This window comes from Caloenas nicobarica, chromosome 1 (assembly GCF_036013445.1).
Source record: "Caloenas nicobarica isolate bCalNic1 chromosome 1, bCalNic1.hap1, whole genome shotgun sequence".
In the NCBI taxonomy this organism is placed as follows: Eukaryota; Metazoa; Chordata; class Aves; order Columbiformes; family Columbidae; genus Caloenas; species Caloenas nicobarica.
In genome coordinates, this window is record NC_088245.1 from 43520125 (window position 1) to 43586896 (window position 66772).

The 66772-nt window shown below is 52.0% G+C and overlaps 8 protein-coding genes, 1 long non-coding RNA gene and 1 pseudogene across 9 annotated transcripts; 5 read left to right on the forward strand and 5 right to left on the reverse strand.

Moving 5' to 3' along the window:
• Window positions 1-3716: 3716 nt before the first annotated feature.
• On the forward strand, window positions 3717-4734 carry LOC135984593 (cell cycle regulator of non-homologous end joining-like). Its single transcript, XM_065627068.1, has 3 exons — window positions 3717-3841; window positions 3938-4007; window positions 4238-4734. The coding sequence occupies exons 1-3, from the start codon at window positions 3720-3722 to the stop codon at window positions 4475-4477; spliced, it is 432 nt and encodes a 143-aa protein (XP_065483140.1). The 5' UTR covers window positions 3717-3719; the 3' UTR covers window positions 4478-4734.
• Window positions 4735-5589: 855 nt separating this feature from the next.
• Window positions 5590-6756, reverse strand: LOC135984591 (transmembrane protein 140-like). Its single transcript, XM_065627066.1, is given in 2 exon segments — window positions 5590-6293; window positions 6296-6756. Coding segments are annotated over 2 exon segments (501 nt in total). The 5' UTR covers window positions 6714-6756; the 3' UTR covers window positions 5590-6210.
• Window positions 6757-9346: 2590 nt separating this feature from the next.
• On the forward strand, window positions 9347-13876 carry LOC135985479 (uncharacterized). The gene is made up of 12 exons (XM_065628886.1): window positions 9347-9387; window positions 9434-9582; window positions 9738-9814; window positions 10329-10431; window positions 10546-10607; window positions 11024-11126; window positions 11245-11324; window positions 11454-11516; window positions 12346-12498; window positions 12653-12822; window positions 13024-13117; window positions 13817-13876. Exons 1-12 carry the CDS (start codon window positions 9347-9349, stop codon window positions 13874-13876), a joined length of 1155 nt encoding a protein of 384 aa, XP_065484958.1.
• Window positions 13877-16200: 2324 nt separating this feature from the next.
• LOC135984594 (uncharacterized) lies at window positions 16201-34755 on the reverse strand. Its single transcript, XR_010605658.1, has 5 exons — window positions 34611-34755; window positions 32566-32668; window positions 31949-32058; window positions 18058-18255; window positions 16201-17119 (listed from the first exon to the last, which is right to left on the reverse strand). It is a non-coding gene; the product is annotated as an uncharacterized LOC135984594 (long non-coding RNA).
• Window positions 20759-21304, forward strand: LOC135998080 (transmembrane protein 140-like). Its single transcript, XM_065651181.1, is given in 2 exon segments — window positions 20759-21219; window positions 21222-21304. Coding segments are annotated over 2 exon segments (501 nt in total). The 5' UTR covers window positions 20759-20801.
• On the reverse strand, window positions 22781-23798 carry LOC135984592 (cell cycle regulator of non-homologous end joining-like). Its single transcript, XM_065627067.1, has 3 exons — window positions 23674-23798; window positions 23508-23577; window positions 22781-23277 (listed from the first exon to the last, which is right to left on the reverse strand). The coding sequence occupies exons 1-3, from the start codon at window positions 23793-23795 to the stop codon at window positions 23038-23040; spliced, it is 432 nt and encodes a 143-aa protein (XP_065483139.1). The 5' UTR covers window positions 23796-23798; the 3' UTR covers window positions 22781-23037.
• A 4775-nt stretch (window positions 34756-39530) lies between the features above and the next one.
• On the forward strand, window positions 39531-46666 carry LOC135996196 (WD repeat-containing protein 91-like). Its single transcript, XM_065647988.1, has 8 exons — window positions 39531-39718; window positions 40171-40321; window positions 41711-41805; window positions 42131-42299; window positions 43084-43192; window positions 44035-44147; window positions 44903-45100; window positions 46039-46666. The coding sequence occupies exons 1-8, from the start codon at window positions 39612-39614 to the stop codon at window positions 46201-46203; spliced, it is 1107 nt and encodes a 368-aa protein (XP_065504060.1). The 5' UTR covers window positions 39531-39611; the 3' UTR covers window positions 46204-46666.
• Window positions 46667-49281: 2615 nt separating this feature from the next.
• LOC135985544 (uncharacterized) lies at window positions 49282-54500 on the reverse strand. The gene is made up of 12 exons (XM_065629022.1): window positions 54466-54500; window positions 54269-54417; window positions 54037-54113; window positions 53421-53523; window positions 53241-53302; window positions 52722-52824; window positions 51829-51908; window positions 51637-51699; window positions 50655-50807; window positions 50336-50505; window positions 50041-50134; window positions 49282-49341 (listed from the first exon to the last, which is right to left on the reverse strand). Exons 1-12 carry the CDS (start codon window positions 54498-54500, stop codon window positions 49282-49284), a joined length of 1149 nt encoding a protein of 382 aa, XP_065485094.1.
• Window positions 54501-57093: 2593 nt separating this feature from the next.
• Window positions 57094-57791, forward strand: LOC135984448 (transmembrane protein 140-like; annotated as a pseudogene).
• Window positions 57792-59115: 1324 nt separating this feature from the next.
• Window positions 59116-60133, reverse strand: LOC135984449 (cell cycle regulator of non-homologous end joining-like). The gene is made up of 3 exons (XM_065626767.1): window positions 60009-60133; window positions 59843-59912; window positions 59116-59612 (listed from the first exon to the last, which is right to left on the reverse strand). The coding sequence occupies exons 1-3, from the start codon at window positions 60128-60130 to the stop codon at window positions 59373-59375; spliced, it is 432 nt and encodes a 143-aa protein (XP_065482839.1). The 5' UTR covers window positions 60131-60133; the 3' UTR covers window positions 59116-59372.
• Window positions 60134-66772: the final 6639 nt, after the last annotated feature.

Sequence of the window (66772 nt, forward strand, 5' to 3'; positions counted from 1 at the left end):
ACGGCCCGCTCCGGGTTGAGCAGTCGCAGGAGGCACCCGGCGGACTCTGCCGAGCCCCGGGAGAGCGAGGGAAGAGGGCGCGGAGAGGGCGAGAGGAGCCCAGAACCGAGCCCCTGGCAAACAAGGCAAGAGGGCACGGAGGGGGCGAGAGCAGCCTAGAACCGAGCCCCTGGCAAACAAGGCTAGAGGGCACGGAGAGGGCGAGAGCAGCCCAGAACCTGTGCCATTTGCACAGCTGCGGTTCTGGAGCCCAGTTCGCTGCCGCGTTCAGACTGTTGAAGGATGCGTCCGTCTGCGTCGGGCGCGGTTCTGGGGGAGAATACGGCGGGGGTGGCCACAGATGGGGCTGCCGAGGAAGCGCTGAGCGCGCAGCAAAGCTTCGCCCTGTGCCACTGTTGCTAGACAGCCCAAAAGACCTCAGCATGAGGCTTACTCAAAAGTTCATATTCGACTAATAATAAATGAGAAGTCCAGCAGTAATTAAGTTCCAACTGGAGAGCCAAACCTATCGCGAAATTGAGAAGTCAACCGTGGACAAAGGCGTGCTGAGCTGCACGGAAGTGTCACTACAGGGAGCAGGCTGGCAGAGCAGGGCAGAGCGGAGCATCCACCCGCTCCACCATAAGGGTGGCCCGCGGTGGGGTGGGTGGCTGGAGGCTGCGGCAGTGGCTGTAGCACCCTCCCCTCAGCAGCTCCTTGTTATCCCTCAGCGTGTGGCCGCAGAGTCCGGCGATGCGGGTCCCCAAAAGTGGAGCTGGAGGCGGCCAGCGCTTCTCTCGGGTGGGCAGGGACCTCGGGAGTTCTCTCGCCCAGCTCTCACTGTCACTCACAGTGACACCCCCTCGGGGCTCCTGTGAATGTACATCGTGCTGGTTTGAGGCGTGTGTTTGCGTGGCCAGATTTCCTCCAGTGAGCTCTTCTGCAATGCTGCTCAGCTCCTGTGATCCAGAAGAGAATGTGCCTCAGCTGCTCTGTGCACGGTGCTGGGCACGTGAAGCACGTGACCCCTGCCCAGAAACCAAGCAGGGAGAAGAGGGCCAGCAGGACAGCAAGGAAAGAGCTGGGGAGCTGCAGGCCTGCTCCATGGGCTGAAGTGCTGGCAGAGCAGCCTGGGGACCACAGCTGGGCCTGCTGGTTGGCTCCTTTTTGCCGGTGCGTTAGGGTAGCTGTGCCTCGGCAGGCTGCAAGCAGCCAAGTGACTTCTGTGGGCATCTCGAGGTCCGTTGCCACCTGGCTTCCCCCTCCTTCCCTGCCTTGCGTCACCAGATTGCGTCGTGCTGAAACAGCTGGCTCTGACGGTGTTCAGTGCTGCCTGAAGCCAAAACCCCAAGCAAGCCTGACCTTAGAAACTGAAGGCCAGGTAGATTTGCAGTCTGCTCCATTTTGCATGCAAGAGTGGGTGGGTTATTGAAAGGGAGGCCAAGATCTGTCTTTGAAAATGTGCTGTTTACAGCATATGTGCTGTTCAGGAGCCCTATTTGCCTACTCCTTAGGAGCAAAATGTTGAAGGATGTGTCCCCCTGTGCAGTAAAATGCAGTAGGAGTGGACACAGAGGGGCTTGTTGACAGCCGCTGTAGAGACAGAAACGCACAGTCATTTGCTTTGTGTCAGCCACGGGTGAAAGCACCTGTTAAGTCTCTCTCCTTATTCTTCATGGCATTCTTCAGGGACTCGGCTTAGCCCTTGGTGCGGATATGCCATTCTTTCAATTCCTGCAGCCATCGAACCACAGCAAGAATCCCCAGTAGTCAGCTTAGGTTTGATAAAACGGAGTGGACTGCTTTGACTCTCATGTCAACTCTCACAAGCCATGTTACTGCTTCATCTTTTATACTGGCCCCTCTCCTATATCTGCAGTGATTTCCTACAGCCTTTCTTCAATGCTGCCACAACACTCGTCCTCACCTTCCAGGACTCCGAACGCTCATTTGGTGAAGGATCCAGAAAGGACAGCAGTTGTCCCAGAGCAAGAGCTGTCAAGTACTGCTGGGCCTTGTGTGCCTCCCCCAGGATATTCTCCTGTCCTTTCACAGCCCGCATATTGCTGCAGCTGCTTAGGAAGGCTACATATAGAAGGGAAGGAAATGCCTTTGGTAAAGATACTGATAACAGGAACAAAAATCTTTTAGAAACCCCTAGGCATAATGTAACAAGACTAGGCCTGATGTACCAAGGCTAGGCATCATGTAACAGAAACCTTGCAAGCTGGGAAAGCGGAATATTCCACTAAATGAAGAGCGGGGTACAGGACTTTTGCTGAGTAGCAGCACAAAATGACAATATGCTTGCTGAAGAAATTAGGTCAAGAAGCTGACAGCGGGGGGAGCACCAGCTGCGAAGACCACCGGGGAGCACTAGAGACCCCCGACAAAGACTCTCGAATACCGCAGATGGACTTCCGGGAAAGGGTGGGGTTATGTAAATAATTTATGTTTAATGTATTAACTAAGCAGTAGAGACAAATGAATATGCAAGAGGTATATGGAATAAATACCAAAAAGTGCAAGTCACGCTCATGCTCGATTAGAGGAGCGATCCTCCGAGCGTCCGGCGTACTGTAATAGAAGTGCCTGCTTTTTAACACTTTCAAAACAGTGTGAAAGAGTCTTTTTTGCCGACTTTTTGGTATCAATACCTCCACACTTGCGTGTCCTGTGTACTGGAAGAGCAACGGCCATTCATGAGCCATCCTACACATCTTCACAGCCAGCTGATAAAGAGCAAGGCACAGACGCGCACACACACACATGCAGGGCTTACTGCACTACTGCTGGAGACTGAAGTGCTCACTGCAGGCATGTTCACGGTACAGGTGCTACTTTCCAAGCACTGCAGGGTTCATCTGGGTTGTGTAGCTGCCTCGCCTCGTGCTAATGGCAGCTCGGGCCTCTCTCCTCTGTGAAGGAGCGATCCGCTTTTGTCCCAAGTGCTGAGGTGGAGGCAGCAGTCCCACGTCTGTGGGAGAGAGCTGGCAGCAGCTGTGGGGTGGACAGGATAGCAAGCAAAGAAAATATTCCCTTGCACTTGATTGCTGTGCTCTCGTCATTGTCTTTGCTGCGAAACATGGAGGGTGGCTGGGACAGTGATGTGCCAGAGTCTCCAGCGTGGAGAAAAGACCCTCCCTTGTGCTCTCTCCCTGCACACCTCCAACATCAGGGCAAGTGCTGTGCTCAGGTGTTGCAGAGGGGTTGAGCGGACTGCTAAGCAGCCAGATTTTATCTGCTTACACATCACCACGGAACTTACTACTGCTTATGTCCTTGGCCTTTATGGGACGTTTGCAGGACTGTTCCTGGGCAGAGATCTCATTCTCAGTTATGTGAAGAATAGGTCTGATTTACTGTTTGAAGAGACATTTGGTATCTTCTCAAGGCTGTTTTGGTTTTAGAGCCCGGAGATCCATTAACATTCCCCAGTGCTAAAAGTGGTTGCGTGCAGGGCAGTTGATTTATTACCTAGTGATTATCGCCAAATTTTGTGGACGTGCATAACCAAAAGAAAATTTTACTCATGATAATATTATTTTAATAGAAAGCCATACCTTTTTCTCGGAGGCTTCCCACCTACAGAAGATCCCCTACTCACTGAGCAGACGTAGTAAGAGTCATGCTATATAAGTTGTATGCAAATATTGTAATTAATCAGGCTTACAGGACTCCCCTGAGGGCGTGTATATACTGATAGGATGTTGTATAAATGATTGAGACTTTCGGCAGAGATGGCGGCGGGCGGGCGGCGGCGGCTGCTCCCGGCCTGGATGGGGGCGGCGGGGGACGAGCGGGCGGCGGCGCCCCCCGCCAAGGCGGTGCGGAGGCGGCGGCAGGCGGTGGCACGGCCCAGGTAGAGCCGCTGGGGCGGGGGGAGCGGCGGCGGCGGCGGCGGCGGGCGAAGCTCGGCGCTCCCCCCGCTGAGCGTCTCTCCCCGTGCGGTGCGCAGGGCGGCGGAGGTGGTGTATTGTATGAACGAGGCGGAGCTGGTGGACGTGGCCTTGGCGGTCCTGGCCGAGGTGAGCCCGGACCCCCGGGGGTGGGGACGCGGCCCTGGCCCTTCACGGGGGCTGCCAGGGCCGGTACAGCTGCCTTCATCCCCCGGCCGGGCACTGCGGGACAAGACCTGCCTCCGCTGGGAACCTGGGGACTGGCGATGGGCTGCCCCTCCGCACTGCCCCCCTCCCTCCTTAGAGTGCTCCCAGGTTGAAGTCGCACAGCTGTGTCTGGTTGTTTTCTCTTTGGGCAGAATCTGCAGTGCGAGGAAGGTGAGGAGGAAACCCAGTCCTGGAGCCAAGGCGAGCAGGAGCTTCAGCAAGCACCAAACAAGGCACCTGGAAGCACAGCCAGCATTGGGGCAGGCAGTGACCGCGGTCCGGCTCTCCCATGCCCTCCTGACACTGGTGCTGATGCTGATGCAGAGAGGACAGACTGGGAGGACTCTGAAGATGATGTTCTGAAATATGTCAGGGAGATCTTTTTCAGCTAATGCTGCCTCCTCTGTGGTTTCCCAGGAGCAAAGGGGAGGTGGCCCCTCTGACAGCATTGCAGGAGGACAGCCTGGAGTGGGCTGGGTATCTGCTGTGTTGATGGCCTGTGAAGCTGGTAGGAGGCCTATGAAGGCCATGGGGAAGAAGGAAGGGGGCACTCACTTCTATCAGTGTGCGCTGTGCTCCAGATTAGATTATGTTCCTTTCTGTTTGGTATCTTGGAGCATGGACAGATTAAAGAGGACATTTGAGTTTCTGTGAGTATCTCTTTGGTGAGTCAGTATTGGGACTGGAGGGGAGCACGGAGTTGCTGGGCCTGGAATGTCTTTGCTGGCCAGCCTTTGGGCTCCCTTGTCCTTGTGGTCCCCCTGTGACAGCTGCAGTGAGGCCTGGCAGGCTGTCCACATTGGACCTGACACTGAATGTGCCTCCAGGCTTGGGCAGGCCTCCCATAGCTCAGGAAGACATGGGTGGGAGCAGACTGGCAGGGACCATCTTGAGGGGGCTAACCCCATGGCATTGTGCATGGGGGTCTATGAAGGGATGAGGATGGCTTAGCATCCTCTTCCCAGTCTGAAGAGGGGGTGAACAAACAAAGATGAGACTGAAGCAGGCGCGAGAGCCTTTATTGAAATGAAGAATCAGCCAACCAGCATCACCAGCCACATCCCCCCAAAGACTGCAGCAGGAGAGAAAACGGACCCTCATGTGCCTGAAGGGGATGGGGGGGAAAGCCGGCGAGGTTTGTGCGAGGTTACAGATGTGGCATGGAGCAGTGCTGTGCATTGCCGTGGCAGAGCCTCCATCCAGTGTTCTGGCTGTGATGGCCCAGCTGGGGCACTGCAACCCAGCCTGCAGCGGCCCTGGCCCTGCTCCCTGAGCACACCCTTGCATGGGGTATGTTTTGGGCTGAGCTGAGCTGGCTCTGTGGTAAGCTGCCCTCAGATAGATCCAGTCTCTCCTAGAGTCTCAAAGGCTGCTGGAGTGCTGGGCTTGGCTTCGTAGTATCAGTAGGGACAAACCTGGGGCTCTGCACCCAAATCCTCTGCTGGCTTGTGGAAACCCTCCTCTTCAGGGCTATGTTCAGCAAGTTGTTTGGCTGTCGCTCCAGGTGCTCTGCTGCTGCTGGGGTTGGATGTGGGCCCCTTCACCCTAATGAACTAAAGCAGAGTCACCTCAGATATTATTCCTGCAGGTGAAGTACAGGTGGTCCTGCTGAAGAAAGTATCTCCAGTACACATCTGAGGCTGCCACTGCTGTGACAGCAGTGTGAAGCCACAGCTCCTCAAGTCACAATTGCCTTGAAGGCATCCCTGGTTAGTCCAGGACGTGGAGAAGGAGCAGAGTCTCTTCAGGCAACTCAGAGAAAGGAAGCCTGTTTGCTTCTCTGGCTGCTTATACTTAGGCTAGATATTGCCAGAGGGCTGTGTCCACTGTGTGCTGGTTCTGATCTGTCCACTGTCCTCCGGGTCAAGGCCAGGAATGCTGTTGCTCTGATGTTGTGCCCCAAGCCACGGTGTGTGTTACACGCTGCTGTTACTGTGAAGTTTCCACGCTGCGCTGTGAGTGTTAGTGTCTGCTGCCTGCTCGCCGCAAGAGAGCTGCACACAGCCGTGTGCCAGAGCATGGCTCAACATGGGTCTTTGGACTAAGGATCAAATTCCTGCCGGTGACTAAAACTGTCGTGGGATTACTGTTTTAAATCAGGTTATCAATAGCTGTTGCGTCGTCTTCATTGTCGAATCTCAGTGGGCATGACCTCCTCAGTAAAAAGGCTTTGACATGGATGCGTGTGCTTGGTCCAGATGAGGTAGCAGTGAGAATCTGGAGCAGTAGCAGAGCCTGAGTCCCAAGCAGTGCCAGGAAGCCTCCAGTGAAATCAGAGGGGTGAATCCACTGTGAGGTTTGGAAAAGAAACATAATCAGGCCTCCAAACAGGATTGTTGTCTTGATGATGAGTATGATGAGGATCACCTTCCAGCCCTCTCTCTCCTCTGTGCACTTCACATGTGCAACAAAAATAGGGTAGAAAATGCTGAAGACCAGACAGGTGTACACACAAATCCTGGCTAGAACTATTCCTAGTAGGCTGATGCCCATCACCTGCAGATGCTTGTACTCCAGGCACTGCAGCTTCCCAGCTGTCTCGTTCCACAGGCAGAAGTTGTAAAAGCCGATGTGTTTGTCAGGGAGGTCAACCAGGTTCCCAGCTTCCCACAGCAGTGAATAAAACATCAAGGCCAAGGCCACACCAGGGCAGAGTAGAGGGGAAGGAGAACCTCTCTCGACCTACTAACCACCCCCCTTCTAATACACCCCAGGATGCCATTGGCCTTCTTGGCCACAAGGGCACAGTGCTGGCTCATGGTCATCCTGCTGTCCACCAGGACGCCTAGGTCCCTTTCCCCTACACTGCTCTCTAATAGGTCATTCCCCAACCTGTACTGGAACCTGGGGTTGTTCCTGCCCAGATGCAAGACTCTACATTTTCCCTTGTTATATTTCATTAAATTTTTCCCCGCCCAACTCTCTAGCCTGTCCAGATCTCGCTGGATGGCAGCACAGCCTTCTGGCGTGTCAGCCGCTCCTCCCAGCTTGGTGTCATCAGCAAACTTGCTGATAGTACACGCAATTCCCTCATCCAAGTCATTGATGAATATATTGAATAGTGTTGGTCCCAGAACTGACCCTTGAGGCACTCCACTAGATACAGGCCTCCAACCAGACTCTGCCCCATTGACCACGACTCTCTGGCTTCTCTCCTTCAGCCAGTTTGCAGTCCACCTCACTACCCGATCATCCAGTCCACGCTTCCTCAGTTTTGCCGTGAGGATGCTGTGGGAGACGGTGTCAAATGCTTTGCTGAAGTCAAGGTAGACCACATCCACTGCTTTGCCATCGTCAATCCACCTTGTTACGTCTTCATACAAGGCTATGAGGTTGGTCAAACACGACTTCCCCTTGGTGAAGCCATGTTGACTGTCCCTGATGACCCTCTTATCCTTGATATGTCTTAAGATGGCACCAAGGATAAGGTGTTCCATCACTTTCCCAGGGATGGAGGTGAGGCTGACCGGTCTATAGTTGCCCGGGTCCTCCTTCTTGCCCTTTTTGAAGACCGGAGTGACATTTGCTTTCCTCCAGTCCTCAGGCACCTCTCCCGTTTCCCAAGACTTGGCAAAGATGATGGAGAGCGGTCCAGCGATGACTTCAGCCAGCTCCCTCAGCACCCGCGGGTGCATCCCATCTGGACCCATGGATTTATGGGTGTCCAGATTGCTTAACTGGTCCCTAACCCAGTCCTCATCAACTAAGACAAACTCCTCTGTTGCCCTGCCTTCCTCTGGGGCCTCAGGGGTACGGGGCTCCTCAGGACAGCCTCCGGCAGAGTAGACAGAGACAAAGAAGGCATTCCGTAATTCTGCCTTCTCTCTATCTTCTGGCACCAGGGCACCCACCCCATTCATCAGTGGGCCTGCGTTGCCTCTGGTGTTAGTTTTACCTGCCATGTATTTGAAGAAGCTCTTCCTGTTGTCCTTGACCCCTCTCGCCAGGTTTAACTCTAAGGAGGCCTTAGCTTTCCTAGTTGCCTCCCTACATCCTCTGACAACAGCCTTATATTCTTCCCAAGTGGCCAGCCCCTCTTTCCATGATTTGTAAAGCCTCCTCTTCCACTTGAGTTTGCCCAGCAGTTCCCTGTTTAACCACGCAGGTCTCCTGGCTCCCCTCCTTGACTTCCTGCGCGTCGGGATGCACTGATCTTGAGCTTGGTAGAAGCAGTCCCTGAAAGTTAACCAACTATCTTGGGCCCCTTGACCTTCAAGCAGCCTTGCCCACGGGATTTCCTCCAGCAATTGTTTGAAAAGGCCAAAGTCGGCCCTGCTGAAGTCCAGGGTTGCAATTCTGCTCGGTATTCTGCTCCCACCACAGGAGATCCTGAACTCCACCATCTCATGGTCACTGCAACCAAGGCAGCCCCCCCACCTTTACTGCTTCAACCAGACCCTCCTTGTTAGCGAGGACGAGATCCAGCAGCGCACCTCTCCTAGTCGGCTCCTCCACTATTTGCATCAGAAAGCTGTCATCAATGCACTGGAGGAACCTCCTAGACTGAGGCTGGCTGGCTGAGTAGTCCTTCCAGCAAACATCAGGGTAGTTAAAATCCCCCATAACAACCAGAGCCTGTGACTGTGAGGCCACGCTCAGCTGCCCGTAGAAGGCCTCATCAACATCCTCACTCTGATCTGGAGGCCTGTAATAGACACCCACAGCAGTGTCACCCCTGCCAGCCTGCCCCTTAATTCTCACCCACAGACTCTCAACTTGCTCCTCAACCGCACCTGGACAGTACTCTATACATTGTAGTTGCTCTCTCACATAAAGAGCAACTCCACCACCACGCTTGGCTGGCCTGTCTTTCCTGAAAAGGACACAGCCATCCATGACCACATTCCAGTCATGTGAGCTGTCCCACCATGTCTCTGTTAATGCCACCAGATCATAATCTCCTGACCGAACGCAGGTTTCTAACTCCTCCTGCTTATTCCCCATGCTGCGCGCATTGGTGAACAGGCACTTCAGGGAGCGAGCCGAGTACGCCGATTTCACCCTAGGGGCCTGAGGGGCCTCCCGGTCTTTATGGATTCCAGCATGCTGCCCCACTGATGCAAGCCCAGCTACAACCCCATCCCCCTGCAAATCTAGTTTAAAGCCCTGCAAATGAGCCCTGCTAATTCCTGTCCCAGCATCCTTTTACCCCTGTGGGATAAACCTTTCCCACATATCACTGACCGGACTGGTATCTTATAAAACCAGCCGTTATCAAAGAACCCAAAGCCCTGCCTGCAGCACCAGTCCCGAAGCCAATCATGAATGGCTGTTGCACTTCCCGTAAAGAGCGTATGCAAGTGTGGGGGTACGTTCACCAATTTCGTTTCCTTCCTTTTCGTATACAGTTTTACTAAGACACTGGAGAAATATGCCAGAAGTAAAAGGACAGGAGAATGCTCTGTAGGAGGCACAGGAGGTCCAGCAGTACCTGAGATCTCTTCCTCTGGGACGACTGCTGCCCCTCCCGTGGGAGCACCTGCGCGGATTGCAGCAGGTAGGATCCCCCACCGTGGAGGAGGTGATGAGGACAAATCGCTGTGGCCTGAAGGAGAATGAGAACCCTTTGTTCAATGCAGGGCCCGCGGGATGGCAGAAGGCACAGTAAAATAAGCACTCACAACTGCATTGTGCCTCTTATTTCCTTTGAAGGTGTCTTGCCAGACGCTGGAGCAGAGCAAGAGGAAGATTTTGATTCCCTGTCTGATTTTGAGGTACCTTCTCTGAAGGTGGGGCCCGACTGGGCATGCTTACCTTTTGGCTCTCTACTTTCTGCTGCTGCTTCTGACTCAGGCTTGGAATCCCAGCATCACTCAGGTTGAAAGAGACCCTTAAGTTCATCGAGTCCAACTGCACACCTGGCACTGCCAAATCCACAATTCAACCATGTCTTTAAGCACCAGATGTACATGTCCCCTAATACCACCAGGAATGGTGACACAACCACATCCCTGGGCAGACTGTTCCAGTGCTTGATAACCCTTGCAGTGAAGAAAGTTTTCTAATATCCCATCTAAACCTTTTCTGGAACAACATAAGGCTCTTTCTTCTTGTACTATTACTGCATATTTGGCAAAAGAGACCAACACAGATGTCTAACACGCTGGCTGTGTTTGGCCTTTTCGGTCTTTCCATCACCTGATACCACATTATGCATGTTGACTGAAGCAGGAGCTTTCTGGATAGAGACGGGTCCAGAAGGAGTCTGTGCCACTTCTAACGCGTGTCTTTATATTTACACAGACGGATTCTGAAGGTCCAACAGAACTGTTGGATGCCGTCCTGCTTCCACCTGCAAGCCAACAAGGAGCGTGTGCGCAGCCTGTCGCAGAGGAGCGCCACAATGGTAATTTCCTGAGGGACTAAATGGTTCCCTTTGTAAGCTTCTCTGGAGTGAAGCGGATGGGGAAAAGCGGAGTGAAATAAGCACAGCAGCGTGGCGCCTCTTACCTCTTTGTAGGGGTGTTGCCAGCAGCAGGAGCAGCACAAGACGACGACGATGACTCCTCTTTCGATTCTGAGGTAGAATCCTAGCATCACTTAGGTTGGAATAGAGCCTTAAGATCATCGAGTTCAAGTGTATTGTTGAAGGCTGACTCAACCACTTCCCTGGGCAGCCTGTTCTAGTGCTTAATAACTCTTTCAGTGAAGAAGCTTTTCCTAATATCCCATCTAAACTTTTCCTGGAACAACAAAAGCCTTTCTTCTTGCCCCATTTCTGTATACTTGACAAAAGAGACTGACACCAACCTTGCCACAACCTCCATTCCGGCAGTTGTAGGGAGCGATAAGGTGTCCCCTCGGCCTCCTTCTCTTCTGACTGACAGCCATGCTTCCCTCAGCCGCTCCTCAGAGGACTTGTTCTCTAGACCCTCCACCAGCTTCGTTGCCCTTCTTTGGAAGTGCCAGTTCTAACTCGTGTCTTTATATTTACACAGACGGATTCTGAAGGTCTAACAGAACTGTTAGATGCCGTGATGCTCCCACCTGCAAGCCAAGAAGGAGCATGTGCGCAGCCTGTCAAAGGGGAGCGCCGCAATGGTAATTTCCTGACGGACTAAATGGTTCCTTTTGTAAGCTTCTCTGGAGTGAAGCGGGTGGGGAAAAGCGGAGTGAAACAAGCACTCACAGCAGCGTGCCGCTTCTTACCTCTTTGTAGGGGTGTTGCAAGCAGGAGGAGCAGCACAAGAAGAAGAAGATTTTGACTTCTCTTTGGATGAGCTGCTTTGTCTTCCTGAGGTAACGGAATTGTTACGCTTCTTAAGCCCAGCTGCTGAAATGCAGTGTCATGCTGCTGTGTTGCTGCAGATTCCTTTCCTCACTGTCTGTCGGTCTGTGTTCTTGCTCGCTCAGGTTTCTGCACCGGAGAGAGAAGAGCTTCCGCTCAAGAAGGAGGCTTCAACACAAACCGATTGTCAAGGCGACAGTCAGGTGACTCTTAGGGCCTGATGCAGATATCTGTAAATCAAGCCTGTCAGTTATAAGGAGACCTGTTCTTGCTACTGAGTTCCTTTTGGAGTGCTGCAGAGAGGCTGCTTTCGAATCAGGACCTGAAGTCTATTTCAGATCTCATTTTGTTCCTGTTGTGAAGCAGAAGTGCTGCATAAAGAGGGAAAACAGTCGGTTAGAAAAAAGCTAGTGGCACAGACTCTCAGCCTCTGTTCCGAGGAGGAGGAAAATACGGAAGCCTTTTCTGTGTATTAGGGAAGAGAAGGCATCATGATGAGCTGCCGACAGCTGAGAAAGGTGCCAGCAGATGCCTGCTGGTGGTGGCCAAAATCTCTCATCTTTGAATTCACTGAGTCAGAGAAGCATAGAATGGTTTGGGTTGGACAGGTCCTCTAAAGATCATTTAGTCCAACCCCCTGCTGTGGGCAGGGACATCTTCCACAAGATCAGGTGGCTCAACACCCTGTCCAGCCTGACTTTGAACAATTCCAGAGATGGGGCATCCACAACTTCTCTGGGCAGCCTGCTCCAGTGTCCCACCACCCTTGTTCCAACCCTCTGCTCATTTCTGTGGGCCTCCTCTGGACCCACTCTAACAGGCCCATGTCTTCCTTGTGCTGGGGACCCAAGAGCTGGAGGCAGTAGTCCAGGTGGGGCTCACAAGAGCAGAGCAGAAGGGGAGAATCAGCTCCCTCCACCTGCTGGCCATGCTGAAGATCCATCTGATGATATGATCCCATGACTAAAAGCATGTGTCCTGTTGTCATCTTCTTCCTGACTTCTCCATGCGCATGGAACACCATTTCTTTAGGAATGGGTCAGGTGGCTGCAGCAGGAGTTTGCCAGCGCTCTCAGAAAGTACTCCGCAGCAGAAGCTTCACTTGAAGCCGAGAAGCGCTACAGCAGGGACCTGCAGGAACAGAAACTGCAGCTGCAGAAGGAACTGGACAGTTCTAAAGCTCAGGCAGGGAGAGGAGAAAGCCTGTCTCTTGTCTCTTGGCAGGGGCCCAGGCCTTTCCTGTTGCAAACCAGAGTGAGGAACAGACCCTTAGTTGGGGGTCCACTCCTTTTTATCAAACCTAAGCTGACTACTGGGGATTCTTGCTTTGGTTTGACAGCTGCAGGAATTGCAAGAACGGCTTATCCGGACCGAGTGTTATGCTGAGTCCCTGGAGAATGCCATAAAGGATAAGGAGAGGGAGCTAACAGCTTCCAAGAACCTGCAGAGCCTTCTGGTCACATCTTCTGGAACTGCAGCTATCCCAGAGCTGGAAGAACACATGCAACAGTAAGGAAGTCACACAGTGGGGCAAGGCTTTGCTTTCTGCAATTGTGGGAAAACAACCGGACTGTTCTTCCTGCATGCCAGCAAGATAATACTACATGGTTTTCAAAGATGCTTTTGTTTTAGATGAGGTTCTATCACACTCTTCCTTTGGGATTTGTGCTCTTGTGGACTTCTGTGATAAGACCTGTACTTCTTTTTCAGGCTCCAAGTTGGAATGACCAGGCTGGAAGCCACAGCCTGGCAACAAGTCAAGGCCATTGAAGCCCTTCAGAAAGACCTGCATGCCTCCGCCTCAGTAAGCTAGTCACAACCTTCCCTTTTCACGAGCTACCAGAGCCTAGTTCCATCTTCAGGTGGGGAAATTTGAAGAAGAGGTTTTCCCAGAGAGCCTGGGAGAGACCGTTTCCTCTGTTCTACTGACTACAGGCTGCCCTTAAAGTCCTGCCGCCCCATCCCTCAGCTTTCTGGCTTTCAATTGAACTCTCTTGATGCTCCTGCTGCTGTTGTAGCATTAGATGATGGTGACATTGAGGAACATAGATGTAGTTATCCTGATAGCTAAAACCCATGAGCCAGGAGTCCCAGCAGGGCTGCTGAGCTCAATGGCCTCTCCAAGCAGGATGCAGTCCCAGGGGCCCCGAGCGAGATTTTATATCTGATATTTTATAGATGATATTTTATATCATACCCCGAGATTATAATACGTTTTAATACTCTGTCAGCAGGTGACAAATGCAGTCTCGATGGCCTCCCACCTTGCGGATTTCCACAGAAGTGAGTGACTTTAGAGATCTCTCTTTGACTTTCTTTTGGTTTGCCACCTACAAGTTGGTGACATTTTCCCAACAGCTGGAGATGCAGTTGAAACAACACATGCAGCAGGCAAGATAAACCCAGGACCTGTGAGAAGTTTCTCCACTTTGCCTGGGAGTCAGGGAGAACCAGTCCAGAACCCGGGCTTAGCCTCAGAAGTCATTCGGGCCTCCCTCGGTAGGTCACAGCCAAGCAGAGCAGTCTAAAAGAGAGAGGGGAGAAAGAGCTGGACAAGAAATAAGGCAAAAAACACAAAAAGTTGATCCCTATCTCCATGGAACGCAATTTTCCACTTGTGGCTGTAGCCCACAGGCTGTAGCTTTGCTGTTGACACATTGGAGTGTTTGGTTTTCAGTATCTGGATCTGCACAATAGCGCTGTACTTCCAGAAGCCGCTTCCCAGTACCGCCTTTGGCCCAGCCTGCTGTCAAACTAACACAAAGCCTTTTCTTCTCCTGCCCTTCCCCAGTCACTCCTGAACCTCTGCCATTAGCAGTAAGAAGATGCTGGAGCAGAGGAAGTGTCGCTGCCAGAAAACAGAGAGCACACAAGGGGCAGGAATGAAGCCTGCAAATCTTTACATTCCGCCTTGTGCAGCCGTTGCCCTGCATCTAGTTCCAGGTGCTCCATTGCACCTTGCTATTTAATAAACTGTGTCGTCTACTCCGTGTCTTCGTTTTGCTGCCCAACTGGAGTGCTTGGGACCTCGCAGATTTGGATGAGGACCGTCCTATCTTTGAAGGCTCACTCAGGCTTTCAACCCATGCAGGCACTTAGCACGTCTCTCTCTGCCCTTGCTCTGAAGGAATATCAGTCGTGCAGACGTCTCCAAGAGGGAGCACAAATCTGTGCCCTTTTCCTCTGGGGAGCCCTGAGCCATGATTGCGCTCAGATCGGGGACTAGCGCTGAGCTACTGCTAATAATCAGTTACCAGGCTCTTCCTTCCTTTCTAGAGCAATCCTCCTAGTGGTCTGGGCAGAAGGTGGTGGGCGAGCTTCTGGTATCCATGGAAGCTTTGCAGCTCCCACAGGGATCTGATGGATTTGTAGCCCACCGAGGGGAAAGGTGCGAAGAAGTGGGCACAAGCTGGAATGGGGGAATGCCACCTCAGCCTAAGGAATAATCATTTTCTCTTGTGGGGGCAGTGAGAGAGCGGTGTCAGGGAGCAGCACAGGCACGCTGCTCCCTCGGGGACGGGGAGCCAAAGGGGGTCCCGTCGCCAGCCAGGCAGGGCCCAGCCTTGGCCTATGTGCGCAGGGGGAGCAGGGCATCCCGGGGCAGGCAGACGCGGCAGCCAAGAGCCCAGAGGGACAAACAAGTGCCCGGTGAGGTGGCGGCCTGGCAGAGCTGAGACAGGGAAACCCTGACAGAGCCGAGACAGGGACGGCCTGACGGAGCTGAGACAGGGCCTGGCGGCCTCTGCCTGCGCCTCAGTGGGGCTCCTGGGCCCATGGGCTGGAGGCCCCAGACACCTGGCCTGGGGCTTGAGGCCCCAGGTCAGCCTGCTGGTGGCCTCTTTGTGCCACAGAGATTGTGGAGTCTCCACACTTGGCGATGCTCCAAACTGGACGTGGCTCTGTATCACCTGCCCTGGCTGACCCTGCTTTGAGCAGGGCAGGGACTGACGAGTTGGACGAGACGAGGCTCCTTCCACCCTCGATGATGCTGGGCTTTCAAGGCACAAATGTCTCCTGTGGTCTGGAAACTTCATGCTGCAGGCCCGCTTTCCTTCAGCTACGCCTCCTGCCTGACTAAACCAGCCTTTTGCCCGATTCTGACGTCAGCTTTGCTCTAACTGTAGTCTTCCTCGGGCTATGTGCAACAGACAAAACAACCGCAGACTGTAGCCAGCATCTCCAGGCACAAAGGTGGCAACAGCCTCCTCAGACACCAAGTCACGTTGCGAGGTCTGATGCCACCAGTGAAGAACGGCCATAGAGTTAGCCAAGGGAATCTTGATTTCTAACCCCTGCTTTGAGACCTGCAAGTGCAGAAGAACCATCGTGCTCCAGGTCTGGCTGGGCAGCAGTGGAAGCAGCCAGCTCTGGAGGTTCACCTGGCCCAGTCCTCATCACTTCAAGTGCAAGGAGATAGCCAGCTAGCAATTACAACTTGGAGAAGCCACCCTTCACAAAGTCGCCGAAGCACACTTGGCAAAAGCAGACTTGCCCCTCCAGGCAACCGCCCTTCACATTGGTGAATGTTAAGGGATCTCTGGGCTCTAAAACCAAAACAGCTTTGAGAAGACACCAAACCTACCTTCAAACTGTAAATTGGACCCATTCTGCACATACCTCAGAAAGACACCTCCACCCAGGAACAGTCCTGTAAACTCCCCATAAAGGCCAAGGACATAAGCAGCAGTAAGTTCCGTGGTGCTGTGTAAGATGAAATCTGGCTGCTTAGCAGTCCACTCAACCCCCTCTGCAACACCTGAGCACAGCACTTGCCCTGATGTTGGGGGTGTGCAGGGAGAGAGACAGCTCCAGTGACAGAGAGCATGAGAGAGGACCAGAACGGTTCTGGCCCTCCCTCCTCCTGTCCACCACCTGCTCACTGCTAGGCGGTATGTAGCTTCTGAACTCCAACACCGGCATTGCAACAAGCCTGACTCAGCATCTCTTCTCTAGTTGGCAGCAGGTAGCATCAGGGAATGCAACACATCTGGCCGAATGCAATTCTTTTTGTTCCTGCATGTCTTGCACTGGTTCCCCGCAGCGTGTGAGTGTCAGTGCTGGAAGCACCCAGTGAAAGGGTGCACATGGGTCTTTTCTCCACACAGGAGACTCTCTGGGTACAGCACTGCCCCAGCCACCCTCCATGTTTTGCAGCAACAGCTAAGAAGAACACAGGAATCAAGTGCAAGGGAGTATTTTCTTTTTGTGGAAATAAAACAAAAAGCAGCACAACAACAAGTGTTATACTGAAAAAATACTCTAGTTTCACAACAGCCTTTCCGGTTTGAGCCATCTCATCACCATGCACTGTGCATGCCTCCTCCAGCCTCACTTTCTGCTGTAGAATCCCTAATACATCATCTCAGTAGCATTCTAGCCACGTGATCATCAAGACTCCCTAATGGAGGGAGTCCAGCTGCCACAATGGGTCAGTGGAGATTTATTTTTCAGTGCTCCCACTGATCTGGTCCCATAACGGCATTCTATTGCACAGTTTGGCAAATATATTTAACTTTTGTCAAGAGGCAAATATACATTGTGAAGAAGGACTACGGTTTGCCTTCTCTCCCATGCAGTTTGTTCCTGTGGAGTTAACACCGTTCATCAAGTCTCTTGCTCTTTCCCTTCACCACTGTCCAGGTTAAGACTTTTGAGCCAGTAAGGTTGTTAATTTAATCTTCCCGTCCATTGAGGCAGTGAGGCAGGTCCCACAGTCCATAGCTGTGCTCCAATCCACTGTGACAACAGGAGCTCGGTGTCCTCCTAGGGAAAGGCAGCTCTCCAGAACCTTGTCCTCACCATTTAACTAAAAGGAAAGCATAAGATTTTAAGGAGATACGTTTCTGTGGTGGGGACAGTGCATCCACAGGCGAAGCCAAAGCCTGCTACAGACTTCATTTCCCTATCAGCATACACAATTAAGCAGAAAAATCAGAGAGATGTTGAGATGCATGTAGCTCACGAGAAGAAACAAAGTTCTAGTCTCACAATAGAAGCGCATGCTCTCAAGCAAGCTCAGCTTCTGACACCAGCCGAGCTGCAGTAATTAAATGAGACAGGCTGAGAGCACACACTGATGAGGAGCATTTAAGCCTAAACTATAGCTCATGTTAGTGCGGGTGCTCTGAACGTCCCAGATGCACAGTAAAAATTCCATCTCCTCTGCCTTGCAATGACTTATACTGATGGGCATCGACTCAAGAGGAGGCAGGCAAAAGGCATGTGGTCAGTAACCACTTGCTACTGTGGCACAGAACTTTGGGTACTTGGAACCATTCAGCCTTATCCTTCATTTCCTTTCAGTACACAGTAAGAGGAGAGAATCTGTCTGGGACTAACATAACATCAGCAAGTACACAAGGCAGATTAAAGATAGGCATCAGTCAACTATCACACATTTTGCATTGAACTGGCATGCATCAATGTATTAAGTAAAAAAACACAAAACCACCAACTTTGTCCTAGGGACTCGGGCACTACGGAAAACTGCTGCAGCTAAGCTTTAAGAACAAAGAGCACACATACTCTAGCTACAAACACAGGGCCAAATACTTATAGAAGGTTCAAACACTTGCTTAATACCACACACGGCTAAAATGCACACTGTATGAAACTAAGCATCAGTTTTCACAGGGCAGGGAATGGTAGGTGCTGTTTGAGAACTTCCACTGGCTGATGTTGCAGCCTTGTAACAAGAGCTTGTATGGATGCGTAAGAGTACTTCCCATCACTTCTCAGATTTACCTTAAAAATGACTCCTCCAGTAGAAGAACACGTCAACATATAGTTGCCCTCAGAGTCAAAAGCAAAAAGCCTTCCTCGTGGGAACTGGACTTGCTTGTAGCCACTGTATCCAGACAGAACAAAAGGACCTGTAGCTTCACTGGGAAGATTGTATTCAGACACCTTCAAGCCACTTTTGTGAATATTCCACTGAATAAACTAGAAGAAGAAAAAGAGATGACAAAAGTGAATAGTTAAATTGACTGGAATGAAAGTAGAGGGGACATTCTTTGTTTTTAAGCAAAGTGGCTATTCCTTACAAATTGAATATGGCATTTTGACATCCAGCATGCTGGAATCCATAAAGACCGGGAGGCCCCTCAGGCCCCTAGGGTGAAATCGGCGTACTCGGCTCGCTCCCTGAAGTGCCTGTTCACCAATGCGCGCAGCATGGGGAATAAGCAGGAGGAGTTAGAAACCTGCGTTCGGTCAGGAGATTATGATCTGGTGGCATTAACAGAGACATGGTGGGACAGCTCGCATGACTGGAATGTGGTCATGGATGGCTGTGTCCTTTTCAGGAAAGACAGGCCAGCCAAGCGTGGTGGTGGAGTTGCTCTTTATGTGAGAGAGCAACTACAATGTATAGAGTACTGTCCAGGTGCGGGTGAGGAGCAAGTTGAGAGTCTGTGGGTGAGAATTAAGGGGCAGGCTGGCAGGGGTGACACTGCTGTGGGTGTCTATTACAGGCCTCCAGATCAGAGTGAGGATGTTGATGAGGCCTTCTACGGGCAGCTGAGCGTGGCCTCACAGTCACAGGCTCTGGTTGTTATGGGGGATTTTAACTACCCTGATGTTTGCTGGAAGGACTACTCAGCCAGCCAGCCTCAGTCTAGGAGGTTCCTCCAGTGCATTGATGACAGCTTTCTGATGCAAATAGTGGAGGAGCCGACTAGGAGAGGTGCGCTGCTGGATCTCGTCCTCGCTAACAAGGAGGGTCTGGTTGAAGCAGTAAAGGTGGGGGGCTGCCTTGGTTGCAGCGACCATGAGATGGTGGAGTTCAGGATCTCCTGTGGTGGGAGCAGAATACCGAGCAGAATTGCAACCCTGGACTTCAGCAGGGCCGACTTTGGCCTTTTCAAACAATTGCTGGAGGAAATCCCGTGGGCAAGGCTGCTTGAAGGTCAAGGGGCCCAAGATAGTTGGTTAACTTTCAGGGACTGCTTCTACCAAGCTCAAGATCAGTGCATCCCGACGCGCAGGAAGTCAAGGAGAGGAGCCAGGAGACCTGCGTGGTTAAGCAGGGAACTGCTGGGCAAACTCAAGTGGAAGAGGAGGCTTTACAAATCATGGAAAGAGGGGCTGGCCACTTGGGAAGAATATAAGGCTGTTGTCAGAGGATGTAGGGAGGCAACTAGGAAAGCTAAGGCCTCCTTAGAGTTAAACCTGGCGAGAGGGGTCAAGGACAACAGGAAGAGCTTCTTCAAATACATGGCAGGTAAAACTAACACCAGAGGCAACGCAGGCCCACTGATGAATGGGGTGGGTGCCCTGGTGCCAGAAGATAGAGAGAAGGCAGAATTACGGAATGCCTTCTTTGTCTCTGTCTACTCTGCCGGAGGCTGTCCTGAGGAGCCCCGTACCCCTGAGGCCCCAGAGGAAGGCAGGGCAACGGAGGAGTTTGTCTTAGTTGATGAGGACTGGGTTAGGGACCAGTTAAGCAATCTGGACATCCATAAATCCATGGGTCCAGATGGGATGCACCCGCGGGTGCTGAGGGAGCTGGCTGAAGTCACTGCTGGACCGCTCTCCATCATCTTTGCCGAGTCTTGGGAAACGGGAGAGGTGCCTGAGGACTGGAGGAAAGCAAATGTCACTCCGGTCTTCAAAAAGGGCAAGAAGGAGGACCCGGGCAACTATAGACCGGTCAGCCTCACCTCCATCCCTGGGAAAGTGATGGAACACCTTATCCTTGGTGCCATCTTAAGACATATCAAGGATAAGAGGGTCATCAGGGACAGTCAACATGGCTTCACCAAGGGGAAGTCGTGTTTGACCAACCTCATAGCCTTTTATGAAGACGTAACAAGGTGGATTGACGATGGCAAAGCAGTGGATGTGGTCTACCTTGACTTCAGCAAAGCATTTGACACCGTCTCCCACAGCATCCTCACGGCAAAACTGAGGAAGTGTGGACTGGATGATCGGGTAGTGAGGTGGACTGCAAACTGGCTGAAGGAGAGAAGCCAGAGAGTCGTGGTCAATGGGGCAGAGTCTGGTTGGAGGCCTGTATCTAGTGGAGTGCCTCAAGGGTCAGTTCTGGGACCAATACTATTCAACATATTCATCAATGACTTGGATGAGGGAATTGAGTGTACTATCAGCAAGTTTGCTGATGACACCAAGCTGGGAGGAGCGGCTGACACGCCAGAAGGCTGTGCTGCCATCCAGCGAGATCTGGACAGGCTAGAGAGTTGGGCGGGGAAAAATTTAATGAAATATAACAAGGGAAAATGTAGAGTCTTGCATCTGGGCAGGAACAACCCCAGGTTCCAGTACAGGTTGGGGAATGACCTATTAGAGAGCAGTGTAGGGGAAAGGGACCTGGGGGTCCTGGTGGACAGCAGGATGACCATGAGCCAGCACTGTGCCCTTGTGGCCAAGAAGGCCAATGGCATCCTGGGGTGTATTAGAAGGGGGGTGGTTAGTAGGTCGAGAGAGGTTCTCCTTCCCCTCTACTCTGCCCTGGTGTGGCCTTGGCCTTGATGTTTTATTCACTGCTGTGGGAAGCTGGGAACCTGGTTGACCTCCCTGACAAACACATCGGCTTTTACAACTTCTGCCTGTGGAACGAGACAGCTGGGAAGCTGCAGTGCCTGGAGTACAAGCATCTGCAGGTGATGGGCATCAGCCTACTAGGAATAGTTCTAGCCAGGATTTGTGTGTACACCTGTCTGGTCTTCAGCATTTTCTACCCTATTTTTGTTGCACATGTGAAGTGCACAGAGGAGAGAGAGGGCTGGAAGGTGATCCTCATCATACTCATCATCAAGACAACAATCCTGTTTGGAGGCCTGATTATGTTTCTTTTCCAAACCTCACAGTGGATTCACCCCTCTGATTTCACTGGAGGCTTCCTGGCACTGCTTGGGACTCAGGCTCTGCTACTGCTCCAGATTCTCACTGCTACCTCATCTGGACCAAGCACACGCATCCATGTCAAAGCCTTTTTACTGAGGAGGTCATGCCCACTGAGATTCAACAATGAAGACGACGCAACAGCTATTGATAACCTGATTTAAAACAGTAATCCCACGACAGCTTTAGTCACCGGCAGGAATTTGATCCTTAGTCCAAAGACCCATGTTGAGCCATGCTCTGGCACACGGCTGTGTGCAGCTCTCTTGCGGCGAGCAGGCAGCAGACACTAACACTCACAGCGCAGCGTGGAAACTTCACAGTAACAGCAGCGTGTAACACACACCGTGGCTTGGGGCACAACATCAGAGCAACAGCATTCCTGGCCTTGACCCGGAGGACAGTGGACAGATCAGAACCAGCACACAGTGGACACAGCCCTCTGGCCATATCTAGCCTAAGTATAAGCAGCCAGAGAAGCAAACAGGCTTCCTTTCTCTGAGTTGCCTGAAGAGACTCTGCTCCTTCTCCACGTCCTGGACTAACCAGGGATGCCTTCAAGGCAATTGTGACTTGAGGAGCTGTGGCTTCACACTGCTGTCACAGCAGTGGCAGCCTCAGATGTGTACTGGAGATACTTTCTTCAGCAGGACCACCTGTACTTCACCTGCAGGAATAATATCTGAGGTGACTCTGCTTTAGTTCATTAGGGTGAAGGGGCCCACATCCAACCCCAGCAGCAGCAGAGCACCTGGAGCGACAGCCAAACAACTTGCTGAACATAGCCCTGAAGAGGAGGGTTTCCACAAGCCAGCAGAGGATTTGGGTGCAGAGCCCCAGGTTTGTCCCTACTGATACTACGAAGCCAAGCCCAGCACTCCAGCAGCCTTTGAGACTCTAGGAGAGACTGGATCTATCTGAGGGCAGCTTACCACAGAGCCAGCTCAGCTCAGCCCAAAACATACCCCATGCAAGGGTGTGCTCAGGGAGCAGGGCCAGGGCCGCTGCAGGCTGGGTTGCAGTGCCCCAGCTGGGCCATCACAGCCAGAACACTGGATGGAGGCTCTGCCACGGCAATGCACAGCACTGCTCCATGCCACATCTGTAACCTCGCACAAACCTCGCCGGCTTTCCCCCCCATCCCCTTCAGGCACATGAGGGTCCGTTTTCTCTCCTGCTGCAGTCTTTGGGGGGATGTGGCTGGTGATGCTGGTTGGCTGATTCTTCATTTCAATAAAGGCTCTCGCGCCTGCTTCAGTCTCATCTTTGTTTGTTCACCCCCTCTTCAGACTGGGAAGAGGATGCTAAGCCATCCTCATCCCTTCATAGACCCCCATGCACAATGCCATGGGGTTAGCCCCCTCAAGATGGTCCCTGCCAGTCTGCTCCCACCCATGTCTTCCTGAGCTATGGGAGGCCTGCCCAAGCCTGGAGGCACATTCAGTGTCAGGTCCAATGTGGACAGACTGCCAGGCCTCACTGCAGCTGTCACAGGGGGACCACAAGGACAAGGGAGCCCAAAGGCTGGCCAGCAAAGACATTCCAGGCCCAGCAACTCCGTGCTCCCCTCCAGTCCCAATACTGACTCACCAAAGAGATACTCACAGAAACTCAAATGTCCTCTTTAATCTGTCCATGCTCCAAGATACCAAACAGAAAGGAACATAATCTAATCTGGAGCACAGCGCACACTGATAGAAGTGAGTGCCCCCTTCCTTCTTCCCCATGGCCTTCATAGGCCTCCTCCCAGCTTCACAGGCCATCAACACAGCAGATACCCAGCCCACTCCAGGCTGTCCTCCTGCAATGCTGTCAGAGGGGCCACCTCCCCTTTGCTCCTGGGAAACCACAGAGGAGGCAGCATTAGCTGAAAAAGATCTCCCTGACATATTTCAGAACATCATCTTCAGAGTCCTCCCAGTCTGTCCTCTCTGCATCAGCATCAGCACCAGTGTCAGGAGGGCATGGGAGAGCCGGACCGCGGTCACTGCCTGCCCCATTGCTGGCTGTGCTTCCAGGTGCCTTGTTTGGTGCTTGCTGAAACTCCTGCCCGCCTTGGCTCCAGGACTGGGTTTCCTCCTCACCTTCCTCGCACTGCAGATTCTGCCCAAAGAGAAAACAACCAGACACAGCTGTGCGACTTCAACCCGGGAGCACTCTAAGGAGGGAGGGGGGCAGTGCGGAGGGGCAGCCCATCGCCAGTCCCCAGGTTCCCAGCGGAGGCAGGTCTTGTCCCGCAGTGCCCGGCCGGGGGATGAAGGCAGCTGTACCGGCCCTGGCAGCCCCCGTGAAGGGCCAGGGCCGCGTCCCCACCCCCGGGGGTCCGGGCTCACCTCGGCCAGGACCGCCAAGGCCACGTCCACCAGCTCCGCCTCGTTCATACAATACACCACCTCCGCCGCCCTGCGCACCGCACGGGGAGAGACGCTCAGCGGGGGGAGCGCCGAGCTTCGCCCGCCGCCGCCGCCGCCGCCGCTCCCCCCGCCCCAGCGGCTCTACCTGGGCCGTGCCACCGCCTGCCGCCGCCTCCGCACCGCCTTGGCGGGGGGCGCCGCCGCCCGCTCGTCCCCCGCCGCCCCCATCCAGGCCGGGAGCAGCCGCCGCCGCCCGCCCGCCGCCATCTCTGCCGAAAGTCTCAATCATTTATACAACATCCTATCAGTATATACACGCCCTCAGGGGAGTCCTGTAAGCCTGATTAATTACAATATTTGCATACAACTTATATAGCATGACTCTTACTACGTCTGCTCAGTGAGTAGGGGATCTTCTGCAGGTGGGAAGCCTCCGAGAAAAAGGTATGGCTTTCTATTAAAATAATATTATCATGAGTAAAATTTTCTTTTGGTTATGCACGTCCACAAAATTTGGCGATAATCACTAGGTAATAAATCAACTGCCCTGCACGCGACCACTTTTAGCACTGGTGAATGTTAATGGATCTCCGGGCTCTAAAACCAAAACAGCCTTGAGAAGATACCAAATGTCTCTTCAAACAGTAAATCAGACCTATTCTTCACATAACTGAGAATGAGATCTCTGCCCAGGAACAGTCCTGCAAACGTCCCATAAAGGCCAAGGACATAAGCAGTAGTAAGTTCCGTGGTGATGTGTAAGCAGATAAAATCTGGCTGCTTAGCAGTCCGCTCAACCCCTCTGCAACACCTGAGCACAGCACTTGCCCTGATGTTGGAGGTGTGCAGGGAGAGAGCACAAGGGAGGGTCTTTTCTCCACGCTGGAGACTCTGGCACATCACTGTCCCAGCCACCCTCCATGTTTCGCAGCAAAGACAATGACGAGAGCACAGCAATCAAGTGCAAGGGAATATTTTCTTTGCTTGCTATCCTGTCCACCCCACAGCTGCTGCCAGCTCTCTCCCACAGACGTGGGACTGCTGCCTCCACCTCAGCACTTGGGACAAAAGCGGATCGCTCCTTCACAGAGGAGAGAGGCCCGAGCTGCCATTAGCACGAGGCGAGGCAGCTACACAACCCAGATGAACCCTGCAGTGCTTGGAAAGTAGCACCTGTACCGTGAACATGCCTGTAGTGAGCACTTCAGTCTCCAGCAGTAGTGCAGTAAGCCCTGCATGTGTGTGTGTGCGCGTCTGTGCCTTGCTCTTTATCAGCTGGCTGTGAAGATGTGTAGGATGGCTCATGAATGGCCGTTGCTCTTCCGGTACACAGGACACGCAAGTGTGGAGGTATTGATACCAAAAAGTCGGCAAAAAAGACTCTTTAACACTGTTTTGAAAGTGTTAAAAAGCAGGCACTTCTATTACAGTACGCCGGACGCTCGGAGGATCGCTCCTCTAATCGAGCATGAGCGTGACTTGCACTTTTTGGTATTTATTCCATATACCTCTTGCATATTCATTTGTCTCTACTGCTTAGTTAATACATTAAACATAAATTATTTACATAACCCCACCCTTTCCCGGAAGTCCATCTGCGGTATTCGAGAGTCTTTGTCGGGGGTCTCTAGTGCTCCCCGGTGGTCTTCGCAGCTGGTGCTCCCCCCGCTGTCAGCTTCTTGACCTAATTTCTTCAGCAAGCATATTGTCATTTTGTGCTGCTACTCAGCAAAAGTCCTGTACCCCGCTCTTCATTTAGTGGAATATTCCGCTTTCCCAGCTTGCAAGGTTTCTGTTACATGATGCCTAGCCTTGGTACATCAGGCCTAGTCTTGTTACATTATGCCTAGGGGTTTCTAAAAGATTTTTGTTCCTGTTATCAGTATCTTTACCAAAGGCATTTCCTTCCCTTCTATATGTAGCCTTCCTAAGCAGCTGCAGCAATATGCGGGCTGTGAAAGGACAGGAGAATATCCTGGGGGAGGCACACAAGGCCCAGCAGTACTTGACAGCTCTTGCTCTGGGACAACTGCTGTCCTTTCCGGATCCTTCACCAAATGAGCGTTTGGAGTCCTGGAAGGTGAGGACGAGTGTTGTGGCAGCATTGAAGAAAGGCTGTAGGAAATCACTGCAGATATAGGAGAGGGGCCAGTATAAAAGATGAAGCAGTAACATGGCTTGTGAGAGTTGACATGAGAGTCAAAGCAGTCCACTCCGTTTTATCAAACCTAAGCTGACTACTGGGGATTCTTGCTGTGGTTCGATGGCTGCAGGAATTGAAAGAATGGCATATCCGCACCAAGGGCTAAGCCGAGTCCCTGAAGAATGCCATGAAGAATAAGGAGAGAGACTTAACAGGTGCTTTCACCCGTGGCTGACACAAAGCAAATGACTGTGCGTTTCTGTCTCTACAGCGGCTGTCAACAAGCCCCTCTGTGTCCACTCCTACTGCATTTTACTGCACAGGGGGACACATCCTTCAACATTTTGCTCCTAAGGAGTAGGCAAATAGGGCTCCTGAACAGCACATATGCTGTAAACAGCACATTTTCAAAGACAGATCTTGGCCTCCCTTTCAATAACCCACCCACTCTTGCATGCAAAATGGAGCAGACTGCAAATCTACCTGGCCTTCATTTTCTAAGGTCAGGCTTGCTTGGGGTTTTGGCTTCAGGCAGCACTGAACACCGTCAGAGCCAGCTGTTTCAGCACGACGCAATCTGGTGACGCAAGGCAGGGAAGGAGGGGGAAGCCAGGTGGCAACGGACCTCGAGATGCCCACAGAAGTCACTTGGCTGCTTGCAGCCTGCCGAGGCACAGCTACCCTAACGCACCGGCAAAAAGGAGCCAACCAGCAGGCCCAGCTGTGGTCCCCAGGCTGCTCTGCCAGCACTTAAGCCCATGGAGCAGGCCTGCAGCTCCCCAGCTCTTTCCTTGCTGTCCTGCTGGCCCTCTTCTCCCTGCTTGGTTTCTGGGCAGGGGTCACGTGCTTCACGTGCCCAGCACCGTGCACAGAGCAGCTGAGGCACATTCTCTTCTGGATCACAGGAGCTGAGCAGCATTGCAGAAGAGCTCACTGGAGGAAATCTGGCCACGCAAACACACGCCTCAAACCAGCACGATGTACATTCACAGGAGCCCCGAGGGGGTGTCACTGTGAGTGACAGTGCGAGCTGGGCGAGAGAACTCCCGAGGTCCCTGCCCACCCGAGAGAAGCGCTGGCCGCCTCCAGCTCCACTTTTGGGGACCCGCATCGCCGGACTCTGCGGCCACACGCTGAGGGATAACAAGGAGCTGCTGAGGGGAGGGTGCTACAGCCACTGCCGCAGCCTCCAGCCACCCACCCCACCGCGGGCCACCCTTATGGTGGAGCGGGTGGATGCTCCGCTCTGCCCTGCTCTGCCAGCCTGCTCCCTGTAGTGACACTTCCGTGAGGCTCAGCACGCCTTTGTCCACGGTTGACTTCTCAATTTCGCGATAGGTTTGGCTCTCCAGTTGGAACTTAATTACTGCTGGACTTCTCATTTATTATTAGTCGAATATGAACTTTTGAGTAAGCCTCATGCTGAGGTCTTTTGGGCTGTCTAGCAACAGTGGCACAGGGCGAAGCTTTGCTGCGCGCTCAGCGCTTCCTCGGCAGCCCCATCTGTGGCCACCCCCGCCGTATTCTCCCCCAGAACCGCGCCCGACGCAGACGGACGCATCCTTCAACAGTCTGAACGCGGCAGCGAACTGGGCTCCAGAACCGCAGCTGTGCAAATGGCACAGGTTCTGGGCTGCTCTCGCCCTCTCCGTGCCCTCTAGCCTTGTTTGCCAGGGGCTCGGTTCTAGGCTGCTCTCGCCCCCTCCGTGCCCTCTAGCCTTGTTTGCCAGGGGCTCGGTTCTAGGCTGCTCTCGCCCCCTCCGTGCCCTCTTGCCTTGTTCGCCAGGGGCTCGGTTCTGGGCTCCTCTCGCCCTCTCCGCGCCCTCTTCCCTCGCTCTCCCGGGGCTCGGCAGAGTCCGCCGGGTGCCTCCTGCGACTGCTCAACCCGGAGCGGGCCGTGCCCTCGTCGCCGCGAAGCATGCAGTGCTTCATCGAACTGCTCAGGAGGGTGCCGGAGCAGCCACCGTCCGACAGCGCTTCCGCGCCCAGCACCGCCGGGGCCTTGGAGCTCCGGCAGAAGGGCCGGGGCGGGCTGCACAGTGCGGCCGCCAGCGGCGACCTGGTCCGGCTGCAAGGAATCTGGTGGCGGAAGAGATTCCGTATCAACTCGCGGGATGCCAACAAGCAGTAAGAAGCGGGCAGTGCCCATAGCGAAGATCCGCGTGCCCTGGCTGCAAGAGCCGGCGAAGCCCAGCACGATCACGAGCACCCTAGGGACAGGCCGGCTCCACAGCGCTGCCCTTACCGGAGGCCCGCCCGAGCTGGGACAGGAGCCAGCGGATGCGCCACTCTGCCCTGCTCTGCCAGCCTGCTCCCCGTAGCGACCCTTCTGTGGAGCTCCGCAGGCCTTCGTGCAAGCAGAGACGGCTCCTTTCCTCTTCCTTTCCAGGACACGGAGTCACAGAGCCACAGGGCACAGCTTCCCGTTGCTGCTAGAAATCCCATCTCCCCTGTCTCTGGGATACATCCGGCGCAGGACTCGCTGGGGGCAAAGCCAGGGGCTTACGCAGACTCCACAGTCTCCGCAGACCTATGTGGCCTCCAGAGGCTCCAGGCTGCCAAGGCGCCGTATCCTTTGCTCTGCTGGGTGGCCGGGCAGGTCTGGCTGGAGGCAGGGACCAGTGCCTGGGCACAGGAGTCCGGTTGTGCACCTTCATTGCCACAGCTGAGAAGATGCCTCCTGGCTCGACAGAGGTGCTGAGGATGGTGCCTAGCCAGCCCCAGGCTTTGGGTGTGCAACTGCTGCCACCGGCTCTGGCACGGGAAAGCTTGCTTTTGGCTGCTTTTTTGGCAGTTGAGCCTTGTGGCCCTAGGTGGTAGGCAGCACAGCCTGAAACGATGTCTTCGGCTGTCTTGTCTGTGTTAACTGGATGTATTTAATTTCTAGGACGCGTCTGCATCTTGCTTGTGCGAACGGCCATGCAGATGTCGTTCGATTTCTGGCAGGAAAGAAGTGCAAGCTAAACCCTCGTGGCATGTTTAAGAAATCGCCGCTGATGCTGGTACGTGGAATAAGTTATGCTGTTGTACGTGGGGCTTGTCAATGATGCACTGAGAGATTCCTGCCTCGCGTGATTCTTTACGTAGGCCTGTGTAGAAACAAGTATGTTGCAGTCAGGGGGGAAGGGGCATATGTTGCCTTATCTTTGAAGACGCTCGTACTTTCCCGTGTTGGGAAGATGCAGGAGTTCTGACAGAGAGAAATGTACATGTGGGAAGCGACTCCTCCCTTGTGGCTTGTTTCCAGGCAGTACAGCACCAGCACAAAGACTGTGTGACCGCTCTGCTGGAGCATGGTGCCAACCCCGACCACAAAGGTGCTGGTGGCAACACTGCCCTTCACATGGCTGCCATCATGCCCAGCGAATCGATGGTGGAGCTCTTACTCGAGCACAATGCCCATATTGATGCTAAGAATGACGTAAGCTTGGGCTTTGGGTAAGGCTTCTCTTCCCCAAACTCGCTTGACTTTCCTGTGTTCTTCTAAGGGAGACGATTTCTCCTTTCAGTTGGGATACACTCCGCTTGCCGTTGCGGTCATCGAGCGCCGTGAAGAGATGGTCGAGTTCCTCCTTCAAAACGGAGCTGACGTGAACGCTCGAGATATTCATCAAAGGTGAAAGTTTTGTCAAAAGCGTGCATGGGACTCCTGAGCATTGTTCAGATTGGATTGATGGGAGCTATAGGAATGAGCTTTGAAAAAGAACCAGGAGCTGCCCAGAAGGAGCTCCTTCTGTGACACTTGTGAAAGCAGACCCGCACTCGGCTGCTCTCTTACCTCAAGGGACGATCTCTGCACTGAGGACTGCAGGAAAGCGTTGGCTGTGGTGCCAACAAACGCACGCGTGCGCGTGCACACACATGCACACAGAAACAGACACACATACACAGACCTCCCGAGTCTGCTCTGGGGAGACTCTTGGCCTGGAGACCTCCTGAGGTCCCACCACCCTCAATTGTCCAACGCATCCATGTGTTTTGCTGTAATTTCGCTCTGCCTGTAGGAGGGGAAATGAATTGTTTGAGGAGCAAAGAAGGACTCAAGTAATGGCAAGGCAATGTCTGCAGAAGCTGAGTGGAACCTCTTGTGTTCCAGCTTGAACCCATTACCCCTTGTCTTACTGTTGGTTGACACCGAGAAGAGCCTGGCTCCATCCTCGTGACACCCACCCTTTATATATTTATAAAAATTGATGAGGTCACCCCTCAGTCTCCTCTTCTCCAAGCTAAAGAGACCCAGCTCCCTCAGCCTTTCCTCATAAGGGAGATGCTCCACTCCCTTAATCATCTTTGTGGCCCTGCGCTGGACTCTCTCCAGCAGTTCCCTATCCTTCTTGAACTGAGGGGCCCAGAACTGGACACAATATTCCAGATGAGGTCTCACCAGGGCAGAGTAGAGGGGAAGGAGAACCTCTCTCGACCTACTAACCACCCCCCTTCTAATACACCCAGGATGCCATTGGCCTTCTTGGCCACAAGGGCACAGTGCTGGCTCATGGTCATCCTGCTGTCCACCAGGACCCCCAGGTCCCTTTCCCCTACACTGCTCTCTAATAGGTCATTCCCCAACCTGTACTGGAACCTGGGGTTGTTCCTGCCCAGATGCAAGACTCTACATTTTCCCTTGTTATATTTCATTAAATTTTTCCCCGCCCAACTCTCTAGCCTGTCCAGATCTCGCTGGATGGCAGCACAGCCTTCTGGCATGTCAGCCACTCCTCCCAGCTTGGTGTCATCAGCAAACTTGCTGATAGTACACTCAATTCCCTCATCCAAGTCATTGATGAATATATTGAATAGTATTGGTCCCAGAACTGACCCTTGAGGCACTCCACTAGATACAGGCCTCCAACCAGACTCTGCCCCATTGACCACGACTCTCTGGCTTCTCTCCTTCAGCCAGTTTGCAGTCCACCTCACTACCCGATCATCCAGTCCACACTTCCTCAGTTTTGCCGTGAGGATGCTGTGGGAGACGGTGTCAAATGCTTTGCTGAAGTCAAGGTAGACCACATCCACTGCTCTGCCATCGTCAATCCACCTTGTTACGTCTTCATAAAAGGCTATGAGGTTGGTCAAACACGACTTCCCCTTGGTGAAGCCATGTTGACTGTCCCTGATGACCCTCTTATCCTTGATATGTCTTAAGATGGCACCAAGGATAAGGTGTTCCATCACTTTCCCAGGGATGGAGGTGAGGCTGACCGGTCTATAGTTGCCCGGGTCCTCCTTCTTGCCCTTTTTGAAGACCGGAGTGACATTTGCTTTCCTCCAGTCCTCAGGCACCTCTCCCGTTTCCCAAGACTTGGCAAAGATGATGGAGAGCGGTCCAGCGATGACTTCAGCCAGCACCCTCAGCACCCACGGGTGCATCCCATCTGGACCCATGGATTTATGGATGTCCAGATTGCTTAACTGGTCCCTAACCCAGTCATCATCAACTGAGGCAAACTCCTCCATTGCCCTGCCTTCCTCTGGGGCCTCAAGGGTACAGGGCTCCTCAGGACAGCCTCCGGCAGAGTAGACAGAGACAAAGAAGGCATTCCGTAATTCTGCCTTCTCTGTATCTTCTGGCACCAGGGCACCCACCCCGTTCATCAGTGGGCCTACATTGCCTCTGGTGTTAGTTTTATCTGCCATGTATTTGAAGAAGCTCTTCCTGTTGTCCTTGACCCCTCTCGCCAGGTTTAACTCTAAGGAGGCCTTAGCTTTCCTAGTTGCCTCCCTACATCCTCTGACAACAGCCTTATATTCTTCCCAAGTGGCCAGCCCCTCCTTCCATGATTTGTAAACCCTCCTCTTCCACTTGAGTTTGCCCAGCAGTTCCCTGTTTAACCACGCAGGCCTCCTGGCTCCCCTCCTTGACTTTCTGCGCGTCGGGATGCACTGATCTTGAGCTTGGTAGAAGCAGTCCCTGAATGTTAACCAACTATCTTGGGCCCCTTGACCTTCAAGCAGCCTTGCCCACGGGATTTCCTCCAGCAATTGTTTGAAAAGGCCAAAGTCGGCCCTGCTGAAGTCCAGGGTTGCAATTCTGCTCGGTATTCTGCTCCCACCACAGGAGATTCTGAACTCCACCATCTCATGGTCACTGCAACCAAGGCAGCCCCCCACCTTTACTGCTTCAACCAGATGTGGTGCTTCTCTGTTTCAGTTGCCTGAGGACTGATGCCTCAAGCAGACAGATGGTTGTCCACCACAAAGAGGCACCTTGGACCCACTTGCAGCCATCTGCCCTCCTGTGGGGCCCAGGGAGATGGGTGCTACAGAGACAGACCTGTGATTACTGTCCTCCACGCTCCTCTCTCAGACTGCCTGGTAAACCAGACTCCTCCACCCAGAGATGTGGACTGTCCTTAGTGCTCTCTTTCAGGCTTCTGCTTCACCCTGAAAAAAAGGCAAGTGGCATCAGGAAGGGTTATCACTGGCTGCAGGCCATGCAGCATTGGAGCACTGGCCATCTGGGTCTGCATGGAGGCACAAACACAGGGCAAGGAGCTCAGCGACCTTGGCTTCAAGCTGAGCCTCTGGCTTGAGGACATGCAAATAACCACTTTCCTCCCTTTGCCCAGAATTATGTCCTGTTTTTACCACTTCTCCTCAAGAAATTCACAATGTCAGTCCCCACAGCCACTTGTGGATTTGGCACAGCCTTTGAGTTTTTAGAGTGGCAGGACAGACCCCATGCACATCTGTACCCAGTGCATGACTGAAACACTGGTGACTAGACCCTTTTGCATCTCCCTCCCAATCCCTGTCTCCCTGGACACTTGGAAGTGGGGCACCTATGTTTAATGTGCACAAGCTTCTCTGTCCCAAACTTCTTCTCCACACAGTCATAGCCAGGAGGAGAACACACACAGCATGAGGGGGTCACAGCATCCAGACACCGACCTGTCCTCTTCACCACTTCTTGTAGCTTCCCTTGGAGATCATCTTCACGACAGGCTTCTGGAGAGACTTGAGGGTCACATGGAGTATGCCCATTGTTCTGAATCTACAATGCATACACAAATGACCCGGAAACTATCCATGCTTGGGCCCAAAGCATATTGCAGAATGGACCCTCATGCACGTGTAATTTCACCAGGGTTTGACTTGCTGCTGGTATCACCTCTTGGTTTGTCTTTCTTTACACATGCTCTCCTGCAGCCAGGCACTGCTGCTCTTCTCCCTATCCCACAGGGGCTCACGCCTGCCCCCGTTCTCACTGTCACCCTGCCTCGCATCTCTCAGAGGCAGAACAAGCTGCGCCTGGAGGGCCCACCAGCTCCTCAGTGATTTCTGTCAGAACTCAGAGCCAGCCCGGTCCTGGCCGTGCTCACTCACCAACCCTTGCTGTCGTATTTCTTTAGACTGGTTTCCTAGGGCAGGCAGGCTTGCAGAATCACGGGCTTTTTGTTCAATCGCGTTATCTTTTATTTAACTACCCCACCTCCATAAAATATAAAAGCAATTAAAAATTGTCCTAGCTGCACATGTTTACTAGAGAGGGAACAGAGAATTAAATTCCTAGCAGGTGTGTGGCAGTGGTGGCGGAGAGCCACCTCAGAGACCCAGTGCTGCTATGTGATCTCTGCATGTGTGAGAGCCCAGGGAAATCTCTACCCTCTCTTCTGCTTTGAGGCTCATGTCTTTAAGGACCTATTTTCTTTTCCCAGCACTGCCCCTCTGTTCACCCTGCCACATTGCAGGCAGACTTGAGTCTCAGCATCCTGCTGCCTTCCCAGCCCAGCCCAGCAGGTAAATCCCTGTCTCCAGGTGTGACTGTGACAGAAGCATTCCCGGTGCAGGTGCCCTGTGTCAGCTGGTGCAGAGAGCACATGTCCGGCCTGGAGGAAACGTATGGTTTGGCAATGAAAGCTGAGACATGGCATGCTGCCATCAGCGCAGCCGCAGACATGCCATTCATGAGCTCTGCAGCTCAGCCCCAAGGCCGATTTGGAGGCAGCCTGACTGAGAAGCAGGGCATAAACAGGAAAAGAGCTGTCACCCAGTGTCCAGCTGGGACTTCTGCTAGGCATCTGCAGCCCTTTTGCCTCTCAGGACATGCCTGTGCCTTTGGAGGGTCTGTGGCACCTCAAAGGTGCAAGAAAGAGGAACCCAAGCATGGTGCAGGGAGCCCTAACCTAGCTTCAGTCCCCTTGTTTCTGGGCAGGCATTGCTGAAGGACTAGACTTCACCATGGAGAGCTCTGTGTCTCTGTCTCCCAGGCAAAGGGACTCATGTGCACGGCTCAGAAGCTCCCCGTGGTGTCTGTGTGTGAGATGCGGCTCATAGGGACCCTCTGTGCTACCAAGACTGCATGGCCCTTCCCTCTGCTGGCTTGCAGGCAGGTCAGCACCTTCCCAGGCTGGGGCTGTGCCTTCTCCCCTGTGACCTGCTGGCTGAGTGCCTGGGCGAAGGTGGTGGGACAGGGAGGCCAAAGAATGGAGGTCCAGTGCAGGATCTGGCCTCTGTGCAGGGACAAACATCTGTGTGAAGCTGCCGGATGTCACCACAATGAGCAGGCTGAATGCAAAGGGTTGAGGGGATGGGCTTGCACTGAAAAGCCAGAAGACTTGGCTTTCATGCATCTGCCCTCCCCAGCTGCTTAGGGGAGTAATGCCATGCAAGAGCGGTGGGAAAGGAAGGCAGTTTTGGACTTGGCACCTTTCCTTTAAGCCACTTGCTCCCCGCCAGGATCCCTCTTTCCCTCTCAGGCTGGATCAGCTGTGGGGAAGCTACAGGTGAAGAAAGAGCTAAAGATTCCTGGCAAACAGAAACTAGCCAGTGACACATGGACCAGACTGTGGAGGAACTGCCCCAGAAGTGTCCCAGAGCTGGGGAACGACCTGCTCCCTCCCAGACGTTTGCATCCTGCAGCACCACTTCTCCTGTAAGCTCCTCCCAATGTCAATGCCACTAAAAAAGTGGGGGACCCAGTGGAAGATACTTACAGGCTGCCCATCTGTCTGGGTGCGGAGCTGAAATACGCTGGGGAGGGCTAAGGTGCCGCCCTGGCGACCTGAGCTGGTCTGTGGCTGCTGCTGTGTCCCTGTGCTGCTGAGCTCTGACACCACAGCCCCTGTTGTGTCACAGGCAGCTGCCTCTGGCTTTCTGTTTCGGTTTTGGCTCCCATGGGAGCCTGATATGGTGCTCCTCCCCCATACTGCGTCATAGAAATATGAGCAAGAAAACAAACCAAGCCCAGCCACCAGCGCCCAAGCCAGGGCAGGTTTGCACTTTCTTCTCCCGGCCGTGCTAACTGATGTGAATAACTGACCGGGCTAAGCTCACCCAGGAAAGTTGTGCTACTACAGTGACTTGGGTGTCCGTGAGGGCTGAGATGAGCTTGTTTTGTTTGGACACTTCTCTAGAGGTGACCAACCACGCCATTTCTGACCCCAGTACTGCAGCACTGTTGGAGATCACTGACCACTTTGCCCAGCTGATCTTATTCTAGGGGCGTCCTTCCACACCTTTGGCTGCCTCTCTGGCAGGTATTTCCTCTGCTCTCTCTTTCCAGGCATTTGGGCAGGGAAGATTGTACCTGAAGGCTGGACGGGGTGCAATGTGTCCTGCTGTTCTCCTTCCTAGGGACATTTTACAGGTGTCCCCTGGCTGCTCCTTTAGATGCCTGAAGTCTGGCCGATGATAGAATAGCTGGGGGAGGATAGGTGTGGTGGGTGTGGGGTAGGTAGGGGGCTGATCATCAACATGTCTCATGGAGAAAGGACAGGAAGGGAGAGGAGAAAGAGAGCAGGGCTTCTACATGTGTCTGCCTGCAGGTAGGAGAGATGGGATGGCATGTTTGGGCTGCTGGGCCTGGCGTCTGTGGGTGGGAAAGGAAAGCACTTCCAAGAAGCCAGTTTCCACGAAACTCCTCTGCAACCATTTCTTCCTGGAATTGTTTCCTGAAATAGAAACGTAATTTCTCGTGTCTGTTAAGGAGATATTGGCACAGCTTTACAGTGGAATGAATGCTCTGCAGCTTTTGGTTTCTCGTGGTGCAGTTAGAGCACACACAGCAACATTGTCAGCAGTTCTAGTAAAATTAGCAATCACACGTAAAGCAGGAGATGAGCTGGGACTTTGAAAAGTGTTTTGCTTATTTTAGCCTGCTGTTTTTAAAAGTAAGCTACTACACTTGCTTCCCAGAAGTTGGTCATGATTCTGGTCCTCATTCCTGAAGGAATCTCCACAGCAGAACTCTTGTTGCCTCTAGTTACTCAAAACCCCTCTCAGCTATAGCTAGTACTGCCCCGTTGTATCAGACTTGAGGGATTCCTGTGGAACTCCTTAGGCTGGTGAGAAGAGAGGTTGGAGTTCACTTCATATTCTTTTACATTATTTAGAAATCACTTTTATTCAAAAGAAATTGTAAAATGACTATTTTTTTCTTATCTATAATCTGCTGACAAGTAAAAATAAATAAATCTCAGTGAAACAAAACCTACTCTATGCTTTTCTTCCTATAGCTGTCATGAGGAGCTTGCTGGCAGCCAAAGAGCTGGAGTCCAAGGCAGTGCAAAGCTAAATGGCTTTGTGTTGTCTGCACTTTGTGTTGCATTTAGGATTCTACGAGACTGAACCCTAATCCCACAGGGTATCAGCTGTGAGGCTCCCAGAACTCATTCCCCAGGACTGATGCCTGGCTGGCTGCAGCCTTTGGCTTGGAAGGTGCCCTTCTTCGCCTTGCATCCAGTTCTAGCCCTGACAGAAAGCTGACCCACGTGCCTCTGGGTGGCCTTGTAATGATGGCTTGTGCCTATGTGTCTAATTTTTTGTCTTCATGACTTCGTCTTGCCATAATATATGATTCTTCCTTTTGTCCTTCATACAGTGCACAAGAGAGGGGCTGTATGGGATATTTCCTTCCACTTGATGCATTTTAACTGTATTTGGCCAATTCTTCCTGCAGAAACAATATTTTATGTTTTATTTATTACCGGCAGTTCTAGCTCAGCCCCTCTCAAATGCTCAGAACTTGATGGCCCTGATTTTTGCAGCAATTGGTTCCAGCATATGGATTAAAATGGAGTATGCCATAGAGACAGAGACAAGGTAGAGAGAAAAGCCCACTGACTTGCTTACCAGGCAATCCTAAGTGCTAAGAAAGGTAAAGGAGACAAAACTCTGTACCTGTCTTAAGTAGCATATTTTTCTTCTCTTCTCCTGAATGTATGTACAAAGCTATACACATGAAGAAGACACAAACTATACAGGTATATTACTATAATGAATAAAATGTTACCCAGGTATGTAAGAACACAGGAATGGCCATACTGGTGGTGGTCCATCACAGTACACCACCAAGGGGTGGTCCATCACAGTACCCTGCCTCCAATGTGACTGTGCGTGGATGCCCAGGGGAGAGTATGAACAGAACAAACATATTTTTGTGGTCTAACCTGGCAGGCAGCTAAACACCATACACAGCCATACCACCCCTGCAGTGGGATGGGGGAGACAACTCGAAAAAAGGTAAACCTTGAGGGTTAAGATAAAGACAGTTTAATAGGAAAGGGAAAATAATAATAATAATAACAGCAATATTAATAATAGCAATAATAGAAAAATATGTAAAACAAGTGATGCACAAGGCAATTGCTCATTACCTGTCAGCTGATACCCAGCCCATTCCTGAGTAGTGGTTCCCCTGGCCACCTTGCCCCAGAATATATATTGAGCATGACATCATATGGATTGGAAAATCCTTTTGGCCAGTTTGAGTCAGCTGTCCTGGCTGTGCCCCTTCCCAGCTTCTTGTGCACCTGGCACAGTGTGAGAAGCTGAAAAGTCCTTGGCTGCTTAACAACCAAAACATCAGTGTGTTATCAACATTATTTTCATACTAAATTCAAAACACAGCACTATAGCAGCTACTAGGAAGAAAAATTAACTCCATCCCAGCTGAAACCAGGATGCATATCCAGTACTTTTCCCAAGCACTCTCCTAGAGTCTCATTCTTTTCAGCTGAGTTTTCCCAAGCCATATGTGCCTATTCAAAAACTCCTAGTGCTCTATCTATAAGGTACATGCCCACCTGAATCTATGTATGTTTGTTTTGCATCCATGACATCCTTTGGCAAAGGGTTCCACAGACCGACTGCTTGTGTACAGATTTTATGTCAAATGTTTTTGACTGTAACATGTATTTGGTTTGCTGGTGAAAGAGGGAAATTATTTTCATGGCTTATGACTCTCCAGTTTCTCTATTATGATCAAGGAACTGTGGCTTCAGCTGCTTGGTGAATAATCACCCTCCTCAAGAATCTTAGGGAAACTTCCAAAAAAAGTGAAGAAGGGAGAAAAAAAAAAAAAGGGAAAAAAGAAGGATGGGGACTTAGCTCTTCACAGAGCTCTTTCTGGAAGTGGAGTCTGCTTCACCAAACCAGTTTTTATTGTTTAAGACAAATGATACTTTATATTCAGGAGAGACTCCCAACTAAACTGGTTTAGAATTTGGGATACTTCTTCATGTGGTGAGAAAACTTCATGTGTACATTAGCCAATGTATGCCAACTATTTTTCAGAAAAGAAAGAGCAAGAAGAGTTTTGATTTCTGCAGGTATCTACTTCTTTGCTGGTAGAGTCATAATCTATAACCAAAGTCTTGGGAATTAAGCAAATCAGATAGATACATGACACTTTCATGTGCTTTCATTGGCTGAAGAACTGAGGCTCCAAAATAAATCCTGATATTTTGCAGCATGTTGTTTGTTCTTTGCTTTAGGCAGTAGGGGCAGAGAAAACTGGAGTTTGTCTTGTGCCTGGCAGGATTTACTCTTCCCAAAATTTACATCTTTGCTTGCTGTCCTGGTTTTCTTGGGCCTTGTGCCTTTTGTGGGTAGTCTCTCCTTCACTTTCCTTTCTTCCTTTCTTGAATTGCTCTTTGCACTATGATCAAGACCTGAGTCAAAAAGGAGAAAAAAACAAATCCATATCAACTACTACAAAGTTATTACTCACTAAAACATACATGGCTTTGGTTTCCTTCACAAGAAACTGTGGTATTACAGCAGAAACATTTCCTTTACCAAAGGAGAGCCACAGCATGATTCAAAATCTGGTACTAAAATGTGGAAACTTCAGCCATTGGCATGCAACCTGTTTTTTTTGCTCCAGTGATAAGATATTCTATTGACGCCCTCTGGAAAGGTTCATTCCAACATTTCATGGAATCAGAGCATACATTCCTTTATGGTATGCTGATACTTATGACAAGCAATGATCAGATGGCTAAAGCCTCTCCCACCAGTAACTGCAGAAGGACAGCACAGGGTCAGAGGCATTATGCTTTGTCATTAGGTTGAGATTTTCCAAGCTCTTTTCCCTGAGCTGTTCACAAAGAGGTTAATGAGCTTCTGGACCTCTAGGGTCTCATCTGGGAAGCTCCAGTTCTGACCTCTGCCACAGTGTACCAGCTGCTGCTGAACACCAAGGAGTTTTCCAGCACTGCTAATGCACAAGAACCACCTGTCTTAAGTCTTTCAGTACCTTGAGACAGCTAGACCAAGAAACCCACCAAACAGAATGAAAACTTATTATTTGGTGTATTTCAAAAAGAACAATAACTGAGAAACCTTTTAAATATTGAAATGTCTTCTCTGCAGACTTGAAGACACTTTTGCCATCGTGTTTATTCATCTTCTGGGAGATCAGATTAAAGCTGGAAGAATGGAAATGTTCTCTTGTGGATATGATCTTATCACAGCATACACATATTCCTGCCTCCTGGGGCACAAATGGCACAAATTGTTGTGTTTTTTTTTTTTTCCACCTCCCAGGAGGCTGGGGTGGCTGAAGAGCTTGATCTGGAGCTGCTGCTTCCTTGTATTTCACACAGGATTTCTTCCTTCAGGGCCAAAGTGCTGAGAAGAAAACAGAGACTAGCACCGCTGAGACAGAACCATGCTCAGAGCTGAATGCTGAGCAAGCAGAGACTTCAACCAAAATGCCTGCTAGTGTCCCAGAGGCTGTGGGAGTCCGACAGGAGCAGCCTTTCATCGTCCTGAGCCAGGAGGAGTATGGGGAGCACCATTCATCCATCATGTACTGCAGGTAGGGGACTGGCAGAGAAGAGGGCTTTCTCATAGAAGCCTCTCTAGAGGACCAGCTGTGTCTGGCCTCCTTCTCCCAGCCTCTCTTCTGTCCAGCACGTTGTGCACATGCTCTCAGTTGTAGGGCAGTCGAGTTGCTGTGACTGAAAATAGCCTGTAGCTTGTGCAGTGAGGATGGACAGAGATTTTTGTGATTGGGAGATACCATCCAGGGAAGAAACTCCCTGGGAAAGCAGGATGGCATTGCTTAAGGGCATTATGCTTTGCATGTGGAGGTTGGTATGCTTCCTTGTGCCAGTTACTGTGGACCGAACAGGAAACGGTGCAAGGAAGCTCTGATTCCTGCAGAAGTAATTGGTGTGTGGCCATGAGACCAAGGATTGCTGAGCTATCTACCTGCATCTAAGAATTTTAAGGAGAAAAACTATCCAATTAGTTTTCTTCTGCACATAGGGTTGATTGTTCTGGACGGCGAGTGGCCAGCTTGGATGTCGATGGGGTCATCAAAGTCTGGTCTTTTAACCCCATAATGCAAACTAAAGCTTCATCCATTTCCAAATCTCCATTGCTGTCTCTGGAATGGGCAACCAAACGTGATCGGCTGGTGAGTAGCCGGTGTATGGAGCCTCGAGGGTCACGGCAGATGATTTGGGGCTGTGTTGCTACTTGTTGCACATTAACTTCTAGACAGCTGCCTTGTGGATAAGATCAGGCCAACAGTTAGTTTCCACTTCAGTGGGACATGGGCAACTGAAGCCTGTAGGGTCTAAGAAAAGCTAGAGTGGGGAATGTGCTCTGTGTATCGAGCAAGGAATTCACCACTGGTTGCTCCAAGATAGAAGTTCCCAAGCTGCAGGATAGAATCAGCTCCTTTAAGAGAAGTGCCTCTCCAGGCAGAGCAGGCAGCCCCTTGCAAAGGCAGGCAGAGACAGCCTGGTACAACAGCCCATGGGAGCCCTGCAGCAGGGAGTTGTGGGGCTTTATTCCCACCCTTTCTGCTTGTGTGGGTGTGAGAAAAGCTCTGTGGTCGGTATTATACTGGTGCCTTATGAGTTGGAGGTTGGTGTGTGCATAAGGAGCTTGGGACTTGTTTAAATATCATTGCAGTTTTAATGTTTCCTATAGCACTTTAGCTCTCTTACTAGAGAGGAGCCTTAAATTATATGCATTCTTCTGAGTCCTGGAACTGTTGCTTGTGTTTCACACCTTCCCTTGGCAAAGAGAGAGGGCTGTGTGAGACGGCAGGCCTGCAACCGAGGGAAATATTGTTTGCACTCTGGCACTGATGTGTCGCTGTTGCCCCCAAAATTCCACCTGTGAAGAGCTCGTGCTGCAGCTTGTCTCTTTCTTTCCTTTTACTCTTAGAAAGGAAGTTGTCCATGCAGTCATTCTGATGTTTCTTCTGCTTTGTTGAGTGTATTTCTCTGCTTGCTGGTAGATTCTTCTTTCTGAAGTATATGGGGATTCACTAGCAAATCAGGCTCTGAAGTGAGAAGGATCTGACTTGCTTAATTTTCTTTGGTGCATCCCTCCATGGTTTTACTTTTGATTTAAATTGTAGCACCACTGATAAAGCATGTGTGAGCCCTTCTGAATTATTTCCTTCTCTCCTGGGTGAAAGGAGTTGGCTTCTACTTGTTTTTTTTTCTTAAACTTAGATTGTTAGTTCTGCATTACTCTTTCCTTGCTCCCCTAGATATTGAGACTCCACATGTTTTGCATCCTATAATGTTGAGCCATAATCTAGAAAGTGGCTTTTACTCCACCTTAGTGCCTGTGAGATCGTTTTCTCACTGGAAAGCAGCTTCTCTGAGTCTAGGGTAGTTGTACTCAGCATGACATGCACAGAAAGACAGGATGTGCCCTAATGGGGTGATGCTTAATACAAATGCATAAATAGGAAAAAAAAAAAAACTTTGTGGTGGTGTTGGTGGTTGGACAGCATCACTGTACTCACTTGCACTCCTTCCATCTCCTCCTTGTTGGTTTCAAGCTGTTGCTTGGCAGTGGGTTTGGGACGGTTCGTCTTTATGACACAGAAGCAAAGAAGAACCTCTGTGAAATCAGCATTGATGAAGACATGCCCAGGTAACTATGGAATACTGATTTTTTTAAAATATAAATATAAATGTTGTTGGTTTTGACTGTGAAAAGGTAGGTGAACTCTCAGTGTTCCTGCTGCTTTTGTGCAACTACAGGACTATTCAGCCTTCACCCAGAGGGTGGTCCATGTCTGAGCAGTGTAAAACTGCTCAGTTAAACAAGAGACACTCAAACTCTGTCTAAGCACACGGATCCTGCCCCCACTTATGGTGCACCATGTCTTGCAGGGTCTTAGTGGGAGAGCTTGTGGTCAAGTGTTGCACTTGAAGCAGCTGCTAGAGAGAGGCAATTCAAACTGTTTGTGTTTCAGGATCCTCTCACTTGCCTGCAGCCCAGGCGGCGCCTCCTTTGTCTGTTCTGCAGCAGCCCAGAGTCCCATCTCCCACATGGACTACTCAGCAGTCAGCTCTGGGGGCAAAAGCATGAACCAAGTTCCTGGGAAGCTGCTACTGTGGGACACTAAAACGATGAAGCAGCAGGTACTGACTGGGTTTCTTTCCTTTCTCAGTCTGCTTGCTGAGAATGAGTGTCTTCTGTTTTAATGTGTAGGAGCCCTCTTTCTAAATTATACCGACTTTCTTTTCAGTAGCCTTCTATTGTTCCCCCCTTCCTCCTTTCACATCTGTCACATGCAGGATAAAAATGTTTTAAGTAGCTGCTGCGTTTGGGTGGGGATTTTTTGTTTTGTTGGTGTTTTGGTTTTTTGAGGGATCCTTCAAAATAGTCTGTAGCCTTGTTTCTATCCTGCCTGCACAGTTTCTGACTGGAAATCTCCCAAGTGGATTGAATGATGCTTTGCTTAGGCTTTCTCCACTTGAGCTATATTGAAGGGATTTCTTTGCTGCTGTTTCCCATGCCCTCCCTGTTTTTAAGTGATGTGCTTCTTTCAGAGACTTCATCTCCTGTCATTTTCTCTATTGTTTCCTTTTAGATGGATCACTTGTCCCATCCCTTGCCCTTAAGAAATGCTGTCCCTGACGTGTAGGAGAAAGCAACATACTCAAGCTAATGCCCGCCAGAACCTGGTTTTGCAGCCCTGAGGCCAGGGCTGAGAAAGCTGTGGCTTGGCTGAGGTGAATTGTTGGTTTAGTGTCCCAGTAAAATGCAGCTGCCAACCCTGAAGTCTGTAGTCATGAGAGGCGTAGGGCTCTGAAGTGGAGGAGTTCTTGCTACCAGATACTGTCTTTCCTCGCTCCTCTGGAGATCAGCTCCTCAGCACCCCCAGCTCTGTTTCTCAGCATTAATGCAGACTTTCCCTTCCAGCTGCAGTTCTCCCTGGAGCCTGAGCCCATTGCCATTAACTGCACAGCTTTCAACCACAATGGCAACCTGCTGGTCACTGGCGCTGCAGATGGGGTTGTTCGTCTCTTTGGTACGTTGAAATTAGGCAGTGAGGTGGCCCCTTGGTGTCCCCAGCTGGCTGCCCCTAGCATCCTTCTGCCAGCAGGGAGGCAGCTGTGGGACATGCCTGAACACCAAGATGGAAGCTATTTTCTCTCCTTCACAATAGCTCTCAGGAGTGAACTGACATAAACTTTCCCTGAGGGACATTGGCTGGAGACCCTGGTAGTGCTGCTGGATTTGTTGTTTCCCTCCTGCTGAGGAGCAGATTTAATTTGCCCTCGTGCCATGCAGTCTTGGCTGTGCCGTATAGCAGTACCACTGCCAAAGGCTGAGTCTCGAGGAAAGGAATTGATATTCAGCCTTCCAGTTGAAGGCAAGAGCTTCACATCAGTCCTCCTTCCCTGAGCAATTTCTGTTTCTCAGGTTTTCTCCTCTTCAGCCTGGCCTTGCAATAAAGGCAGTTTGGGCCTCCTCTGTGAATGAGAGATCTGCTTGTGGCCCAGGCGCCAAGCTGAAGGCAGCAGTCCCAGGTCTGTGGGAGGACAGGGCTGGCAGCAGCTGTGAGGGTGGGACAAGGGGAAGAGAAGAAGAAAGGTGGCAGTGCGGCTTGGATGCAGAATGCCTGCAGTTGGCAGTGAGCATGTGAGCAGCCCTGTAAAGCTGGGGGAAGAGGTGACTAGTTACAGGCAGTGATTTTTGTGGCCAGTGTAAAAGCCACATGTTGGAGAATAAGCACAGGGTGCTGGGATTGGATTGGGCTCCCCAGGCTGGTTTAGAGGGCTGGGACAGAGACCTTATTGAATGTAAAGGGCCTCTCTCTCTTCACCTCGGCTGTGTATGAGTAGTGTTCAGTGCTGGTTCTCCCCTCAGATATGCAGCAGCATGAGTGCGCCATGAGCTGGAAGGCACATGATGGGGAAGTCTACTCCGTTGAGTTCAGCTATGATGAGAACACAGTCTACAGCATAGGCGAGGATGGCAAGGTAGGCTCTGGGTGACCTACTGCTCAGCTGGCAGCAAGATCCCTTCTGGGGTCCTCTATATGGTAGGGATAGCAGTAAAAATACCCTCAGCAGCCTGCAGATCCTCCAGACTCTAACTGTAACCTTAGGTGTGCAGCACTACCCTGCTGTATGCAGTCTCTGCAGAGACAGTGGCTAGAAAGCGTATTAGCAGCCGGAGCCGTCTCAGACCTTGTCTGTAAATCTTACTGTTGGTGACATCTGCTTCCTAGAAAAGCCATGTGAAAACGACCTTTTGATGCCCTTGAAATCACATTTGAGATCTGGGATTCACCAGGGAGTAAATCCTTGACCACTTTGCATAAATTTCCTTGCCAGGAGCTCCCTGTTGCTTATAATAAAGGCTTCAATTTCTGCAGTTCCACAGTCTTCAGCAGTATAGAGGTATGGCTTAGGGAGGGAGGCTGCCTGAAGGTGTGGGTCCTTGGCTGATGAGAGTTACGTGAATTCCCGCCAGGATCCTGCATGCAATGTGGAAGGACACATAGGCAGCAGTGCTGGTGGAAGGTAGGGCATATATTTGCCTGGATAGCAGGCAGTATTAATAGCCTTTGCAGCCTCTGTTTTATAAACATAGCCACTTAGATGTAGATGTCAAAATGCCATATTCAATTCGTAAGGAATAGCCACTTTGCTTAAAAACAAGGAATGTCCCCTCTACTTTCATTCCAGTCAATTTAACTATTCACTTTTGTCATCTCTTTTTCTTCTTCTAGTTTATTCAGTGGAATATTCACAAAAGTGGCTTGAAGGTGTCTGAATACAATCTTCCCAGTGAAGCTACAGGTCCTTTTGTTCTGTCTGGATACAGTGGCTACAAGCAAGTCCAGTTCCCACGAGGAAGGCTTTTTGCTTTTGACTCTGAGGGCAACTATATGTTGACATGTTCTTCTACTGGAGGAGTCATTTTTAAGGTAAATCTGAGAAGTGATGGGAAGTACTCTTACGCATCCATACAAGCTCTTGTTACAAGGCTGCAACATCAGCCAGTGGAAGTTCTCAAACAGCACCTACCATTCCCTGCCCTGTGAAAACTGATGCTTAGTTTCATACAGTGTGCATTTTAGCCGTGTGTGGTATTAAGCAAGTGTTTGAACCTTCTATAAGTATTTGGCCCTGTGTTTGTAGCTAGAGTATGTGTGTTCTTTGTTCTTAAAGCTTAGCTGCAGCAGTTTTCCGTAGTGCCCGAGTCCCTAGGACAAAGTTGGTGGTTTTGTGGTTTTTTACTTAATACATTGATGCATGCCAGTTCAATGCAAAATGTGTGATAGTTGACTGATGCCTATCTTTAATCTGCCTTGTGTACTTGCTGATGTTATGTTAGTCCCAGACAGATTCTCTCCTCTTACTGTGTGCTGAAAGGAAATGAAGGATAAGGCTGAATGGTTCCAAGTACCCAAAGTTCTGTGCCACAGTAGCAAGTGGTTACTGACCACATGCCTTTTGCCTGCCTCCTCTTGAGTTGATGCCCATCAGTATAAGTCATTGCAAGGCAGAGGAGATGGAATTTTTACTGTGCATCTGGGACGTTCAGAGCACCCGCACTAACATGAGCTATAGTTTAGGCTTAAATGCTCCTCATCAGTGTGTGCTCTCAGCCTGTCTCATTTAATTACTGCAGCTCGGCTGGTGTCAGAAGCTGAGCTTGCTTGAGAGCATGCGCTTCTATTGTGAGACTAGAACTTTGTTTCTTCTCGTGAGCTACATGCATCTCAACATCTCTCTGATTTTTCTGCTTAATTGTGTATGCTGATAGGGAGATGAAGTCTGTAGCAGGCTTTGGCTTCGCCTGTGGATGCACTGTCCCCACCACAGAAACGTATCTCCTTAAAATCTTATGCTTTCCTTTTAGTTAAATGGTGAGGACAAGGTTCTGGAGAGCTGCCTTTCCCTAGGAGGACACCGAGCTCCTGTTGTCACAGTGGATTGGAGCACAGCTATGGACTGTGGGACCTGCCTCACTGCCTCAATGGACGGGAAGATTAAATTAACAACCTTACTGGCTCAAAAGTCTTAACCTGGACAGTGGTGAAGGGAAAGAGCAAGAGACTTGATGAACGGTGTTAACTCCACAGGAACAAACTGCATGGGAGAGAAGGCAAACCGTAGTCCTTCTTCACAATGTATATTTGCCTCTTGACAAAAGTTAAATATATTTGCCAAACTGTGCAATAGAATGCCGTTATGGGACCAGATCAGTGGGAGCACTGAAAAATAAATCTCCACTGACCCATTGTGGCAGCTGGACTCCCTCCATTAGGGAGTCTTGATGATCATGTGGCTAGAATGCTACTGAGATGATGTATTAGGGATTCTACAGCAGAAAGTGAGGCTGGAGGAGGCATGCACAGTGCATGGTGATGAGATGGCTCAAACCGGAAAGGCTGTTGTGAAATTAGAGTATTTTTTCAGTATAACACTTGTTGTTGTGCTGCTTTTTGTTTTATTTCCACAAAAAGAAAATACTCCCTTGCACTTGATTCCTGTGTTCTTCTTAGCTGTTGCTGCAAAACATGGAGGGTGGCTGGGGCAGTGCTGTACCCAGAGAGTCTCCTGTGTGGAGAAAAGACCCATGTGCACCCTTTCACTGGGTGCTTCCAGCACTGACACTCACACGCTGCGGGGAACCAGTGCAAGACATGCAGGAACAAAAAGAATTGCATTCGGCCAGATGTGTTGCATTCCCTGATGCTACCTGCTGCCAACTAGAGAAGAGATGCTGAGTCAGGCTTGTTGCAATGCCGGTGTTGGAGTTCAGAAGCTACATACCGCCTAGCAGTGAGCAGGTGGTGGACAGGAGGAGGGAGGGCCAGAACCGTTCTGGTCCTCTCTCATGCTCTCTGTCACTGGAGTTGTCTCTCTCCCTGCACACCCCCAACATCAGGGCAAGTGCTGTGCTCAGGTGTTGCAGAGGGGGTTGAGTGGACTGCTAAGCAGCCAGATTTCATCTTACACAGCACCACGGAACTTACTGCTGCTTATGTCCTTGGCCTTTATGGGGAGTTTACAGGACTGTTCCTGGGTGGAGGTCTCTTTCTGAGGTATGTGCAGAATGGGTCCAATTTACAGTTTGAAGGTAGGTTTGGTGTCTTCTCAAAGCTGTTTTGGTTTTAGAGCCCAGAGATCCCTTAACATTCACCAATGTGAAGGGCGGTTGCCTGGAGGGGCAAGTCTGCTTTTGCCAAGTGTGCTTCGGTGACTTTGTGAAGGGTGGCTTCTCCAAGTTGTAATTGCTAGCTGGCTATCTCCTTGCACTTGAAGTGATGAGGACTGGGCCAGGTGAACCTCCAGAGCTGGCTGCTTCCACTGCTGCCCAGCCAGACCTGGAGCACGATGGTTCTTCTGCACTTGCAGGTCTCAAAGCAGGGGTTAGAAATCAAGATTCCCTTGGCTAACTCTATGGCCGTTCTTCACTGGTGGCATCAGACCTCGCAACGTGACTTGGTGTCTGAGGAGGCTGTTGCCACCTTTGTGCCTGGAGATGCTGGCTACAGTCTGCGGTTGTTTTGTCTGTTGCACATAGCCCGAGGAAGACTACAGTTAGAGCAAAGCTGACGTCAGAATCGGGCAAAAGGCTGGTTTAGTCAGGCAGGAGGCGTAGCTGAAGGAAAGCGGGCCTGCAGCATGAAGTTTCCAGACCACAGGAGACATTTGTGCCTTGAAAGCCCAGCATCATCGAGGGTGGAAGGAGCCTCGTCTCGTCCAACTCGTCAGTCCCTGCCCTGCTCAAAGCAGGGTCAGCCAGGGCAGGTGATACAGAGCCACGTCCAGTTTGGAGCATCGCCAAGTGTGGAGACTCCACAATCTCTGTGGCACAAAGAGGCCACCAGCAGGCTGACCTGGGGCCTCAAGCCCCAGGCCAGGTGTCTGGGGCCTCCAGCCCATGGGCCCAGGAGCCCCACTGAGGCGCAGGCAGAGGCCGCCAGGCCCTGTCTCAGCTCCGTCAGGCCGTCCCTGTCTCGGCTCTGTCAGGGTTTCCCTGTCTCAGCTCTGCCAGGCCGCCACCTCACCGGGCACTTGTTTGTCCCTCTGGGCTCTTGGCTGCCGCGTCTGCCTGCCCCGGGATGCCCTGCTCCCCCTGCGCACATAGGCCAAGGCTGGGCCCTGCCTGGCTGGCGACGGGACCCCCTTTGGCTCCCCGTCCCCAAGGGAGCAGCATGCCCGTGCTGCTCCCTGACACCGCTCTCTCACTGCCCCCACAAGAGAAAATGATTATTCCTTAGGCTGAGGTGGCATTCCCCCATTCCAGCTTGTGCCCACTTCTTCGCACCTTTCCCCTCGGTGGGCTACAAATCCATCAGATCCCTGTGGGAGCTGCAAAGCTTCCATGGATACCAGAAGCTCGCCCACCACCTTCTGCCCAGACCACTAGGAGGATTGCTCTAGAAAGGAAGGAAGAGCCTGGTAACTGATTATTAGCAGTAGCTCAGCGCTAGTCCCCGATCTGAGCGCAATCATGGCTCAGGGCTCCCCAGAGGAAAAGGACACAGATTTGTGCTCCCTCTTGGAGACGTCTGCACGACTGATATTCCTTCAGAGCAAGGGCAGAGAGCGACGTGCTAAGTGCCTGCATGGGTTGAAAGCCTGAGTGAGCCTTCAAAGATAGGACGGTCCTCATCCAAATCTGCGAGGTCCCAAGCACTCCAGTTGGGCAGCAAAACGAAGACACGGAGTAGACGACACAGTTTATTAAATAGCAAGGTGCAATGGAGCACCTGGAACTAGATGCAGGGCAACGGCTGCACAAGGCGGAATGTAAAGATTTGCAGGCTTCATTCCTGCCCCTTGTGTGCTCTCTGTTTTCTGGCAGCGACACTTCCTCTGCTCCAGCATCTTCTTACTGCTAATGGCAGAGGTTCAGGAGTGACTGGGGAAGGGCAGGAGAAGAAAAGGCTTTGTGTTAGTTTGACAGCAGGCTGGGCCAAAGGCGGTACTGGGAAGCGGCTTCTGGAAGTACAGCGCTAATGTGCAGATCCAGATACCGAAAACCAAACACTCCAATGTGTCAACAGCAAAGCTACAGCCTGTGGGCTACAGCCACAAGTGGAAAATTGCGTTCCATGGAGATAGGGATCAACTTTTTGTGTTTTTTGCCTTATTTCTTGTCCAGCTCTTTCTCCCCTCTCTCTTTTAGACTGCTCTGCTTGGCTGTGACCTACCGAGGGAGGCCCGAATGACTTCTGAGGCTAAGCCCGGGTTCTGGACTGGTTCTCCCTGACTCCCAGGCAAAGTGGAGAAACTTCTCACAGGTCCTGGGTTTATCTTGCCTGCTGCATGTGTTGTTTCAACTGCATCTCCAGCTGTTGGGAAAATGTCACCAACTTGTAGGTGGCAAACCAAAAGAAAGTCAAAGAGAGATCTCTAAAGTCACTCACTTCTGTGGAAATCCGCAAGGTGGGAGGCCATCGAGACTGCATTTGTCACCTGCTGACAGAGTATTAAAACGTATTATAATCTCGGGGTATGATATAAAATATCATCTATAAAATATCAGATATAAAATCTCGCTCGGGGCCCCTGGGACTGCATCCTGCTTGGAGAGGCCATTGAGCTCAGCAGCCCTGCTGGGACTCCTGGCTCATGGGTTTTAGCTATCAGGATAACTACATCTATGTTCCTCAATGTCACCATCATCTAATGCTACAACAGCAGCAGGAGCATCAAGAGAGTTCAGTTGAAAGCCAGAAAGCTGAGGGATGGGGCGGCAGGACTTTAAGGGCAGCCTGTAGTCAGTAGAACAGAGGAAACGGTCTCTCCCAGGCTCTCTGGGAAAACCTCTTCTTCAAATTTCCCCACCTGAAGATGGAACTAGGCTCTGGTAGCTCGTGAAAAGGGAAGGTTGTGACTAGCTTACTGAGGCAGAGGCATGCAGGTCTTTCTGAAGGGCTTCAATGGCCTTGACTTGTTGCCGGGCTGTGGCTTCCAGCCTGGTCATTCCAACTTGGAGCCTGAAAAAGAAGTACAGGTCTTATCACAGAAGTCCACAAGAGCACAAATCCCAAAGGAAGAGTGTGATAGAACCTCATCTAAAACAAAAGCATCTTTGAAAACCATGTAGTATTATCTTGCTGGCATGCAGGAAGAACAGTCCGGTTGTTTTCCCACAATTGCAGAAAGCAAAGCCTTGCCCCGCTGTGTGACTTCCTTACTGTTGCATGTGTTCTTCCAGCTCTGGGATAGCTGCAGTTCCAGAAGATGTGACCAGAAGGCTCTGCAGGTTCTTGGAAGCTGTTAGATCCCTCTCCTTATCCTTTATGGCATTCTCCAGGGACTCAGCATAACACTCGGTCCGGATAAGCCGTTCTTGCAATTCCTGCAGCTGTCAAACCAAAGCAAGAATCCCCAGTAGTCAGCTTAGGTTTGATAAAAAGGAGTGGACCCCCAACTAAGGGTCTGTTCCTCACTCTGGTTTGCAACAGGAAAGGCTTGGGCCCCTGCCAAGAGACAAGAGACAGGCTTTCTCCCTACCTGAGCTTTAGAACTGTCCAGTTCCTTCTGCAGCTGCAGTTTCTGTTCCTGCAGGTCCCTGCTGTAGCGCTTCTCGGCTTCAAGTGAAGCTTCTGCTGCGGAGTACTTTCTGAGAGCGCTGGCAAACTCCTGCTGCAGCCACCTGACCCATTCCTAAAGAAATGGTGTTCCATGCGCATGGAGAAGTCAGGAAGAAGATGACAACAGGACACATGCTTTTAGTCATGGGATCATATCATCAGATGGATCTTCAGCATGGCCAGCAGGTGGAGGGAGCTGATTCTCCCCTTCTGCTCTGCTCTTGTGAGCCCCACCTGGACTACTGCCTCCAGCTCTTGGGTCCCCAGCACAAGGAAGACATGGGCCTGTTAGAGTGGGTCCAGAGGAGGCCCACAGAAATGAGCAGAGGGTTGGAACAAGGGTGGTGGGACACTGGAGCAGGCTGCCCAGAGAAGTTGTGGATGCCCCATCTCTGGAATTGTTCAAAGTCAGGCTGGACAGGGTGTTGAGCCACCTGATCTTGCGGAAGATGTCCCTGCCCACAGCAGGGGGTTGGACTAAATGATCTTTAGAGGACCTGTCCAACCCAAACCATTCTATGCTTCTCTGACTCAGTGAATTCAAAGATGAGAGATTTTGGCCACCACCAGCAGGCATCTGCTGGCACCTTTCTCAGCTGTCGGCAGCTCATCATGATGCTTTCTCTTCCCTAATACACAGAAAAGGCTTCCGTATTTTCCTCCTCCTCGGAACAGAGGCTGAGAGTCTGTGCCACTAGCTTTTTTCTAACCGACTGTTTTCCCTCTTTATGCAGCACTTCTGCTTCACAACAGGAACAAAATGAGATCTGAAATAGACTTCAGGTCCTGATTCGAAAGCAGCCTCTCTGCAGCACTCCAAAAGGAACTCAGTAGCAAGAACAGGTCTCCTTATAACTGACAGGCTTGATTTACAGATATCTGCATCAGGCCCTAAGAGTCACCTGACTGTCGCCTTGACAATCGGTTTGTGTTGAAGCCTCCTTCTTGAGCGGAAGCTCTTCTCTCTCCGGTGCAGAAACCTGAGCGAGCAAGAACACAGACCGACAGACAGTGAGGAAAGGAATCTGCAGCAACACAGCAGCATGACACTGCATTTCAGCAGCTGGGCTTAAGAAGCGTAACAATTCCGTTACCTCAGGAAGACAAAGCAGCTCATCCAAAGAGAAGTCAAAATCTTCTTCTTCTTGTGCTGCTCCTCCTGCTTGCAACACCCCTACAAAGAGGTAAGAAGCGCCACACTGCTGTGAGTGCTTGTTTCACTCCGCTTTTCCCCACCCGCTTCACTCCAGAGAAGCTTACAAAGGGAACCATTTAGTCCGTCAGGAAATTACCATTGTGGCGCTCCCCTTTGACAGGCTGCACACATGCTCCTTGTTGGCTTGCAGGTGGAAGCATCACGGCATCTAACAGTTCTGTTAGACCTTCAGAATCCGTCTGTGTAAATATAAAGACACGAGTTAGAACTGGCACTTCCAAAGAAGGGCAACGAAGCTGGTGGAGGGTCTAGAGAACAAGTCCTCTGAGGAGCGGCTGAGGGAAGCATGGCTGTCAGTCAGAAGAGAAGGAGGCCGAGGGGACACCTTATCGCTCCCTACAACTGCCGGAATGGAGGTTGTGGCAAGGTTGGTGTCAGTCTCTTTTGTCAAGTATACAGAAGTGGGGCAAGAAGAAAGGCTTTTGTTGTTCCAGGAAAAGTTTAGATGGGATATTAGGAAAAGCTTCTTCACTGAAAGAGTTATTAAGCACTAGAACAGGCTGCCCAGGGAAGTGGTTGAGTCAGCCTTCAACCATACACTTGAACTTGATGATCTTAAGGCTCTATTCCAACCTAAGTGATGCTAGGATTCTACCTCAGAATCAAAAGAGGAGTCATCGTCGTCGTCTTGTGCTGCTCCTGCTGCTGGCAACACACCTACAAAGAGGTAAGAGGCGCCACGCTGCTGTGCTTATTTCACTCCGCTTTTCCCCATCCGCTTCACTCCAGAGAAGCTTACAAAGGGAACCATTTAGTCTGTCAGGAAATTACCATTGTGGCGCTCCTCTGCAACAGGCTGCGCACACGCTCCTTGTTGGCTTGCAGGTGGGAGCAGGACGGCATCCAACAGTTCTGTTGGACCTTCAGAATCCGTCTGTGTAAATATAAAGACACGAGTTAGAACTGGCACTTCCAAAGAAGGGCAACGAAGCTGGTGGAGGGTCTAGAGAACAAGTCCTCTGAGGAGCGGCTGAGGGAAGCATGGCTGTCAGTCAGAAGAGAAGGAGGCCGAGGGGACACCTTATCGCTCCCTACAACTGCCGGAATGGAGGTTGTGGCAAGGTTGGTGTCAGTCTCTTTTGTCAAGTATACAGAAATGGGGCAAGAAGAAAGGCTTTTGTTGTTCCAGGAAAAGTTTAGATGGGATATTAGGAAAAGCTTCTTCACTGAAAGAGTTATTAAGCACTAGAACAGGCTGCCCAGGGAAGTGGTTGAGTCAGCCTTCAACCATACACTTGAACTTGATGATCTTAAGGCTCTATTCCAACCTAAGTGATGCTAGGATTCTACCTCAGAATCAAAAGAGGAGTCATCGTCGTCGTCTTGTGCTGCTCCTGCTGCTGGCAACACCCCTACAAAGAGGTAAGAAGCGCCACACTGCTGTGAGTGCTTATTTCACTCCGCTTTTCCCCATCCGCTTCACTCCAGAGAAGCTTACAAAGGGAACCATTTAGTCTGTCAGGAAATTACCATTGTGGCGCTCCTCTGCGACAGGCTGCGCACACGCTCCTTGTCGGCTTGCAGGTGGAAGCAGGACGGCATCTGACAGTTCTGTTGGACCTTCAGAATCCGTCTGTGAAAATTAAAAGACACGTTAGAAGTGGCACAGACTCCTTCTGGACCCGTCTCTATCCAGAAAACTCCTGCTTCAGTCAACATGCATAATGTGGTACCAGGTGATGGAAAGACCGAAAAGGCCAAACACAACCAGCGTGTTAGACATCTGTGTTGGTCTCTTTTGCCAAATATGCAGTAATAGTACAAGAAGAAAGAGCCTTATGTTGTTCCAGAAAAGGTTTAGATGGGATATTAGAAAACTTTCTTCACTGCAAGGGTTATCAAGCACTGGAACTGTCTGCCCAGGGATGTGGTTGTGTCACCATTCCTGGTGGTATTTAGGGGACGTGTACATGTGGTGCTTAAAGACGTGGTTGAATTGTGGATTTGGCAGTGCCAGGTGTGCAGTTGGACTCGATGAACTTAAGGGTCTCTTTCAACCTGAGTGATGCTGGGGTTCCAAGCCTGAGTCAGAAGCAGCAGCAGAAAGTAGAGAGCCAAAAGGTAAGCATGCCCAGTCGGGCCCCACCTTCAGAGAAGGTACCTCAAAATCAGACAGGGAATCAAAATCTTCCTCTTGCTCTGCTCCAGCGTCTGGCAAGACACCTTCAAAGGAAATAAGAGGCACAATGCAGTTGTGAGTGCTTATTTTACTGTGCCTTCTGCCATCCCGCGGGCCCTGCATTGAACAAAGGGTTCTCATTCTCCTTCAGGCCACAGCGATTTGTCCTCATCACCTCCTCCACGGTGGGGGATCCTACCTGCTGCAATCCGCGCAGGTGCTCCCACGGGAGGGGCAGCAGTCGTCCCAGAGGAAGAGATCTCAGGTACTGCTGGACCTCCTGTGCCTCCTACAGAGCATTCTCCTGTCCTTTTACTTCTGGCATATTTCTCCAGTGTCTTAGTAAAACTGTATACGAAAAGGAAGGAAACGAAATTGGTGAACGTACCCCCCCACTTGCATACGCTCTCTACAGGAAGTGCAACAGCCATTCATGATTGGCTTCGGGACTGGTGCTGCAGGCAGGGCTTTGGGTTCTTTGATAACGGCTGGTTTTATAAGATACCAGTCCGGTCAGTGATATGTGGGAAAGGTTTATCCCACAGGGGTAAAAGGATGCTGGGACAGGAATTAGCAGGGCTCATTTGCAGGGCTTTAAACTAGATTTGCAGGGGGATGGGGTTGTAGCTGGGCTTGCATCAGTGGGGCAGCATGCTGGAATCCATAAAGACCGGGAGGCCCCTCAGGCCCCTAGGGTGAAATCGGCGTACTCGGCTCGCTCCCTGAAGTGCCTGTTCACCAATGCGCGCAGCATGGGGAATAAGCAGGAGGAGTTAGAAACCTGCGTTCGGTCAGGAGATTATGATCTGGTGGCATTAACAGAGACATGGTGGGACAGCTCACATGACTGGAATGTGGTCATGGATGGCTGTGTCCTTTTCAGGAAAGACAGGCCAGCCAAGCGTGGTGGTGGAGTTGCTCTTTATGTGAGAGAGCAACTACAATGTATAGAGTACTGTCCAGGTGCGGTTGAGGAGCAAGTTGAGAGTCTGTGGGTGAGAATTAAGGGGCAGGCTGGCAGGGGTGACACTGCTGTGGGTGTCTATTACAGGCCTCCAGATCAGAGTGAGGATGTTGATGAGGCCTTCTACGGGCAGCTGAGCGTGGCCTCACAGTCACAGGCTCTGGTTGTTATGGGGGATTTTAACTACCCTGATGTTTGCTGGAAGGACTACTCAGCCAGCCAGCCTCAGTCTAGGAGGTTCCTCCAGTGCATTGATGACAGCTTTCTGATGCAAATAGGGGAGGAGCCGACTAGGAGAGCTGCGCTGCTGGATCTCGTCCTCGCTAACAAGGAGGGTCTGGTTGAAGCAGTAAAGGTGGGGGGCTGCCTTGGTTGCAGTGACCATGAGATGGTGGAGTTCAGGATCTCCTGTGGTGGGAGCAGAATACCGAGCAGAATTGCAACCCTGGACTTCAGCAGGGCCGACTTTGGCCTTTTCAAACAATTGCTGGAGGAAATCCCGTGGGCAAGGCTGCTTGAAGGTCAAGGGGCCCAAGATAGTTGGTTAACTTTCAGGGACTGCTTCTACCAAGCTCAAGATCAGTGCATCCCGACGCGCAGGAAGTCAAGGAGGGGAGCCAGGAGACCTGCGTGGTTAAACAGGGAACTGCTGGGCAAACTCAAGTGGAAGAGGAGGCTTTACAAATCATGGAAAGAGGGGCTGGCCACTTGGGAAGAATATAAGGCTGTTGTCAGAGGATGTAGGGAGGCAACTAGGAAAGCTAAGGCCTCCTTAGAGTTAAACCTGGCGAGAGGGGTCAAGGACAACAGGAAGAGCTTCTTCAAATACATGGCAGATAAAACTAACACCAGAGGCAATGTAGGCCCACTGATGAACGGGGTGGGTGCCCTGGTGCCAGAAGATACAGAGAAGGCAGAATTACGGAATGCCTTCTTTGTCTCTGTCTACTCTGCTGGAGGCTGTCCTGAGGAGCCCCGTACCTCTGAGGCCCCAGAGGAAGGCAGGGCAACGGAGGAGTTTGTCTTAGTTGATGAGGACTGGGTTAGGGACCAGTTAAGCAATCTGGACATCCATAAATCCATGGGTCCAGATGGGATGCACCTGCGGGTGCTGAGGGAGCTGGCTGAAGTCATCGCTGGACCGCTCTCCATCATCTTTGCCGAGTCTTGGGAAACGGGAGAGGTGCCTGAGGACTGGAGGAAAGCAAATGTCACTCCGGTCTTCAAAAAGGGCAAGAAGGAGGACCTGGGCAACTATAGACCGGTCAGCCTCACCTCCATCCCTGGGAAAGTGATGGAACACCTTATCCTTGGTGCCATCTTAAGACATATCAAGGATAAGAGGGTCATCAGGGACAGTCAACATGGCTTCACCAAGGGGAAGTCGTGTTTGACCAACCTCATAGCCTTTTATGAAGACGTAACAAGGTGGATTGACGATGGCAGAGCAGTGGATGTGGTCTACCTTGACTTCAGCAAAGCATTTGACACCGTCTCCCACAGCATCCTCACGGCAAAACTGAGGAAGTGTGGACTGGATGATCGGGTAGTGAGGTGGACTGCAAACTGGCTGAAGGAGAGAAGCCAGAGAGTCGTGGTCAATGGGGCAGAGTCTGGTTGGAGGCCTGTATCTAGTGGAGTGCCTCAAGGGTCAGTTCTGGGACCAACACTATTCAATATATTCATCAATGACTTTGATGAGGGAATTGCGTGTACTATCAGCAAGTTTGCTGATGACACCAAGCTGGGAGGAGCGGCTGACACGCCAGAAGGCTGTGCTGCCATCCAGCGAGATCTGGACAGGCTAGAGAGTTGGGCGGGGAAAAATTTAATGAAATATAACAAGGGAAAATGTAGAGTCTTGCATCTGGGCAGGAACAACCCCAGGTTCCAGTACAGGTTGGGGAATGACCTATTAGAGAGCAGTGTAGGGGAAAGGGACCTAGGGGTCCTGGTGGACAGCAGGATGACCATGAGCCAGCACTGTGCCCTTGTGGCCAAGAAGGCCAATGGCATCCTGGGGTGTATTAGAAGGGGGGTGGTTAGTAGGTCGAGAGAGGTTCTCCTTCCCCTCTACTCTGCCCTGGTGTGGCCTTGGCCTTGATGTTTTATTCACTGCTGTGGGAAGCTGGGAACCTGGTTGACCTCCCTGACAAACACATCGGCTTTTACAACTTCTGCCTGTGGAACGAGACAGCTGGGAAGCTGCAGTGCCTGGAGTACAAGCATCTGCAGGTGATGGGCATCAGCCTACTAGGAATAGTTCTAGCCAGGATTTGTGTGTACACCTGTCTGGTCTTCAGCATTTTCTACCCTATTTTTGTTGCACATGTGAAGTGCACAGAGAAGAGAGAGGGCTGGAAGGTGATCCTCATCATACTCATCATCAAGACAACAATCCTGTTTGGAGGCCTGATTATGTTTCTTTTCCAAACCTCACAGTGGATTCACCCCTCTGATTTCACTGGAGGCTTCCTGGCACTGCTTGGGACTCAGGCTCTGCTACTGCTCCAGATTCTCACTGCTACCTCATCTGGACCAAGCACACGCATCCATGTCAAAGCCTTTTTACTGAGGAGGCCATGCCCACTGAGATTCGACAATGAAGACGACGCAACAGCTATTGATAACCTGATTTATAACAGTAATCCCACGACAGCTTTAGTCACCGGCAGGAATTTGATCCTTAGTCCAAAGACCCATGTTGAGCCATGCTCTGGCACACGGCTGTGTGCAGCTCTCTTGAGGCGAGCAGGCAGCAGACACTAAAACTCACAGCGCAGCGTGGAAACTTCACAGTAATAGCAGCGTGTAACACACACCGTGGCTTGGGGCACAACATCAGAGCAACAGCATTCCTGGCCTTGACCCGGAGGACAGTGGACAGATCAGAACCAGCACACAGTGGACACAGCCCTCTGGCCATATCTAGCCTAAGTATAAGCAGCCAGAGAAGCAAACAGGCTTCCTTTCTTTGAGTTGCCTGAAGAGACTCTGCTCCTTCTCCACGTCCTGGACTAACCAGGGATGCCTTCAAGGCAATTGTGACTTGAGGAGCTGTGGCTTCACACTGCTGTCACAGCAGTGGCAGCCTCAGATGTGTACTGGAGATACTTTCTTCAGCAGGACCACCTGTACTTCACCTGCAGGAATAATATCTGAGGTGACTCTGCTTTAGTTCATTAGGGTGAAGGGGCCCACATCCAACCCCAGCAGCAGCAGAGCACCTGGAGCGGCAGCCAAACAACTTGCTGAACATAGCCCTGAAGAGGAGGGTTTCCACAAGCCAGCAGAGGATTTGGGTGCAGAGCCCCAGGTTTGTCCCTACTGATACTACGAAGCCAAGCCCAGCACTCCAGCAGCCTTTGAGACTCTAGGAGAGACTGGATCTATCTGAGGGCAGCTTACCACAGAGCCAGCTCAGCTCAGCCCAAAACATACCCCATGCAAGGGTGTGCTCAGGGAGCAGGGCCAGGGCCGCTGCAGGCTGGGTTGCAGTGCCCCAGCTGGGCCATCACAGCCAGAACACTGGATGGAGGCTCTGCCACGGCAATGCACAGCACTGCTCCATGCCACATCTGTAACCTCGCACAAACCTCGCCGGCTTTCCCCCCCATCCCCTTCAGGCACATGAGGGTCCGTTTTCTCTCCTGCTGCAGTCTTTGGGGGGATGTGGCTGGTGATGCTGGTTGGCTGATTCTTCATTTCAATAAAGGCTCTCGCGCCTGCTTCAGTCTCATCTTTGTTTGTTCACCCCCTCTTCAGACTGGGAAGAGGATGCTAAGCCATCCTCATCCCTTCATAGACCCCCATGCACAATGCCATGGGGTTAGCCCCCTCAAGATGGTCCCTGCCAGTCTGCTCCCACCCATGTCTTCCTGAGCTATGGGAGGCCTGCCCAAGCCTGGAGGCACATTCAGTGTCAGGTCCAATGTGGACAGCCTGCCAGGCCTCACTGCAGCTGTCACAGGGGGACCACAAGGACAAGGGAGCCCAAAGGCTGGCCAGCAAAGACATTCCAGGCCCAGCAACTCCGTGCTCCCCTCCAGTCCCAATACTGACTCACCAAAGAGATACTCACAGAAACTCAAATGTCCTCTTTAATCTGTCCATGCTCCAAGATACCAAACAGAAAGGAACATAATCTAATCTGGAGCACAGCGCACACTGATAGAAGTGAGTGCCCCCTTCCTTCTTCCCCATGGCCTTCATAGGCCTCCTCCCAGCTTCACAGGCCATCAACACAGCAGATACCCAGCCCACTCCAGGCTGTCCTCCTGCAATGCTGTCAGAGGGGCCACCTCCCCTTTGCTCCTGGGAAACCACAGAGGAGGCAGCATTAGCTGAAAAAGATCTCCCTGACATATTTCAGAACATCATCTTCAGAGTCCTCCCAGTCTGTCCTCTCTGCATCAGCATCAGCACCAGTGTCAGGAGGGCATGGGAGAGCCGGACCGCGGTCACTGCCTGCCCCAATGCTGGCTGTGCTTCCAGGTGCCTTGTTTGGTGCTTGCTGAAGCTCCTGCTCGCCTTGGCTCCAGGACTGGGTTTCCTCCTCACCTTCCTCGCACTGCAGATTCTGCCCAAAGAGAAAACAACCAGACACAGCTGTGCGACTTCAACCCGGGAGCACTCTAAGGAGGGAGGGGGGCAGTGCGGAGGGGCAGCCCATCGCCAGTCCCCAGGTTCCCAGCGGAGGCAGGTCTTGTCCCGCAGTGCCCGGCCGGGGGATGAAGGCAGCTGTACCGGCCCTGGCAGCCCCCGTGAAGGGCCAGGGCCGCGTCCCCACCCCCGGGGGTCCGGGCTCACCTCGGCCAGGACCGCCAAGGCCACGTCCACCAGCTCCGCCTCGTTCATACAATACACCACCTCCGCCGCCCTGCGCACCGCACGGGGAGAGACGCTCAGCGGGGGGAGCGCCGAGCTTCGCCCGCCGCCGCCGCCGCCGCCGCTCCCCCCGCCCCAGCGGCTCTACCTGGGCCGTGCCACCGCCTGCCGCCGCCTCCGCACCGCCTTGGCGGGGGGCGCCGCCGCCCGCTCGTCCCCCGCCGCCCCCATCCAGGCCGGGAGCAGCCGCCGCCGCCCGCCCGCCGCCATCTCTGCCGAAAGTCTCAATCATTTATACAACATCCTATCAGTATATACACGCCCTCAGGGGAGTCCTGTAAGCCTGATTAATTACAATATTTGCATACAACTTATATAGCATGACTCTTACTACGTCTGCTCAGTGAGTAGGGGATCTTCTGCAGGCGGGAAGCCTCCGAGAAAAAGGTATGGCTTTCTATTAAAATAATATTATCATGAGTAAAATTTTCTTTTGGTTATGCACGTCCACAAAATTTGGCGATAATCACTAGGTAATAAATCAACTGCCCTGCACGCGACCACTTTTAGCACTGGTGAATGTTAATGGATCTCCGGGCTCTAAAACCAAAACAGCCTTGAGAAGATACCAAATGTCTCTTCAAACAGTAAATCAGACCTATTCTTCACATAACTGAGAATGAGATCTCTGCCCAGGAACAGTCCTGCAAACGTCCCATAAAGGCCAAGGACATAAGCAGTAGTAAGTTCCGTGGTGATGTGTAAGCAGATAAAATCTGGCTGCTTAGCAGTCCGCTCAACCCCTCTGCAACACCTGAGCACAGCACTTGCCCTGATGTTGGAGGTGTGCAGGGAGAGAGCACAAGGGAGGGTCTTTTCTCCACGCTGGAGACTCTGGCACATCACTGTCCCAGCCACCCTCCATGTTTCGCAGCAAAGACAATGACGAGAGCACAGCAATCAAGTGCAAGGGAATATTTTCTTTGCTTGCTATCCTGTCCACCCCACAGCTGCTGCCAGCTCTCTCCCACAGACGTGGGACTGCTGCCTCCACCTCAGCACTTGGGACAAAAGCGGATCGCTCCTTCACAGAGGAGAGAGGCCCGAGCTGCCATTAGCACGAGGCGAGGCAGCTACACAACCCAGATGAACCCTGCAGTGCTTGGAAAGTAGCACCTGTACCGTGAACATGCCTGCAGTGAGCACTTCAGTCTCCAGCAGTAGTGCAGTAAGCCCTGCATGTGTGTGTGTGTGCGTCTGTGCCTTGCTCTTTATCAGCTGGCTGTGAAGATGTGTAGGATGGCTCATGAATGGCCGTTGCTCTTCCGGTACACAGGACACGCAAGTGTGGAGGTATTGATACCAAAAAGTCGGCAAAAAAGACTCTTTAACACTGTTTTGAAAGTGTTAAAAAGCAGGCACTTCTATTACAGTACGCCGGACGCTCGGAGGATCGCTCCTCTAATCGAGCATGAGCGTGACTTGCACTTTTTGGTATTTATTCCATATACCTCTTGCATATTCATTTGTCTCTACTGCTTAGTTAATACATTAAACATAAATTATTTACATAACCCCACCCTTTCCCGGAAGTCCATCTGCGGTATTCGAGAGTCTTTGTCGGGGGTCTCTAGTGCTCCCCGGTGGTCTTCGCAGCTGGTGCTCCCCCCGCTGTCAGCTTCTTGACCTAATTTCTTCAGCAAGCATATTGTCATTTTGTGCTGCTACTCAGCAAAAGTCCTGTACCCCGCTCTTCATTTAGTGGAATATTCCGCTTTCCCAGCTTGCAAGGTTTCTGTTACATGATGCCTAGCCTTGGTACATCAGGCCTAGTCTTGTTACATTATGCCTACGGGTTTCTAAAAGATTTTTGTTCCTGTTATCAGTATCTTTACCAAAGGCATTTCCTTCCCTTCTATATGTAGCCTTCCTAAGCAGCTGCAGCAATATGCGGGCTGTGAAAGGACAGGAGAATATCCTGGGGGAGGCACACAAGGCCCAGCAGTACTTGACAGCTCTTGCTCTGGGACAACTGCTGTCCTTTCCGGATCCTTCACCAAATGAGCGTTTGGAGTCCTGGAAGGTGAGGACGAGTGTTGTGGCAGCATTGAAGAAAGGCTGTAGGAAATCACTGCAGATATAGGAGAGGGGCCAGTATAAAAGATGAAGCAGTAACATGGCTTGTGAGAGTTGACATGAGAGTCAAAGCAGTCCACTCCGTTTTATCAAACCTAAGCTGACTACTGGGGATTCTTGCTGTGGTTCGATGGCTGCAGGAATTGAAAGAATGGCATATCCGCACCAAGGGCTAAGCCGAGTCCCTGAAGAATGCCATGAAGAATAAGGAGAGAGACTTAACAGGTGCTTTCACCCGTGGCTGACACAAAGCAAATGACTGTGCGTTTCTGTCTCTACAGCGGCTGTCAACAAGCCCCTCTGTGTCCACTCCTACTGCATTTTACTGCACAGGGGGACACATCCTTCAACATTTTGCTCCTAAGGAGTAGGCAAATAGGGCTCCTGAACAGCACATATGCTGTAAACAGCACATTTTCAAAGACAGATCTTGGCCTCCCTTTCAATAACCCACCCACTCTTGCATGCAAAATGGAGCAGACTGCAAATCTACCTGGCCTTCAGTTTCTAAGGTCAGGCTTGCTTGGGGTTTTGGCTTCAGGCAGCACTGAACACCGTCAGAGCCAGCTGTTTCAGCACGACGCAATCTGGTGACGCAAGGCAGGGAAGGAGGGGGAAGCCAGGTGGCAACGGACCTCGAGATGCCCACAGAAGTCACTTGGCTGCTTGCAGCCTGCCGAGGCACAGCTACCCTAACGCACCGGCAAAAAGGAGCCAACCAGCAGGCCCAGCTGTGGTCCCCAGGCTGCTCTGCCAGCACTTCAGCCCATGGAGCAGGCCTGCAGCTCCCCAGCTCTTTCCTTGCTGTCCTGCTGGCCCTCTTCTCCCTGCTTGGTTTCTGGGCAGGGGTCACGTGCTTCACGTGCCCAGCACCGTGCACAGAGCAGCTGAGGCACATTCTCTTCTGAATCACAGGAGCTGAGCAGCATTGCAGAAGAGCTCACTGGAGGAAATCTGGCCACGCAAACACACGCCTCAAACCAGCACGATGTACATTCACAGGAGCCCCGAGGGGGTGTCACTGTGAGTGACAGTGAGAGCTGGGCGAGAGAACTCCCGAGGTCCCTGCCCACCCGAGAGAAGCGCTGGCCGCCTCCAGCTCCACTTTTGGGGACCTGCATCGCCGGACTCTGCGGCCACACGCTGAGGGATAACAAGGAGCTGCTGAGGGGAGGGTGCTACAGCCACTGCCGCAGCCTCCAGCCACCCACCCCACTGCGGGCCACCCTTATGGTGGAGCGGGTGGATGCTCCGCTCTGCCCTGCTCTGCCAGCCTGCTCCCTGTAGTGACACTTCCGTGCAGCTCAGCACGCCTTTGTCCACGGTTGACTTCTCAATTTCGCGATAGGTTTGGCTCTCCAGTTGGAACTTAATTACTGCTGGACTTCTCATTTATTATTAGTCGAATATGAACTTTTGAGTAAGCCTCATGCTAAGGTCTTTTGGGCTGTCTAGCAACAGTGGCACAGGGCGAAGCTTTGCTGCGCGCTCAGCGCTTCCTCGGCAGCCCCGTCTGTGGCCACCCCCGCCGTATTCTCCCCCAGAACCGCGCCCGACGCAGACGGACGCATCCTTCAACAGTCTGAACGCGGCAGCGAACTGGGCTCCAGAACCGCAGCTGTGCAAATGGCACATTGGCAAACGCATTTCCCGGCCGTCCGGCCCCGCGGGAGCCACAACGCCGGCCCCGCAGCCCGCTCGGCCCCGGCCGGCGTCACCCCGCCCGCGGTGACGCCCCCGTCCCGCCCGCTGTGACGCCCCGAGCTGCCGCTGTGAGGCCGCCCCCTGCAGGCGCCGGCGCTCAGTGCTGTCGCCGCCACAGCGGGACCGGCAGCGCGTGTGTGGCTCGGAGCGTCGGGAGCTGCGACCCGCTCGGGACTCGCCTCTTCTCGGCTCTTCTCGCCTTCTCAACGCCCTCGACCCTCGTTCTCTCGGAGCTCGGTTCTGGGCTGCTCTCGCCCTCTCCGTGCCCTCTAGCCTTGTTTGCCAGGGGCTCGGTTCTGGGCTGCTCTCGCCCTCTCCGTGCCCTCTAGCCTTGTTTGCCAGGGGCTGGGTTCTAGGCTGCTCTCGCCCCCTCCGTGCCCTCTTGCCTTGTTTGCCAGGGGCTCGGTTCTGGGCTCCTCTCGCCCTCTCCGCGCCCTCTTCCCTCGCTCTCCCGGGGCTCGGCAGAGTCCGCCGGGTGCCTCCTGCGACTGCTCAACCCGGAGCGGGCCGTGCCCTCGTCGCCGCGAAGCATGCAGTGCTTCATCGAACTGCTCAGGAGGGTGCCGGAGCAGCCACCGTCCAACAGCGCTTCCGCGCCCAGCACCGCCGGGGCCTTGGAGCTCCGGCAGAAGGGCCGGGGCGGGCTGCACAGCGCGGCCGCCAGCGGCGACCTGGTCCGGCTGCAAGGAATCTGGTGGCGGAAGAGATTCCGTATCAACTCGCGGGATGCCAACAAGCAGTAAGAAGCGGGCAGTGCCCATAGCGAAGATCCGCGTGCCCTGGCTGCAAGAGCCGGCGAAGCCCAGCACGATCACGAGCACCCTAGGGACAGGCCGGCTCCACAGCGCTGCCCTTACCGGAGGCCCGCCCGAGCTGGGACAGGAGCCAGCGGATGCGCCACTCTGCCCTGCTCTGCCAGCCTGCTCCCCGTAGCGACCCTTCTGGGGAGCTCCGCAGGCCTTCGTGCAAGCAGAGACGGCTCCTTTCCTCTTCCTTTCCAGGACACGGAGTCACAGAGCCACAGGGCACAGCTTCCCGTTGCTGCTAGAAATCCCATCTCCCCTGTCTCTGGGATACATCCGGCGCAGGACTCGCTGGGGGCAAAGCCAGGGGCTTACGCAGACTCCACAGTCTCCGCAGACCTACGTGGCCTCCAGAGGCTCCAGGCTGCCAAGACGCCGTATCCTTTGCTCTGCTGGGTGGCCGGGCAGGTCTGGCTGGAGGCAGGGACCAGTGCCTGGGCACAGGAGTCCGGTTGTGCACCTTCATTGCCACAGCTGAGAAGATGCCTCCTGGCTCGACAGAGGTGCTGAGGATGGTGCCTAGCCAGCCCCAGGCTTTGGGTGTGCAACCGCTGCCACCGGCTCTGGCACGGGAAAGCTTGCTTTTGGCTGCTTTTTTGGCAGTTGAGCCTTGTGGCCCTAGGTGGTAGGCAGCACAGCCTGAAACGATGTCTTCGGCTGTCTTGTCTGTGTTAACTGGATGTATTTAATTTCTAGGACGCCTCTGCATCTTGCTTGTGCGAACGGCCATGCAGATGTCGTTCGATTTCTGGCAGGAAAGAAGTGCAAGCTAAACCCTCGTGGCATGTTTAAGAAATCGCCACTGATGCTGGTACGTGGAATAAGTTACGCTGTTGTACGTGGGGCTTGTCAATGATGCACTGAGAGATTCCTGCCTCGCGTGATTCTTTACGTAGGCCTGTGTAGAAACAAGTATGTTGCAGTCAGGGGGGAAGGGGCATATGTTGCCTTATCTTTGAAGACGCTCGTACTTTCCCATGTTGGGAAGATGCAGGAGTTCTGACAGAGAGAAATGTACATGTGGGAAGCGACTCCTCCCTTGTGGCTTGTTTCCAGGCAGTACAGCACCAGCACAAAGACTGTGTGACCGCTCTGCTGGAGCACGGTGCCAACCCCGACCACAAAGGTGCTGGTGGCAACGCTGCCCTTCACATGGCTGCCGTCGTGCCCAGCGAATCGATGGTGGAGCTCTTACTCGAGCACAATGCCCATATTGATGCTAAGAATGACGTAAGCTTGGGCTTTGGGTAAGGCTTCTCTTCCCCAAACTCGCTTGACTTTCCTGTGTTCTTCTAAGGGAGACGATTTCTCCTTTCAGTTGGGATACACTCCGCTTGCCGTTGCGGTCATCGAGCGCCGTGAAGAGATGGTCGAGTTCCTCCTTCAAAACGGAGCTGACGTGAACGCTCGAGATATTCATCAAAGGTGAAAGTTTTGTCAAAAGCGTGCATGGGACTCCTGAGCATTGTTCAGATTGGATTGATGGGAGCTATAGGAATGAGCTTTGAAAAAGAACCAGGAGCTGCCCAGAAGGTGCTCCTTCTGTGACACTTGTGAAAGCAGACCCGCACTCGGCTGCTCTCTTACCTCAAGGGACGATCTCTGCACTGAGGACTGCAGGAAAGCGTTGGCTGTGGTGCCAACAAACGCACGCGTGCGCGTGCACACACATGCACACAGAAACAGACACACATACACAGACCTCCCGAGTCTGCTCTGGGGAGACGCTTGGCCTGGAGACCTCCTGAGGTCCCACCACCCTCAATTGTCCAACGCATCCATGTGTTTTGCTGTAATTTCACTCTGCCTGTAGGAGGGGAAATGAATTGTTTGAGGAGCAAAGAAGGACTCAAGTAATGGCAAGGCAATGTCTGCAGAAGCTGATGTATTTCCTATCGTTTCTTGGACACTAGGACCACTCTTAAGATTGCTGCTTACGCTGGGAATACGAATATAGTACGGGTGCTTCTTCAGCATGGTGCTGTTCTGTCTCATCGAGGCGAGGACGGCTTCACAGACATGGGTTATCTCGATCGGTTTACTTCTGAGTAAGTGTTTTACACCCTTGTTAGAGCAGCTGCATTGTCAGCATGTCCGTGCTGATGCACAGCCCTTTTTGCTTGAATGGGGTGTTGAGACCTTTGTTGAAGCTGGGCTCAGTGACATCTTCTGATGCATGTCATTCCATGTCAAGAGCGGATTTGGAAGCTGGGCAAAACTTCCCTCCACAGCTCTCTCTGAGAATTCACCTGTGTGCTGCCAAACTCCA

Excerpts from the sequence above, each read along its gene's own strand:
- LOC135996196 (XM_065647988.1), top strand. The coding sequence starts at position 39,612 with ATGCCTGCTAGTGTCCCAGAGGCTGTGGGAGTCCGACAGGAGCAGCCT. Across the intron at positions 39,719-40,170 it reads TCATCCATCATGTACTGCAG|GGTTGATTGTTCTGGACGGC; the intron begins GTAGGGGACTGG and ends TTCTGCACATAG. Across the intron at positions 43,193-44,034 it reads TGGGGTTGTTCGTCTCTTTG|ATATGCAGCAGCATGAGTGC; the intron begins GTACGTTGAAAT and ends TTCTCCCCTCAG.
- LOC135985479 (XM_065628886.1), top strand. The coding sequence starts at position 9,347 with ATGAATGGCTGTTGCACTTCCCGTAAAGAGCGTATGCAAGT. Across the intron at positions 9,583-9,737 it reads ACCTGCGCGGATTGCAGCAG|GTGTCTTGCCAGACGCTGGA; the intron begins GTAGGATCCCCC and ends TTTCCTTTGAAG. Across the intron at positions 13,118-13,816 it reads ACCTGCATGCCTCCGCCTCA|GTCACAGCCAAGCAGAGCAG; the intron begins GTAAGCTAGTCA and ends CTCCCTCGGTAG.
- LOC135985544 (XM_065629022.1), bottom strand. The coding sequence starts at position 54,500 with ATGGCTGTTGCACTTCCTGTAGAGAGCGTATGCAA. Across the intron at positions 51,909-52,721 it reads TGCAGAGGAGCGCCACAATG|GGGTGTTGCAAGCAGGAGGA; the intron begins GTAATTTCCTGA and ends ACCTCTTTGTAG. Across the intron at positions 51,700-51,828 it reads AGCTGCTTTGTCTTCCTGAG|AGAGAAGAGCTTCCGCTCAA; the intron begins GTAACGGAATTG and ends TCTGCACCGGAG.
- LOC135984593 (XM_065627068.1), top strand. The coding sequence starts at position 3,720 with ATGGCGGCGGGCGGGCGGCGGCGGCTGCTCCCGGCCTGGATGGGGGCG. Across the intron at positions 3,842-3,937 it reads CAGGCGGTGGCACGGCCCAG|GGCGGCGGAGGTGGTGTATT; the intron begins GTAGAGCCGCTG and ends TGCGGTGCGCAG. Across the intron at positions 4,008-4,237 it reads CCTTGGCGGTCCTGGCCGAG|AATCTGCAGTGCGAGGAAGG; the intron begins GTGAGCCCGGAC and ends CTCTTTGGGCAG.
- LOC135984449 (XM_065626767.1), bottom strand. The coding sequence starts at position 60,130 with ATGGCGGCGGGCGGGCGGCGGCGGCTGCTCCCGGCCTGGATGGGGGCG. Across the intron at positions 59,913-60,008 it reads CAGGCGGTGGCACGGCCCAG|GGCGGCGGAGGTGGTGTATT; the intron begins GTAGAGCCGCTG and ends TGCGGTGCGCAG. Across the intron at positions 59,613-59,842 it reads CCTTGGCGGTCCTGGCCGAG|AATCTGCAGTGCGAGGAAGG; the intron begins GTGAGCCCGGAC and ends CTCTTTGGGCAG.
- LOC135984592 (XM_065627067.1), bottom strand. The coding sequence starts at position 23,795 with ATGGCGGCGGGCGGGCGGCGGCGGCTGCTCCCGGCCTGGATGGGGGCG. Across the intron at positions 23,578-23,673 it reads CAGGCGGTGGCACGGCCCAG|GGCGGCGGAGGTGGTGTATT; the intron begins GTAGAGCCGCTG and ends TGCGGTGCGCAG. Across the intron at positions 23,278-23,507 it reads CCTTGGCGGTCCTGGCCGAG|AATCTGCAGTGCGAGGAAGG; the intron begins GTGAGCCCGGAC and ends CTCTTTGGGCAG.